General features: G+C 39.6%; 2 protein-coding genes and 1 non-coding gene across 16 annotated transcripts in view; 2 read left to right on the forward strand and 1 right to left on the reverse strand.

Annotated features, from left to right (window-relative positions):
• Nucleotides 1-3563: 3563 nt before the first annotated feature.
• LOC106871097 (galactokinase) lies at nucleotides 3564-27080 on the reverse strand. 2 transcript variants are annotated; one of them, XM_014917397.3, is made up of 7 exons: nucleotides 26891-27080; nucleotides 14246-14423; nucleotides 13093-13348; nucleotides 11622-11803; nucleotides 10003-10153; nucleotides 6618-6780; nucleotides 3564-5042 (listed from the first exon to the last, which is right to left on the reverse strand). In XM_014917397.3, the coding sequence occupies exons 1-7, from the start codon at nucleotides 26993-26995 to the stop codon at nucleotides 4971-4973; spliced, it is 1107 nt and encodes a 368-aa protein (XP_014772883.2). In that variant the 5' UTR covers nucleotides 26996-27080; the 3' UTR covers nucleotides 3564-4970. The 2 variants fall into 2 exon arrangements, with proteins under 2 accessions (XP_014772883.2, XP_014772882.1); XM_014917396.3 differs by lacking the exon at nucleotides 26891-27080 and adding an exon at nucleotides 20247-20510.
• A 30383-nt stretch (nucleotides 27081-57463) lies between these two features.
• Nucleotides 57464-57566, forward strand: LOC128247169 (U6 spliceosomal RNA). The gene has a single exon (XR_008263577.1). It is a non-coding gene; the product is annotated as a U6 spliceosomal RNA (small nuclear RNA).
• A 3310-nt stretch (nucleotides 57567-60876) lies between these two features.
• LOC106879914 (anoctamin-8) overlaps nucleotides 60877-72089 on the forward strand; it is a 103643-nt gene continuing 92430 nt past the window's right edge. For 4 of the 13 annotated variants that reach the window (XM_052965815.2, XM_089348276.1, XM_052965812.2 and 1 more), the window contains exon 1: nucleotides 60877-61046. Coding sequence is in view for 5 of the 13 variants with exons in the window: in XM_052965812.2 (XP_052821772.2) it covers nucleotides 60881-61046 (166 nt within the window). In the remaining 8 variants the exon portion in view is untranslated. Of the gene's footprint in view, nucleotides 61057-63140; nucleotides 63572-72089 lie in introns of those variants that run through there. The other 9 variants (XM_089348267.1, XM_089348275.1, XM_089348277.1 and 6 more) reach the window with 8 other exon arrangements.

Here is a 72089-nt window from a genome sequence, read left to right on the forward strand (position 1 = left end):
TTGGTCTCTTCTGTTAGACAGGTCTGACAACATAATTACAACATGTTTGATGAAAATGTCTTAAGAATTCAACTTGGAGATTTTGCTGTTGTTTAGAATTTACTCTCCAGACTTTTGGCAGTTCCAATAAACTAAAATATTTCTGCAAAGTCAATGACAAGAAATTGTCAATAAAAGACACGGGAAATGAAAAATTGTAAAAGTTCTTGTAGAGACAGGAAATGGAGGTCACATGTATCAAACAAGTTGGTGTTGGAATCTAAAATTAGTTTAACTCTTACTAATTGCAATCTCTTTAAAAAAAAACTTAATTAACTCAAGTAGTCAGAACAGATGCAATTAATGTTGGGAGGGGTCTCGTCAAGAACAAGTGTTTTTGACAAGATACTGAAGACTCCTGTAGTGTCTAGGGGAACAGAGATATGGGGTTTGTGGACATAGATTTGAAAGACAGACTCTGTTAGAATCAAATAGATATTAATATTCTAGTTAAATGTGGCTATAAATAAACTCTATGACAATTTCTTTAATGGCATCATGAAGAGGAATGGTCTCTGTCACAGCAGCAGATCTAGATTAAACTGACAACATCATCCTTAAGTGTGTACATGTCAGTTGTATTAACATATATATCATCACTTTACATCTATTTTCTATGCTGGCATGGGTTAGATGAACCCTTCACAGCCTGAGTCAGTCCTTTGAGATTGGTTTAGGGACTGTTTTGCTGGTACATTCCATTTTTTGCAAAGTTCCTAACACCAACCTCTTTACAGAGTGGCCATGGGGCTTCTTGTCTGATTGGAGAGTTCTCTTTGAGTTGTCTCCCTTTGTTTATCACCCATTTGAAAGAGTCTCTTGGACACAGAGGGAGGGAGAGAGATTGTGATGTGGGAAGCAGAATGACAGGAGTGAGAAAGATGATGGAAGAATGGAAGAGGGAAGGCAACGGACAGCTACATGTTGGTTTCAATTCCAACACCAAAGAAAATAGATTTCAATCTTGTTTCAAATTTCTTAGGGAAAGGCATGAACATCACACATTCCATCAGGCCAATGGAAAGGTTTTTAGATCTGCATGGTTTGTTAACAAAAACTTTTAACCAGTTATTCAGTGAAACTACTGCATAAAGGATTTACACTTCCTCATGGTACCTATTCAGAGTAAGATGAACAGAGCCATTTTTTCCTAGGAATATGATTGCAGTGTTGTTGAGATGGAGAACTAGTTGAGTCATTGACTAACATCTTGTCTCCAGCTGTTCACTCCACATGGGACCAAATAGTAAAAATAAATCACAGCTGGATTTGAACCCACACCAAACAGTTTCATACCTAGGGATACGCATACAACTTAAAATGACTCACATGTTTTTAAACTAAACAATATTTGTCCAGCGCAGACATCTGGCACTGTTTCAACTAGAATATCAGAAACAGTGAAAGAAAAAAAAGACAGAATATAGAAAACAAAATCTATTCTACAAGAAATGATGGTAATTTCTTTTCTCTTGAGGAATATTGGTGATGGACATTGGAGACAACAGACACTTGCCTCCCACAGCAGACTTAATGTCTGCTTTTTCATATTTGCAGGGATTAGATGAAAATGTGTCGAGGAAGAGCCTTTCTATGGCCAGATGCCAGCAGCTCCCGCCCTTTCCTGGTTTCCAAGTGAGGTAATAAATCTGCCAGTCTGGAGCAACAAACAGCTTGGACATGGTTATGTGGAGAAGTGGAAACAAATGATACCATGTGAACGAGCCTTTTGTTTACAAAGATTGCACAATGTGACAAGATGTCTCAAGAAGCCCAGAGACACTTTCGTGGCCCATCACTCAAAAGGTGTTTTTCATAGGCCAGTTACATGACACTGACAACAGCCACAACTATTTCACTTGGCTTGATGGGTCTTCTTAGGCATGGCATATTTGCCAAAGGTCTCAGTCACGAGTCATTGCCTCTGTGAGGCTCAATGTTTGAAGATCATGCTTCACCACCTTGTCCCATGTCTTCCTAGGTCTCCCTTTTCCACAGCTGTCCTCATATGGCCATACCAGTGCAGTCGTTTCTCTTGCACACCACATCTGAAGCCTCTTATGCCCAACTTTTCTCTCAAGTTGCATACACTCTTGTCAAACATGCACACTGACATTACACATCCAGCAAAGCATACTGGCTTCATTTCTTTCAAGCATGTCCTCGGCTGTCAATGTCCATGTTTCATTGCCGTGTAGCATGGCTGTTCACACACAGGCATCATACAATCTGCCTTTCACTCTGAGAGAGAAGCCCTTTATTACCAGCAGAGGTAGCTCTCTGAACTTTGCCCAGCCTAATCTTATTCTAGCAGCTATACTCTAGGAGCATCCACCCCAGCTACTGACTTGGTCACCTAGGTAACAGAAGCTATCAACTAATTCTAGCTTTCTCCCCTGCCATGTGATGGAATGTTTTCTGTACATCTTCAGTTTTTATTGCCCCTGTCACACACAAAAACTATCTTCCCAGTTAACCCTCCACCGATATCACTGCACCTCTTATACCAGGTACATAACTTACACTGGGTGCACCTTATGGAGTTTCTACAAATTGAGAAGGGTTGTCTGCCTGAAGGTATTTGTGATTTGTCTGCCTTCCTACTTACTAAGATTTTGGTTTTTGCTAGATTCACTCTAAGGCCCTTTGATTGTAGACCTTGCTTCCACACCTGAAACTTCTCTAGTTCAGGTAGTGATTCAGCTGTAAGAACAAGGTAATGTTGGCTTATCTAATGAAAAAGACATTAACAAATTAATTAGAATTAATTATGTGGCCAGGATTAAAACAATATTAATCAGAGTCTAAAAATGGCTTGAAAGAATCTTTAGAGCATCAGACAAAATGTCTTGTGGTGCTTAGTTCCAGCTCTTTACATTCTCACTCAACTGTCTTTCATTCTTCTGGAATCAATACAATGAAGTACCAGTCATGTACTGGGGTTCATTAAATCAACTAACCTCTTCCTTCTCCATCCAGTATTTTTTCAAGCAAGTATAAAAGACAATTCCTGACATGTTTTGGCCACCTCAGCTACCATCCTAATTAATGAACAAATCACTAATTAAATGCACAAAGTTTCTTATTTGGGTCTGTCAGGTGGGGAGAGTGAAGGAGAGTCATGTCCATAGCTTTCAGAGACACCCTGCCTTGAAACTATGGAAATAAATACTTACATATTGGTGATTGCAGGGAGGGAGTTCTAGAGGGTCACCCTGGGGGGAAAAGGACTGTTCATAGTGTAGGATTGGTATGTGGGTGGGGGAGGGGGAGACATTATATGGTCAGTGATTGGTGGAGAGATGAGTGAGTCAAGAGAGCATGAGGAGGAGGAGGAGGCGTGAAATATCTTTGAGGATCAATGGCCATTGTAGTAGCAGTAAAATAGATGGAGAGAGGACACAGCAGATGTATGGGGTCATAGGTTGGGTCAGAAATAATTGTGCGCAAATGAAAAAACCCTTGGAAATGATTCTCCAGGAATAAAAATTCAATCAACACAAAAGAAATCTTGAAGTCAGGAATATAGAAAAAATATTTTATTGGGACATCATCAATCATCATTGATTCTCCACGATTTTATGTGTCAATTAGAATTGATCCTAGCAAATTTTGTTTGGCTGGAAGCCCTTCCAATTGCTGGCCCTCACCTACTTTCAAACAAAGGTAATATTTTCTTCCATGGCCAGACACATTTTTCATACAATAATGGAGATGAATGACACTGCTTGTATGAAGGTGAAGCTTGTTTACAACTAGCACACAACACACATGATGGGCTTCTTCCAGTCTCCATCAACCGAATCCACTCACAAGGCTTTGGTCAGTCTCAGCCCAGAATTGAAAACACTTGCCCAAAGCACTGCACAATCATTTCAGATATTTTCTATTTTCATAGATGATGATGATGATGATGATGATGATGATGATCACTTCCTGATAAGTTACATTTGCCCCCGTGGTTAGGGTGTTGCACTCATAATCTTGTGATCATGGGTTCAACTCCCAGACCAGCTGCACGTTGTGGTTATAAGCCAAACACTTCATTTCACATTGCTCCAGTCCACTCAGCTGTAGGTGAGTCACTCTGTGGTGGACTAGCGTTCTATCCAGGAGAAATGTCAATCTGCTACCCACCCAGTGGAAGAGCAGCATTCAAAAGCTACAAGGCAAAGAAGTGCACTGTGACCAGCGTGTATAACAACATCCAATAGTTTCGTCAGTACCATGATACACCCACCAGTATATTTATTAGTCTCAAATATACACCAGCATCATCTGCAATTGGATTTAACTTTTATTAGTGTGTGTGTGTGTGTGTGTGTGCCCATGTCCATTCTTATAAGTGTCTGCATGTGTATCTATCCATGTGTGTGTGTTTGTGTGTGAGACACCTCAGATTAACCATTATCCATTCATGGAATTGTAGCCATGGTAGAGATTCAACAGCATCATTACTAAAATATAAATTCCTCCACAAAGACCAGCTTCCACACATGTCACTTCAGGTAAGTATTGAGTACTTCAATGTTTAAACACATAAGATTTTATTGAATTTATCAACATTTTGAAGGAGAAATCCAGCCCAAGTTTAAACCTTATCAAAAAATACTTGTCCCATAGACAAGTTCACACAAATCCTGCTATCTGCCCCTTATTTGCATTAATAAATCCTAACCATTGTAGGTAAATTCCCTGATTATGGCTGCTCTGTTGAAGCCAACCCCAATCATTAAAGTCATAATTCTTTAAATACTATAAAATATATAAATTAGATTTAACCTGTTTCAGTTATACAAACCCAATTAATTCCATTTTATTTTCAGATTAACCTTCAAAATGATTACAAAAAAAAAAACCCATTAAAAAACATAACAGTTTTTCAAAAAAAAAAATGACAAAGTGTTTAATGTTTTTGTAGTTTAAATGTGTCATAACTTCAACTGACGGGCACCATCAGACGGAGGACATACATAAAACGTAGGCTGACCCTGGTAGGTTTTCTGAAAAATAAAAAGATAAAAAACATTACAAAATATTTAAAACAGGAAGAAAATCATAAAATAATAATGAGATTATTGTGTATAGTGCTCAGGTGCACTACAGCTCATCAAAGGTGCACGTACAGTACATCGTATAGCTCACTCCTTCCATCAAATCAACGTTGTCTAAACCCTTTCGTTACTGCATTTCTGTTGAGATGCTCTGTGTTTCTTTCAATTAATTTTAAATATAACAAAGAATTTAGTAAAATAACTTATTAATCATTAAGCTAGTGTTAGGAACATAAATTGTGACTAAGGTTTGGAGGAAGATTTTAATTCAAAACTTATATGAAAACAAGACATTTGTATTACCAGAGCCACAACCGGTTTCAGCCGGTAACAAAAGCGTTAACAGGGGCATGGTGCATTATGTGTCAAGTGGCAAAGTGATTGTAGAACAACATGAAATGAAGCGTTTTCCTCAAGAACACAATGCACCACGTGGTCTAGGAATTGAAACCACAATCTCCTGATCATGAGTGCAACACCCTAACCACTAGGCTATGCATTCTCACAAATAATAATCATAAATGCTCTGATGCAGTACCAGGCAGTGGCTGTCATGGTTTCTGATCTTAACTGATTGGAAGTGTTATCATGATGTACATTGTTTTGTCTTGGTATAAAAAATGGCCTACAGCAAATATTCTGCTCAATACCACAGATTTGTTTGTCAGTTGTTTGACCTTAACCAGTTGAGCATGTCCCTTGATGGCTGAGGAAATGTGCATCTCTGATCATGAGCAGAAGTAGTGGGGGAGCATGATAGCCATGTATTGAGAGGAATTCTTTGGAGTTTGGATAATTCATCTGTCAAAACATTCTTAAACATCCCTTATTCAGGGAACTTTTGAGCATGATGGACTACTTGACCTGAAGAAAATTCATTTAACATCCGTTTTCCATGCTGGCATGGGTTGGACGGTTCGATTAGGGTCTGGAAAGTCAGTAGGCTGCACCAGGCTCTAATCTGATCTGGCAGTGTTTCTACAGCTGGATGCCATTCCCAATGCACTCCAAGAGTGTAGTGGGTGCTTTTTACGTGCCACCGACACAGGGGCCAAAGGAGCTGGCATCGACCACGATCGGATGGTGCTTTTTACATGCTACAGGCACGAGGGTTACAACTACATGAAATAAAGTGTCTTGCTCAAGGACGCAATGCACCCCCAGGAATTGAACTCACAGCCTTATGATCATGATCCAAATACCCAAACCACTCAACCAGGGCACCTTCACGTGTGTGTGTGTGTGTGTGTGTGTGTATACATAGATTGTATCAGTACAGTTCCCCCCAACGACAACTACCCCCTAGCACTATTACCCCACTTAGTTAATTTACCCGCTCTCCAATATATTAAGAAGTTTTAAATCATCATCTGTTGTCCTCCGGGGTAATCGTCTTTAGGGGTTTATTGTCCATGGGGCGGGGTAAATGTCTGACTCAAGACAGGAACATAAACACCCTCCTCCTGTTAACGAGGCAGAAAAGAAAAGAGAGAAAGTAATAAGCAGTGAAGAATGGATGCTGACTCTGATGTGTTCCATGACAGATGCAGCTGCACTCTTGGTTACCAACGTCACTGTGCAACCACCAAAGCCGCCACCAGTCATCCGTGAACCGTACACACCATCCATTTGTAAGGCAGCATTAACAAGTTGGTCTAATTCAGGACAGGAAACTTCATAATCATCTCTGAAAAAGGAAGAAGGTAAAAAAAAAAAATAATAATAATAATAATAATAATAATATTAATAATAATAAATGAATAAAAATAAATAAGTAAAAAAGTGACAAAGAGGAAGAAAAGGAAGAAAAGAAGAAGAAGACAGTAAATCAATTAAAACAACTTGACTTAATGAAAATATTAAAACAGGAAATATGAGTCATTAAATGACATAACGAACTTTTATATTATTTGAGGGTTGGAGGAGGAGGAGGAGGAGGAGGTACAGACTGTGTTGCTAAGTTTAGTGTTGATCTGGGTGGAGTAATAAGGGTAAAGCACTACAGCCATATTACTGCTACCATAACAATAACATCTACTACTACTACTACTACTACTACTACTACTACTACTACTACTGTTGCTGCTGCTGCTACAGGCAACCTCTATCATTTCTAATACTGCACAAATTCTAACACAAAACTGAAACTAAATTTACTTTTTTTTCAACCTCCAACCCCCACCAGACACCTCCTCCATACTCTGATACAACAGCAAAACTAATTGACCTAATTAGGAAAAGGTCATTAAATGCCTAGAAATAATAATTGCTAGCATCATAATTAGTGTTAATTAAAAGTAAAGCACAGAATCTATGAGAATGAAGGTTAGCATAAGAAGGGGGACGGGGGGGGGTGTTGTTATTTAACCCCAGGTCAACCTGCAGTAACCACATTTTTAATGGTCTTTTAGCCATGACCAAGTGTCATTTGAGGAAGGTTTCATTACTATTTCTAGCAGATCAAGCAACCACACAGAAGGTTTGTGTTTTTGTTTGCACTGGAATCCTAAAACTTAAGAGATAGCAAAGGGTGAAGGGAATAAGGTGCAGCTACATGCATACATATGTGCATGTGTGCATCTTTGGTCTATGCCTCATAAATTCATGTAGGGAATTTAGCAACCAAACCTTCTTCACTAAGGCATCTTTTTTGTTCAATTTATCCAACACATAAGGTGCAGACATGGCTGTATGGTGAAGAAGCTTGCTTTCCAATCCTGAGGTCTTGAGTTCAGTTACACTGCGCCTCCTACAATGACCCCAGGCTGACCAAAACCTTGTGAGTGAATTTGGTAGATGGAATCTGAAAGAAACCCAACATGTGTGATGGTATCTGTCTTCAAATTATGTGATTGTTGTAAACGAGTCTCACTGTTATACAAGCAGTGTCATTCACTTCTAATATTCTACAAAAAGAAGACATGTCTGATCATGGGGAAGGCATAGAAACTCTGTCTTAATAAACTCTGTCTTACTCATGAACGGAAATGATGATGATGGTGATGCTATCAAATATGAACATGAGATATCCCAGCATAGGTGGGTTTGCTAGGTTTGTGTTCCACTACTTCTGCGTTTAAAGTCTGAACAGACAAAGTTTGAACCGACTTCAATGTAGGATTGTGTTTCTGTTGTCAGTTAAATAAATCTTCATCTCTTTAACGACCTTAATGACCCTGGGAAAGCATGAACATCACATCATCAACTTTTTCCTTTCCAGAAAGTAAGTAAATTGAATCTTCATTATTTTTACTTCAGACCACAGCAACAACATGGTCACACGATATTAAAGAAATAACAGCCAAATCTTACTCTAACCACATCTACCTGCTTAAAAAAGAAAGGATACATTGAGAAATGAGCTTCAATAGAGACTGTTATGGTTGGAACGATGCCATCAACCTGTCCAATCGGTTAGGCCTAGGGTTAAACAGAAATAGTAATCGTTTGAGCTGACATGGAAGTCTCTTTGTGGTCGAAGAACATGCAAGAAACGGCAGCTACATCTCTCTCTGAAGAGTGAACAATTGAGCCAAAAAGAAAAGGAAGTGATGGTCACGGCTGGAATACTTCTGACCATAGGTTCTCTCAATCAGGACTGACCTGTGGTTAAACAAACAACAACAACAACAACAAAAGACCTGTTTGTAAGAAGAAACATCTTTCAAGAGGTTCCATTGGAAAGAAAATCAGAATTGAGACGCTCCTGTTCCCCCGACCCGCCAAAATAAAAATGTCGTCAACATAAAGAAAATAAACATTGAACCAAAACTTAAGATTCGTTGGTAATCCTATAAACCCCGTCTTTTGTTTCTTTAAATCATCCGGATTTGTTTTATAAAAACATTTTAGAGACAGGACCAGAGACATTACAAGGGAAGTAATTTTACATACAATTAGTTGAAAAGAGTGCTCTCCCTTGGAAACCATACTCGACTGCATTTAAACATGACATACGAACGAGAAATTTCAATTAAAGTAAAGAAACACTAATCAAATTAATAATTAATTAGTTAAAACAGGGGAGGCAACTCTTGGAATTATAATGAAAGACTTACAGACACAAGAACGGAAATGAGAGTACGAGGGCAGTAGATTGTATCCACTGTATTCTCAGTATATGACTGGTACTAATTCACTAGATTTTCATTCGTAGCCCGTAAAAGCCTCACAAGCCATTTATTTACTCCTAGTTTCCTTTGCGACCTTGAAATCAAAGTATAGGAGACCTCGTCAAAGCCCTTTCTCCTGCTAGACCCAAGATTAGAGACAGCAGTTTACTGGATTCCTTTTGAAGTTGTCTCACAAGCAACAGGGCGTCAAAACCAAATTCTATGTTGTCTCAATTAATCCGGTCCCAAATCAGTTTTGCAATAACCCCTTTTCTGCTCCAACAGTTTAATGTCTCCATACTCTCCTCTCTCCCTCTACTTTGTCTACTTTACTCTTGCAGTAGGTTATGTGCGCATGTCACATGTCACTTGGAACCCGTGGTGGACACTGCTAACCCACACATCATTCCAGTTGATGCAATCAGCACGGGACAGCCTGCTTGTGAAAGTGCAAGTGGCTGAGCACTCCACAGACATATGTACCCTTAATGTAATTCTCAGGGAAATTCAGCATGACACAGAATACGATCAGGCTGGCCACCATCGAATTACAGGTACAACTTATTTTTGCCAGCTGAGTGGACTGGAGCAGCGGGAAATAAAGTGTCTTGCTCAAGGACACAATGTGCTGCCAGGAATCGAACTCACGTCCGCACAATCCTGAGCCAAATACCCAGACCACTAAGCCATGTTTTCACACCATACTAATAGGATGTTACAGAACTGATGCCTAACTGCTTTTCGATAATTTTCAAAATGTTTTCTCTGCCATTAAAACAAAAACAAACAGAACTGACCTGAGAGAGATGTGACTGTCAACCATAAGTTTACCAAATTTGGTCATGTCTGCAGAAGAAAGAGCTTTGGCCGCTTCTTCGGTTCTGCGAATTTCTGTTATTACATGGCGTATCCGTTTTACCGTTTCTTGGTCCAGTTTATCTTTACAAGCTGAAACAAACAAAAAACAAAACAAAAACACATTTTTACTTCTGAATCAAGTGCAGTTTCATGATGACGATGATGATGAAGATGATGGTGGTGGTAGTGTTGGAGGAGGAGGAGGAGGAGGAGGAGAAGAATTCTGTTTTATTTTTATTGGTTTATAAATTGTATAAAGTTAGTTACATCTGCTTCCAAACCCCATGGTTTCAAGTTCAATTCCACTGTGTAGCACTTTGGGCTAGTGTCTTCTCGTATAGTCTTGGGTCAGACAAAGCCATATGAGTGAATTTGGCAGGCAGAAACTGTGTAGAAGCCCATCGTCATGATACATACATATGTGTGTGTTTGTGTGCATGTGACTGTATGCGTTTCAGTGTGTGTGTGTGTATGTACATTTGTGTTCCTCAGTCCTCATATTATGGGGTAGCTATATATGAACATAGCCACCCTTTATTTTTTATCTTCCTTGAAAACATGTCCGGCCATGGGGAAAGTATTACCTTGTTTGGAAAGAGACGAGGATTGGTGACAGGAAGGGCATCCAGCTGTAGAAACTTTGCCAGATCAGATTGGAGCCTGGTGCAGCCTTCTGGCTTGCCAGTCCTCAGTCAAACCGTCCAACCCATACCAGCATGGAAAGCGGATGTTAAACGATGATGATGATGATGATGATGAGAACCTCCAGAGCCATTTGATGGATATAAAAAAAAATCTTACTGTACTTTTACAATTAGACATTATTTGCAATTGTATAAAGAAATTAAGATATTTTGTGTATTGGCAATGCCCCAACATGGCCACAACCTCAAGGCTGAAACATAAAAGAATAAAATCATGTTTAGAGCTTGGTTGAGAAGGTTTAGAGGATAGATATGGCTACCCTGTTTTATATAAGGGTGGGTGGGAGTAGGTGGAAAGAAGATGAAGTGTCAGAGTGTACTCTCAAAGTTCAATAAAGTGAGTACCAGAGAGAGAGGATATGGAGAAAGGGGTGAGGGGATAAGTTTAGAAGAGTGTGAGAGGGGGAGTGGAGGTGAAATATGGGTAGAGTCAATGGGAAATATGAGTTAGAGAGCAAGGTGAGGAAGGAAGGGAGGGGGTGAGAGGTGAAGTATAATAAAACTGTAAACAGATGAGAAAAAGAGATTATGTGTGGAGAGAAGAATTGAGAGAGAGAGGCGGAGGTAAGAGAGAGAGAGAGACGGAGGTGAGAGAGAGATGGAGGTGAGAGAGAGGCGGAGGTGAGAGGTGTGTGGGAGTTGGTTTAGAGACAAACAAAAGTTGGGTAACTTTGATGGTGGGTACGAGTGGCAGGGGAGGTAATAAGAACATATTTTTATGTTGATTTAACAAAATAATAATTTGAATGATTTATATGTGCATTTGTTAATTTAATGAAATAATTAAATGGAATTACATTGAGCAGAAAATATTTGAGGTTAATTTCTGCTTCAGCCACACAACACTGATTTACCTTCAAGATCTTCCATTTTGGCATCTCTTAGAGAGTCTTTGGACATAAGCTTTGCAGCAAGTTTACACTGATCACGTCGAGAAGAATATTCCGTTCCTGTCAGTTCATGTTTTACATTGGAATTGGTAATCAAAACAACAGTTTCAGGATCTTTCATGGCAACCAATTCTGATTCCATCGATCTTTATGGAAGATAAGAAATTTTATAAGAAATTTCAATGCTTTTGGGATATTTCGTACACACAAATAAACACGCCACACTTGTGTATTTTATTCGTTTCTAGGTAGAGGCATGCGTCTATGCTTAACTCCAAAGTATTACGAATATGAATGCAAAAGACCCGCAACTGAATTCTCCATAAAAAATATTTACAACAACAAAATCCTCAACTTTTACCTTCTCAAAACACAAAAGGTAAATTTTCTAAATAATGTTCAAATAACATCAACAATTTGCTTCCCAATTACGTGGTTCCAGGTTCAACTCCACTGTGTGGCACCTCAGGCAAATGTCTTCTATAGCATCAGGCTGCTGAAAGCCTTGTGAGTAGATTTGGTAGATGGAAACTGAAAGAAGCTTATTGTATATGTGTGTGTGTGTGTGTGTGTGTGTGAGTGTCTTTATGTCTGTGTTTGCCCCTGCCACCCCTTGACAACTGGTGTTGGTGTGTTTACATCCCTGCAACTTAGCAGTTTGGCCTAAGAGACCAATAGAATAAATACTGGGCTTAAAAAAAACCCCACAGGGGTTGATTCATTCTATTAAAATGCTTCATGGTGGTGCCCCAGTATGGCCACAGTCTGATTGAAATAAATAAAAGATAAAAGAATTAAACCCCAATTAAACATCTGCAGACCAAATAACCTTTCCACATTCTTCTGTGGACCCTAAAATACAAAAATAACTAATACCCCTGTAGTTATTATTATCTAAAGCATCACCTTTACCTTTGTAGCAGTTGACTATGGTGCTGCTACACCAGTCAATGGGTTTGACTCCATCATGAACTCCCTGGTTTACAATACGTATGACTAGGCCATAGCCCACACCACCAGATGTTTTAAGCATCTCAGCAGTGATTCCTGATGGGCCGGCAGCTTTTCCTGGTTTATAACCTTAATTGCTTTATCTACCAGGGAGGTGTCTATTCGGGTAGCTGGTCCCTTAACTGGGTCAACATTTGGCAGGCTCTCCTCCTCCCATTCATTCTCCACATTCAGCAGTCGCACACCCCGACACACAGGGTTACCATGTACAGCTGAGTGGACAGAATCAACATGAAATTTAGCTCCAGAGCATTACATGTACTGGAACGACCCTAGCAAAATCGTGAGTGCAACGTCCCAACCATTCAACCACACCCCTCCCCAGACATATAATGGAACCGTCTACACTTGACACCATTATTGGAATTGTTAAGATAACCATAACAAGAAAAGCATGAGCAAAGTTTGTCAAAGACTTCCTCACCTGCAATCAATTAATAAAGCGTAACCACTCTGTCCCTTGAAAGAGATTAGCTGATCCATAATCCCACAGGGAAGATTAGCAAAATTATTTTCAGCACTCTGGCAGCTGAGAGCTTTCTCATCTTTGTTGTTGCTTTTGTTGTCAGTTAATAAGTCGAGCAACATATAGACAGACACTTCAAGGGCGGCTGAACTGGACAAACCTCCACCAAATGGAACTGAAGACACAATCACCGCATCAAAGGGACACGGTTTCCCTGTGAAAAAAATTACATCAAGGATTAATTATAATTGCAGAACAACTCGACTGTTTACATACCAATCCATCCAAGACCACCACTAAGCAACTTAATGTTATAGTAGCTGCACTGACAATATATAATTATAGATATCACCACCACCACCATTTTACATCCACCGTCCACCCTGGCACAAATTGGTCAGGTGGTCATAGAGGAATGTCCACTATTATTCAGTTACTGTTCTCTTCCCCCACCACCTCCCCAATGTGATCCTTTCCAGCTGAACACAGCTGGAGACCCTTCCTATCAACAACCTCTTCAGAAAACTAAAAGCGCCTCTTCACATTTGTTTGTTAACCAGACAATAAAACCCAGTCGTGTTGGGCCCAATATCTTTGACAAACAAATATTTCTACTCTACTTTATGTATTGAGTACTTCGTCGTTCTTGTGATTCTAAACTGAGAAAATTCAACAATATATTTAATGCCTGTTTTCCATGCTGGCATGGGTTGGACAGTTTGACAGGAGCTGGCAATGTTGGAGAGCCATACCAGGCTCCATGGTCTGTTTTGGTCTGGTTTCCATGGCTGGATGCTCTTCCTAATGCAAACCACCTTACAGAGCATACCACACACATACACATGTACATGCAAGCACCAGGTAGTAACTTGAACCCCTACATGGTCACTCAGGATGCTAGAAACGACAGCCAAATACCATCCATATCACATCCTGTCATCTAAAATAAAGCAAGGCACACTGGATAATTAATGTACTCCAAGATAGACTATATCTGAAAATAAACAAATGGGATGATCATAAGTCAGTGTGATCAGGATATTCCTAGGGCTAAGCAACAACAATTTCAACTCAGACCACACAAAAAGGATGAAACAAAAACCGTTGCTACCTTTGTAGTAGTGGACAACACCCTTCACATAGTTGGCCCATTTTGGGGTCCCTGGTTGAAGGTCCTCAATGGCAAACTCCACATAATTGCATTCATTTACTTCCGGTGACAATGTTAACACTCGACAAACAGAATTTTCCGTCTTCTTCCCAACTGCCACCGTCACCAACGGCAATGCCTACAACAGCAACAATTTAGAAATAAAGGCAGGAAAATATTTTTAAAATAAAAAAATATAAATAATGAAAATATTTAAGAAAATAAATATAAATGAAGCTCGTATGTTCTGCTGGATGTGTAATGTCAGTGTGCACACACGACAGGGTGTAAGCGCCCTGAGAGAAATGTTGGACATAAGAAGTATCGGATGTGGTGCACTGGTATGGTCATGTGATAAGGTGGTGAAGTACGCCCTTTGAACGTTGGGCCTCACGGGGGCAATGACAAGCAACTGAGACCTTTGGAAATATGCCATGCATGAGGAGACCCATCAAGCCAAGTGAGATCATAGTTGTGGCCAATGTCAGTGTTGACTAACTGGTCTATTTAAAAGCACCTTTCAATCGTTGACTGATATGCTGTGCTTGTAAAGACCTATTGAAACCATAGTTGTGGTCAATATCAGTGCTGCCTGTCTGGCACCCATACCAGTGACACATAAAAGCACCATTCAAGCGTGGCCAATGCCAGTGCTGCTTGACTGGCACCTGTGCCAGTGGCATGTAAAAGCACCCACAACACTCTCAGAGTGGTTGGCGTTAGGAAGGGCATCCAGTTGTAGAAACTCTGCCAGATCGGATTGGGGCCTGGTGCAGCCTTCTGGCTTGCCAGTCCTCAGTCAAACCGTCCAACCCATGCCAGCATGGAAAGCGGACGTTAAACGATGATGATGGTTGTGATGATGATGAGGCATGGCTGTGAAGTAAGAACTCTGATTCTCAACCACATGGTTCTGGGTTCAGTCCCACTTCATGACACTTTGAGCAAGTGTCTTCTACTATAGACTTGGGCTGACAAAGCCTTGTGAATGATTTGGTAGATAGAAACTGAAAGAAGCCCATCGTATATGTGTGCATCTTTGTGTCTGTGCTTGAACCCCACACCACTGCTTATGTGTTTATATCTCCTATGACTTGGCAGTTTAGCAAGGATCCAATAGAATAAGTACCAGGCTTTAAAAAAAATAAGGACTGGGATTGATTTGCTTGACTAAAAATTCTTAAAAGTGGTGCTCCAGCATGGCCGCAGTCTAATGACTGAAACAAGTGAAAGAAAAAGTCCCTTATAGGAAAGAGAGTTTTTAAAGCCAGTATTTGAACCCCACTCCCTAAACTCCCATGTGTACTTTATAGTAAATTAAAGTCTTTTAAGGGCCAGCAAATCTCTAAAATAGAGACAACTAGCAGAAATACCCGGCGTTGCCCGGGTTAAAGAGAATAATGAAATCTAAAAACGCCGTCTAGACTACGCATCATCTTTATATATAGAGATGTATATACACACACGCACCCAAGCACACGTATATATATGTATATCAATATAAATATATGAAAATCAATGAAGTTTCGTAAAAGAAGGTGATCATGTACATACTTTCTTGCTGTTGTGATTATAACACCTCATTGTAAACTATGTTCCTTGTTTTCCCTTGTGGAGCATATACAAATAGGTTTTTTTGTTGCTGCCCACTCTTGAGCAGCCAACATACAGTTGTCCATGTGAGAAGCAGGGCTCTTCCAAGAGAAGACCAGCTACAGACAGTGTTTGACCCTGATATTTGTTTATGGACATGGCAAAAGTCACACGAAGGGGGAATTGTAGTCTTCTGAATGTAAAAGGAATGTCTGCTCCTGATGGAGTAACAGGAATTCTTGGAATAAAGACGTCATCCCCCTTTACACATCCAGAAAGAATGGTAGCCTCGATAACGTGTGACATCATTTTCTAAATAATGCTCATCTGTTATGTTCGGGTTAAAATTTCATCAACATCAAAAATATATGAATTTTCATGGGAGTTATGGCCGTTATGCAAAGAATATAATTTCCAAATTTCATAAAGATCCATTCAGTACTTTTGACGTAGCTTTGGATAAGAAAACAAATGACTAATGTGTGTGTTTGTGTGCATGTGTATGTGTGTGTGATGGGTGTATATATGTATAGATATCTGTATGCACGTATATATGTGTACATATTACATGTACATCTATCTATATATATATATATACATCTACACATATGTATACATATACATGTATGTATAGATCTATCTATATATATATACATATACGTGTACATCTATATGTATACATATACATCTCTCTCTCTCTCTCTCTTTCTCTCTCTGAAAGTATCTGTCATTACAGTATCGAAATGGTGTACATATACATGTATATGTATACATATACATCTCTCTCTCTCTTTCTTTCTGTCTCTCTCTTTCTCTCTCTGTGAAAGTATCTGTCACTACAGTATCGAAATGTGATTGTTTCAGTTAGTGGAATAGTTTCATTTTTAAAGTGAAAGTATTTGACATGAGTGTTTTTGTTTCACTTTTGACACGTAATACTTAAATAGTGGAGGAGATATTATGTTGCCGTGTGCTCGAACTCTGCAAGAAGTTAATAATTTTTTTTGACTAAAACACAACTGGAACCCTAAGTAAGGCATGTGTAAAATTTGAATGAAACACAGACAGACAGACAGACAGACAGACACACATTCTCATTTTTATATATATAGATGACAGAACACAGTACTCAGTGAGAAGTATTTTTGTATCATTGAAAATAGGATGCTATTGTTCAAGATTACTGACTAGAAAACATTGCTTGGGGTTTAGTGACGAAGAATCACAGAAATAGAGAGGAAAAAGAAGTTTGTATGACATTGATGCCTTTCTGGAAGGTGCCAGAGACGTCAGTGGATGCAGCATGGAATTGAAACTATGCATAGCAGAATTAACCAACAAATTAAAGAATTTCAGCCTAAATTCATTAATAAGAGAAAATAGATCTAAGCAATCCCAAAAGATGTGGAAACTTGTTGCCTGTAAAAAACTTAGTATATGCATTTGAAATAGCATTGAATTAAAATTGCTATCTGTGTATTATACTAAATGTATATACATTGTTGAAAGACATGATGCTGTGTAATTGGCTGTGATAAAATCTCTCCATAGATTTTCATAATTAAAAATTAAAGACAATATATATATTATATATATTGTATAAAAGACTTTTGTAGTCACTTTTCTCTGTAACTTATCAAGCCTTCGGGTTTGTTTACAAAATTATACGTATATATGTATATATATATATATATGTGTGTGTGTGTGTTATATATGTCTAAATATGTAAATAACTATGTACATGCATCTGTGTATTTTCGTGTATAAATGTTTATGTAATACAGCGTGAAATTTTTAATTTTAATTTTAATGTATTAATTGACCTATATTTCGTATATGATTATTTACCATAACGTATTTGGAAACTGTCCTTCGATTTAAGGTTTTCTTCAATTTTACAATAGGATGAATTTATACCAAATTCATTTTGTTCATTGCATGCTTTAAGACTGTTGAAAGGACCACTAATTCACTAATTAAACTCTTGCACAGTTTTTTCCCCCACCTTTATTTTATTAAAATAATAAATCTCAGAGTATCTGGTACAATTAATTTGGCAGTAAAAATGAATATTGGTGAACGGAAAGGATTGAACATTTGAAATATTCAATAAAGAAAATAACCTATGACGTTAAAATAGGAATTAAACATTATTTTTTTTTTAGGTATGTCATTAATTTATCCCTTTTAGAAGACAGGCGAATGAAAAACAGGTGTTGAATGAAGATGATTGGAAATTTAAAGGTAAAAAAAAAGGCAATTTAATTAATTTTATTGAATTGTCTTTAGGGGGTCCTGGTGACGGAACCCCTAGTAGCACTTCTTACCAGAAATAGCAACCAAATCTTTCAAATTACATGCTGACATCTTTAAAAAATGTGTTGGGATGGTCACGGTTGGAGTGGCTTTGTTTGATTTGATTATCTGCCTTATGTAATTATATTTTGAGTCCTGTTGTTATTGTTTACCCTTAGGAAAATCCCCAGCTTTCCAATCTGTGACCTTCCTTTTTTAAGATGGTACAATGTGATTTGAGGGTCAGTTGGCTGTTACCTTTAGCATGATGAAAAGCGAACGTTGCTGTCTTGCCCTGAATTAATCTCGATCGATCAATAGCGTTCTAGCCGTGACAATCACCGTTTGATTATATTTATCATTGCATTGCCGTTTCCTTAAGACAATAAGATTTGACTGCTATTTATAGCAGGTCGAGCATCCAAATAAAGAGGCTGATTCATAAATCGATCGTTGCTGTTTTGATCGATCAGATCCATAATAAAATTCATTCCAGCCGTGACCATCTCGTCTATTTGCTAGGTGATATAAAGGATCAATTTAAGGCAAATTTGGCTCCTATTTCTAGCAGGTTAGCCGGAAAAAGTGCAACGAAACAGGAAATATTTATTGTTGAGGTCCACGTCAGCCTGGATCGACTAAACCTAGGATGAAAAGTGTTCCAACCATAGCCATCCCGTCATTGTTCTTTTAGCTATCATCTCTTTAGAACTACATTATCCATTTGTTGTATTAGATGGTCTTAGAATTATGAGATTGAATTAGCTGCTATGTCTAGCATGTGGAGCCCTTCACGTTGGTGACTTCATTTCATTTTCTCAGATTGTTCGGCGATAAAGTCTGTCATTAAAATGAAACATAATTTATTTCATTGAAATTTCTCATCGAAAACTCAAATGTCTGTAGAGATAATAGTAATTCGTAATTTCAAGGAATTAACTTCCAGTTGTCAAGATTTTCTAATGTCACATGGAATTTGGTGTCAATTATTGAGACGATTCCCTTTTGAATATGTTGCAAAGTTCAGTCGTCCTTATCTTCAAGTGGTTTTCTGTAAATCGTCGAGTAAAAGTTAAAGCAGAGCAATTTTCATTTTCACTCTCAAGAGACCATCTCCGAAAGAGTACCTTCTTGCTTTTTAAGTTATGAGGAAAGAAAGTTAAGATGGGGCATCAAACTGTAATTATGCCCCAAGACTCTATTGTTCTCGTGCTGGGATGAGGTTCCTTTTATTCTACTCTTCTTGAATAGTACCCTAATCGACTGGCCCCTTCCCCCAAAATTTCGGGCCTTGTGCCCAGAGTAGAAAAGAATATTTTCACGGCGGTAAATCAGCAAAACCCCTAACCACGTGTAAAGTGGTCTATGTTTCTATTTAGACCATTGGTTAAAATAAGATATTCTGGGGTCCACGCAACAAAATAATAAATCAGGGATCCATAATAGTATTTTAATGGCGTACTATACAAGAAGAGTGGTCCCGGTGCGCGCACTCGCACACACGCGCATCCGCGCTAGCGAGTCGTGACTAGTCGATCCCACGACTACCAAGCGCGAGTGCGCGTCATACGCAAAGCATGTAAGAGGTTTTTTTCTAAACAAAGTAAATAATTTTTTTACACAAAGGGCATAACTACAGGGTTTTACCCCCCAGAATTTCATTAAAAAATATTCATTTTTCTGAAAGTTATGACCTCCCAAAGTCTGGGGGGTAAAACCCTGTAGTTATGCCAAAATGTCGGTACTACTAAAGCAGCGCGGACCCGAACTCGCAGTCGCGCGTCCGCGCTAGCTAGTCGTGAGTGGTCGATCCTAACTCTAAACACGTATTCATTTGCACACGCGGGTTAGGGATAGAGTTAGGGTCAGGATCGACCACTCAAGACTAGCTTGCGCGGACGCGCGACTGCGCGTTCGGGTCCGCGCTGCTTTAGTAGTACCCAAAATGTCTAGGTGCGTAATCATAATAGGAGAGGAGAAAAGGTAGGACATGACGTTTAAGCTTCCATCAAAATTACTTAGGAAAAACAAAAATAACTAACAGGATGGCTGACACCAATTACAAGACACCTACCATTGGGAATACAAATCCATTGTTATAGTCGGTGTGTTCTCCGATCAGGTTAACACGACCCGGCGCACAAGCTGCCACGTCGGGATCGCTATGGAATCGATCTCGGAATGCTGTTTTCGCTTCTTTCACTAAATCTTCTACATCCTCGAGGTGTGTAGCATCAGCCATTGTGGATCTGGAGGCAGATTATTCCGTCAGAGCGGACTCTCGATTCGGATCCGACGCTAAATTGACAAAATGTCAACAAGGAAAAAAAGGTGAGGCGGTGATAAAGGCGCGTTTAGAGGCAACCAATCAGAGAACACCGCTACATTTGACCAATCGGAATACAGTGTATTTCAACAAATTACGGTGACAAGGTGTGAATGAAGTCACATCACCACCGCCACCGCCACCGCCGCCACCACCACCTGTTGTTAACACCAATACTACCAATCATCACCGTCAACACCCCCACCAATATCACCACCATTGCCTAATTAATGACACCGTTGTAAGTGTATATATTACCTAAATAACATTTACTGTGTGGTGGTGGTGGTGGTGGGGGGATGGGGCACACGAGCTGTAAAAGTCGAATAAATATATTCTCCATAGAAAAGTATTTGGATTATTCTGTTTAAAGTCAAATTGCTTTTAAAACGACATAAAAACAAAGATTAATGAACTTTTCTTCCCCGAAATTGCTGGCCTCGTGCCATAAGTTGAAACCATTGTTGTTGTCGTTGTTGTTGTTACCGTTTTCACTACGCAGTGTTTTATAATATATTTTAAAGTTAACGGCTACTTTAAAGAATAAAACAAAATAAAATACAAAGAATAATGAGAAAGAAAGAAAGAAAGAAAGAAAGATCGAAGTTGATTCCTCTGCAATAATTGATACGATTTAAGTGGTGTTTAGTGAGATGAGTGAGATTGTTGAGTAAAACAGCAACAACAACTGCAGCAACAACAGCTGCAGCAGCAACAGCAGCAAAAAGCAACAATGAACACAATAACAACAACAACAATAATGTCGAAACTGATGGAGGAATTGTCCAGATTTAAAATGTCACCAAACGGCGACATTAAACATTTTCGAGTTGATTTTTAAAACGAAGGTCGTCGACGATGCTTATAATTGCAGTGAGAGAGAGGGGGGATCTGAATGTAAGCATGGGGCTTGTTCTAAACAGTCTTGAAATTCTCTGCGAAATGAGAAAACAAGTGGAAACCGTTCACTTGTCTCAGTCGTTATTTCTGCAGACAACAAAGAAATAAAATTCCTCAACTTATTAATTTATTGTTGTTGTTATTATTATTATTATTATTATTATTATTATGTTGTTTTTTTTTCCTTCTTTCTTCAAATTTTCTCCCATTTCTCGCCGAGTGTTTTCCATACACTTAGGGCAGAGAAGCTCATTGTATGCATTCCCAGTTTACACACGCAAATTCACAGGTAAAATATGTATTTAAAAAGAATTAATACATAAATAAATTCATGAATGGATGTTGTTTTCACAGCGGTAATGCTCTTCTCAGTACATGAGTCGTTCCAGTTAACACGATTTTTCGCACTTCCTGTAAGGATGGTAGGCCTAATATCATTTTCAAATAGGTTTCAGTACCTTTTTTTATCATTCCTAGAGATCCTACAATCACTGGTATGGTAGTCGCCTTGAGGTGCCACATTTTTTCAATTTCTATTAGCAAGTCTTTATATTTACTGATCTTGTCAAATTCTTTCGCTGCTATATTATGATCATAGGGAATACTCATGTCAATTAATAAACACGTCTTCTTTGTCTGATCTTTTATAATAATATCTGGTTTATTAGCTTTTATAGTCTTGTCGGTATGTACGGGGAAGTCCCAGAGAATCAGTACATTATTATTATTATTATTATTATTATCATTCAGTCCTTCAGTATTGGTAGACAACATCATCCCCCCACACAACCCTCCTGCATGACATAGATAAAGAGACTTAGGCTGGAAAAGGTGAACGACGTGTCGTCTCCTCACACTGACGCTCTCTGTAGACCAATAATTGAAGCAACGCCTTTTATTACTACAAAGGCAGCAAGCTAGCACAAACATTAGCACCAGACAAAATGCTTAGCGGCATTTCGTTCATCTTAATGTTCTGAATTGAAATTGCATCAAGGTCAACTTAGTCTTTCATCCTTTCAGAATCAATAAAATATATACCAGTTGGATATTGGAGTTGAGCTAATCAATTTACCCTTTCCCAAACTTTGAGGCCTTGTGCCTATAGCAGAAAGAATTATTATTATTATTATTGTTATTTCTCTTTATCTCAGGTTTTGTTGGAACTCCTGGAGTCTTGCATGCATAGCGGGCTTACTACTTCCAGCCTATGGTACCATGCTATCCATTTTTTTCAGCTATCTAATACTTTCCTGATTATTCTGGCCGTGCCAAGGAGACAAACCTTTTGTAACAATCCCACTGGACACTCTATTCCAGTTTCCTTGATATACCTCTTGACATCTTCTGAATCTGTTCCCAAAGACCCAACAATAATTGACCCTCTCTTCACCTTCTTCATTTTCCATAGCTGGGCTATTTCATACTTAAGAGGGTTGTATCTATCTATCTATCCTTTCACCTTCCTTCTTGACTATTCATGGGTCAAAGGGGAATCACTAGCATAGCTAGTGGGGGTGGTAGGGGTGGTCCGCCCCATGCCAGCATGCTACATTCACTTACTATATGAGTAATGCTTTCCTCTTTTGATTTGCATAATCTCTTTTGGCTTTTATTCAATAAGTCCTTAATGCTTGATCTTGTGCAGCTACTAACAAATTTTCTGTCTCTCTCTTCAGCTTTCCCTTCTGCAGCCATAACCATGTCTCACTACAACTATTTGCTGAAACTATCTTTAAGAATCTACCATGCAACGCTTTCTCCTGCCAGTCACATAATTTCTGTTCTGTTTTCTGGTTTTTAAGTTTGTTGGGTGTTTTGGTTTCTCTATGTCTTGCTGTGACTCTAGCAGCTTTTAATGAACTTTCTTCACTATTACCGACATAGGAGTCTATATCTATTCTAGCTAACTCCATGCAGTTTTCCACTGATATTAATCCTCCTCCACCTTCCTTTCTAAGTAGGTATAATCTTGTTATCCTTGCCCTAGAAATGAGGGAGTATTCTTCTTCTTCTTCTTCTTCTTCTTATTATTATTATTATTATTATCATCATCATCATCATCATCATCATCATCATCATCATCATCATCATCATCATCATTATTATTATTACCATCATCATCATCATCATCATCATCATCATCATCATCATCATCATTATTATTATTATTATTATTATTATTATTTGCAGAGTTCTAAAATATATTTGAACTTCCAGTGGCAGAAACGCCCCCACCCCTTTTTAAGGCTGATCTCGGTGAGGTTCAATTCACTTTACTTCACATTCTTTCGAGTGGATAAAATAAATACCAGTGAACTACTGAGACGGGAGTGTTATTCAGTTATATTAATGAATATTATTTCACCTCTGACATTCATTATTGATTAAAGCCAGAATCGCAGACATCAAGGAATCACATTTCTAGCTGAACCAGCAGACCAGTTTCAATTCCTAGTTCCTAATATTTATGGGAAAGGCATGAATGCCATGTCACCTCATCTTATCCCAAACACGTATCAAGCAAAGACAATAGTTTTTAAAACTGATTTCTTACTTTGACTTCAGGGAAAAACTCCAGACAAAATGGCGGATAAAAAGCCAATAGAATTGATTTCAAGTAAATTATTGTTACTTTGATCCCAGAAGGACAAAAGGTAAAACTGACCTTATCCAGATTTGAACTCATAACTTAAAATGATGTAACAGGTTACCACAAGGTATTTGACCAGATCCCTCTCTGGAGCCACCCTGGATAAAGTGGGATGGCATCATGCCAGCAATGGCAGTGAATTGGCAGCTTGGTTAGAGCAGGAGTTTTCCAGTTCTTTACGTTCTGACTTCAAACTCAACTGAGGTCAATTTTAACCTTAATCCCCTCAGGAGGGGGGGGGAGTGTCAATAAAGCCAGGTACCAGACCATGACCGTGAACTGACACAGTTGTAACAACATCAGACAAGATATCTTGTGGTATTTGTTCCACCTCTTTGTGTTCCGAGTCCTTAGCTGATAGAGTAGACTAAATCCATTCTGGTCCAGTTTAGTGAAATTGTTTCAGTGGAATTTGAAACATGGCTACCAAGAGCTCATCACTGACCTGTAGGAGTTTGATTTAATATTAGTTTCAAATTTGGGCACAAGGCCAGCAATTTTGGGGAGGGGGCAAGTCAGTTACATTGACCCCAGCACTCAACTGGTACTTATTTTATTGACCTCTAAAGAAGGAAAGCTCAACCTCAGTGGAATTTGAACTCCGAATGAAATGCTGCCAAATATTTTGGCCAACGTGCTAACGATTCTTCCAGCTCACCATCTTAGTTTGGTTTAATGTCAAGTCCTAATAAGAAGCACAAGGCTGCCACCTAGTGGCTACTTTATGGACCTAAGAAAATCGAAGTTATCCTTGGTGAGATTTGAAACCAGAACAGAAAGAGACATTCATCTTAGAGACAAGGCTAGAAATTATTGTAAAGAGATGTGATTTAATTGATATCAGTTAATTACTGGTACCTTGTGATTTGGACTAATGGTGGCTGTGGGATCTTTTATGATGTTGCCAGATTTGCTAGAAATAGCAACCAAATCTCCTTCAAATCACTCCCTCTGTCATAACAAAGAGAAGAATATATTAAATGATACCGTTCCAGGTACATAATGTCTGAAAATAAGAGGAGCTGGTGATGAGAGAAACTCCTTTTGATCACAAGATTTCTTGGTTAAGATTGAATAAAAGACAAATGAGAGATAATTTTATCAATTAAAAAGGTTGTAGAAGTCTGATTGAACACTCAATAAGGAATATAACTTGAATACAGTAACATAATAGTTGGGCGCTCCACCGATTCCACCAGTCTGTCACTTAACATTGGCTACTAAACATATTCAGCCATGATCCAGATATTTTCAGAGAAAGTCCATTCAATGACAGGACAAGCAACGCACAGTGGGAATTTTAACTCAGAATTTTACTGAATAGCACACGACATTTAGTTGGGTGCTCTACCGACTACCTCATTCCTTTACTTCAAATATTAGGGGATGACGGGAATCAATTTAGTCGACATTTTATATTCTGTTCTGAGTTCAAATCCCGCTGAGGTCGACTTTGTCTTTCATTCTTCCAGGGTCGATAAAATAAAGTACTGAGGTGGGTTTAATATTTATATAATACATCCAACATGAGGATGGAATTGTAACAGAAGAGTAAGATATTTGCATTCGATCAGTGCTTTATCGATCACATTGATTGAATGTAAATCTCAATGAAATTTAAACAATGAAGGTCTCATTTAACGATCTTCCTTTAAAAAGAGAACCCTAGTTTTTACTGGAGTGATATCTAATTAAATGGAGTAGACAGGCCTCTATTTCCGTTATTTAACACTGAACTCACCTCTCACCTTTTTTTCCTTTTATTTTCATAAGTTATGTCTTTTCGCACCAAATCTTTCGGTTCAGCGAGATTGGACAAGGGACATAACTACGACACAGCTTTCTCCTGATTTTTGACAGAATCACTGAATGTATAAGTAGTTATCTCCCTTTTTCACTCTCAATTTCTTATTCCCTATCAGATCAATAACAGGGACCACTAAATATACTGAATCGATTTGATTGGACTCTGATCAATCTGTTGCACTGATATTTCGAAAGCAATATTAAAAATAACTGCTTTGCTCTAAATCAGCTGTCAATATTAAAGTACACTGGATTCTGCATCACCTAAATATACATTTGTGTGTAATCAACTGCCTGTCTCTCTGTCTGTCCGTCCGTCCGTCTCTCTTCCTCTGTCTGTCAGTGGTGGCTCATAGATAAAATTAGTGGGGAGGAGGGGTGCTGCTTCAGAAAACTTTTAGCCATTGTTTTAATATTGTGTAAAAGGAAACAAACATATAAAAGTAATATTTATACATAAACTTGATCGGTTGTGTGTTTTAGCCACTGTCAGGCAGTGTGTTTAATTTGTTCACTGACACTATCGCGAATTCACCCTAGCTTTTCAAAAATCACCCCAAAATCACAAAATAAAGGGGGAAAATCTGCCCTATTTTTCAAATGCTGGCAGCAACACTGAAGCTGGAAGCAGGATAATAATCCAATTCTACACTTTATCACATTCAAGAATATAAACATGTTTTTAAGCACAACACATACGGAGTCAAAAAGAAACACTACCTTTCACCAGCACACCAGGGTCGGCACTGCGTGAACCACAGTGCTCTCTCTCCCTAGCGTACAGCTTCCTATCTCGGACATGTGAGCATACGCACAACAGGAGAGGAGGCGCTGAGGGTATTATGTGACCATGAGGGGGGGCCCAAAAAGTTTGAGAACCTCTGACATAAATAAATCATATTTAACTGTTATTTTTAGCACACCTCACAACCACCTCAAAGCTCAATGATAAAAAGAAACAAACATTAAATAAACAATTTAAATATGTTTAATTACAAACTAAATATGCTTAAAAAACAAACATTTAACTTACAGTTATCAGTTTTAAAATATCCTCTTCTGTTTTCAGTGTTTCCATAATAGAAGCGAAGTTACTGGAGCTTGCTGCCATAATCACACAGAACACAGAAGACAGCATCAAATTTGTGAAAACGAGCTTCCTCGTAAATAAAAGACTGTTTAGATTCGCTTGTTACAATGGCAACAGGCACGCTGAGTTCTCATGTTCCGCTTCTTACTATCGGAACAGCCATGAATGTGTCTGTGACTTACGATTGGCTAAAATTACCAAAATTTTCAAACTTTAATTATTAATAACTCTTTATTTATCGATTTATAACGAAAATTACTAACGATTCTGCCAGCTTTCCGCCTTAGTTGGCCGAAATAATGACCACAACTACATCCGCGCCGGTTCGTTTGCTGTCGCTGGTTGTTTGTCGCTTGAGTAGTTGGGGAACGAAGATATATTTCGTTGGCTGCGTGAATAATAGGTGAAACAACTGGTGAACATTTAACTGAATATTTATTGCTGGACATAAAGATATTTAATGTTGGCTATTTACTATGAACAATATAAAAAATTGCCGACTGGGAGAGTCAAACTGACCTGAAATGATCGAAAGCTAATCTGTCTGACATTATGCAGTCGGTCCATAAATATAGGAAAGCAACTGCGCAAATTTCCGCGTAGTCGGAGGTCTGCTCTCTAAGCTACGCGTTGTGTTCTAGAATAATCGAGAAAACCATATCACGGCACAGCCTGACGCTGATTTATAGCGGTTAGGTTTCGAATCACCGCCACAGTGGAAATGCAAAGTGTCGGCTGAAACAATTTTTCAAGGAAATGGTTTAAAGCTTTTGTGCAAGGTGTTGTTATCGTTAATAGATGTAGGTCATGGTTGGAATAGTTATGTTGTTGCAGTAGGTTGTTGTTTAACCGCAGGTCAGCCATCATCCAGCACACCTATGAACAACGACAATCAAACCATGACCACCCTGTCTTTCTTTTTCAGCAATACTCTACTCTGAACTACATTATCGAATGTCCTTTTTAAAGATGACAAGGTGTGGTTTGAGGGGGATTTGGCTGCTATTTTTACCTAAGCTGGCCGATCACGGAGGCTTTCACGCTGGTTCTCACTCGACCTGCTACAAACAACAACCACATCAAATCACAACAGTCTCGGGGAAAAGGTAGAAGTTGTCAGATAATATATTCTTTGAAATGCGTGAAATCACGACTTTCCGACCGTGACTGACCTGAATATTAAACAATAACAGTGTAATGCCGGAACACGGAATCACTTTGGCTGAAGTCCAGCGTTTCCAAGTTATACTGCTAGGAATGTTGATGGAAAGGTCGCGGCTGGGATGTCATAGACTTGCTCATTTAGCGCTGACCTGGAGATAAACAGCATCAAATAAAGGAGGCGGATGTATTCCATAATGTAATTTATGAAACACACATAGACGGGATGGTCATAATTGGATCACCTGTTCTATCAGATCTCAAGAAGTAGCTTTTTCATCGTAGCACCTCCATTGCCACCACCACTACCATTATCACCATCACCATCCTAAAGTCACCACCACCACCACTGTTAGCGCCGCTTCTGCCAACACCACCTTCCATCCAGTGGACCGGATAATATTGGCCGATCTGGGAGTTAAACAACACTAAAACAAAATCATAAACACCAACAGCAGCAGCAGCAGCAACAACAACAATCTGGGTGAATATAAAGATCCTCACCGGTTAACGAAAACAAAAGAAACCCCAGCCTCGTGGGTGGCGAACGAACCTGGGGTGGGTGGGGAGAGGACTTTCGGAAAATCCCCTAGGCCCCCTCCCCTCCCCTCCCAATTCTACAGCCTTGGCCTTCAAGCAGGCTATCCACATGCTAGAAATAACAGCCAAATCTCACAAAACTGCGATAAAATAATGAAAGAGGTATGTAATCAATCTACTCACCTTTCTGCAAAGATTTCTTTCGGAGAAATTACCCGCAGTAATGACAAAGTGATTCATGTGGAATTAAAGTGTTTATTTATTTATTTATTTTTGTTTGAATTTTTGTTTTGAAGGTTACAAAAATTATGAGTGCAGAAATAACAGCAAGCTCTTTTGAAAAAACCAAAGTAAAAATAGCGAAGAAATACTGAGACAAAGTGAAATGAAAGACACTCATTTGACCAGCGCAAAACATCGTGTGTTTGTAGAACTGAAAATGGTCTTGCCCATTTGAAATTTGGCTGTTATTTCTAGTATGAGGATAGCCTGCTTTGAAGGCCAAGGCCGTAGAATTGGGAGGAGATGGTGTTGGCTTTTTTGTTTTTTTTTTCAATATATATCGATTTTCCTGAAAGTTATGAGGGAAAAATCGGATCTTGTGAATATTCCGAAAGTCCTCTCCCCTACCATCCGGTTCGTTTGCATAAATTTATTTTTGTTATTCGTTTTCTACACAGTTATTAACACCCAGCTGACTGGGGTTTTTTTTTTCTGTTTTCGTTCACGGGTGAGGATCTTTATATTGACCACAATCTGGCCCTAATTTTGCCGCGGAGTCAACAACTTACGTCTGCTATTACATAAATGAAAGAAATTTACCAGGCGACATAACATTATTTCAAAGCAACTTACAGACAGACAAAAGAATCAGCTCATAAACGATAAAGTCACACACTATTTTGACATTTAATGGAAAAACCCTCTTCAATTTTATTAGCATTTTATCTCATTGATCATCTTCAACTTCAGTAGGTTGATGTTTGCAGAGAGAATGTGGGAAGTGGTGGTGGTGGTGGTGGTGGCGGGGTTGCTGTAGCCGATTGCAGGTAATGATTTGTTTGAAGTGAAGTGTTTAGTGAAGGAGTTTGATGTTGAGACACAGCAAGAATGATAAAAGGAGAAGTGTGTTAATTGGCTTGGAATGATATTGATGCCAGGCTAAAGCACTGAAGAAACAAGAGAATTGAGACAATGTGTGTTGTGTTTGTGGGTGTAACGAAGGATTACCGAGCGAACTGGTCGGGTCGGATTTTTTTCTATATACAAAAACGTCTCTACAATATTTACGATGTAGCAACAGGACTCGATCATCGCTGTGGTTTCTGTCTGTGAAGAGGATGTTTAGTATTGGGGACACACTAGTTTCAGTTGTTATGAAAGGGGTTGCGATCTCTAGTATCTATAAAGTCTATAAACTAAAGAGAGTACAATGTTAATCATGAGTGTTAGGAGGAAAATGATCTGCCTGTGCGCTATCTTGGACTACGTTCACCATGGCCTAAGTATCACCAATGCTTTATGAAGTAAATTCGGTAGACAGAACACAAGAAGGGCAGGCCGTATCAACTTACCTGTCTCCTTTTCCCCCGTCTTCCATCGGGGTGGGTCATCACATCATGTGGGTGGACAGGGAATCCTTGGTTTATGTTACTGTTGTTTGAGGGAACTGTAATGCGTGGAAATAAGAAACGATTCGCCATTTCTTCTCGTCGTCTGCCGTGCAGCTGGACTTAATCCCAAACTCGCACCCTGCACGTGCACCTAACAATAGCGGCTGCTAATACCGATTCATCTCTGCTCACCTCACGTCAGTTCGTCGTGAACGCCCAAGGCAAAAGAGGACGACCTTGGTCTTCCTTCCCTCACTTCCTCTCTCACTCTTCTTGTTCTGGTCAAGTCCCTTGACCGTTGACGTCACAACCCTTTCCTTCCGGCTCATCTCATCCCCATACGCCCTCTGATCTCAAAGATCACCTCCTCACTTTACTCAACGTTAAAATCTGATATCCACCTGGGTGGACGCCTCACACACTGTGATCTCCGTAGGGAAGAACCCTCGTTCTCTTCCTCTCCTCCACTGACGTCCAACGAAACGACAATCCTGCGAACATCCAAGACGTGATGCAGCATTCCATCCACAGAAACGTTATTTTTTTATGTTAACAGCCGTCACTTTTCCTCTGTTCCACTGAGAGGTATAGCAAGCCTTCGGGTGCTTGACCCAGATTTCCTCTTCCACCCCCACGAAGACAGGCTCTCTCTCTTCTGCAGGGCATTGTAATGGTTTACTCGGATGCCGCCATCCACATCTGAACATCGCTCTCTGTGGCACGGACTCTTCGGCCTGTCCTGACCAGAGCAACATATTATACCAGACACTGCTTCCAGCGTTTAGAGGCGCCCCCCACTCTCTGCCATGGCCTTGATCATTCGATCCCATTTCCACTCGGCCTGTACGCTGCTCTGAAGAAGCGGGGCACATTCCACTTATCAAGCATCTTCTTCAGTATCTCCAAATGAGAAGCAATGCCATTGTCCATCAGCAATTCGTCCACAGAGCCCTGCTCCAGGAATATCTCGTTTAGAATACATGCAATCTCGCCTGCAGTACTTGTCTTCATTTCCCTCCAAATGGCCATCCGACCCAGCCCACAGTTGACCATCGAGAGATATGTCCCCTGCCGGTAGTGTGTCACACCCAGCGTCAATCGTCTCCAATTCTGTTCTACCAAGACGTTTCCCTGCTCATACACACCTGGAGCAGGGTCAATGAATTGGCACCCATCACAATTCCCGACCACCTCCTGGATGCTCTGCCTAGTAACATCGGAGTCAACCCTCCTGGCAAGATACAAGGTCCTATCCACACCCATATGATGCATAGCACGCAGTCTCCTTAGTCCTGAATCATTCAACCGATACACTGCAGCTATCCCCTGCTTCAAATATTTCGGCTCTGTCAACCAGACCTTTTTTACCCTGGTTAAAACATCTGCCTTGTTCTTTTCTGAAGGCACAGAAACCAGGCCCAGCTTCAAACCAAATTTGACTGCCAGTTGTCCTAGAATCCCTAGGCAGCACTTTACTATCATCTCTGCTGCCCCTTTGGTTCGAATCTTCTTTTTGTTGGTGATCTATGGACTAAAGAGAGTACAATGTTAGTCATGAGTGTTTGGAGGAAAATGATCTGCCCTGTGCGTCATCTTGGACTGCGTTCACCATAGCCTTGTATAGAAAATCCTTGTACAGAACTGTGCACTTCACAGTTCCAGCGACGCGGTGTTTAGCTGTTGTGCACATGCTCACATGCCCAAGATAGGAAGCTTCACACTAGGGAGAGAGAGCACTGCATGAACGACAGTGCCAGGTGAAAGGTAGTGTTTCTTTTTGACTCCGTATGTGTTGTGCTTAAAAACGTTTATATTCTTGAATGTGATAAAGAGTAGAATTAGATTATTATCCTGCTTCCAGCTTCAGTGTTGCTGCCAGCATTTGAAATAGGGCAGATTTTCACCCTCTTGTTTTGTGATTTAGGGGGCATTTTTGAAAAACAAGGGGGAATTTGCGCCAGTGTTCAGTGAACAAATTAAACACACTGCCTGGCTGTGGCTAAAACGCAAACATATCAAGTTTATATACTCTTTTACTCTTTTACTTGTTTCAGTCATTTGACTGTGGCCATGCTGGAGCACCGCCTTTAGTCGAGCAAATCGACCCCAGGACTTATTCTTTGGAAGCCTAGTACTTATTCTTTCGGTCTCTTTTGCCGAACCGCTAAGTTACGGGGACATAAACACACCAGCATCGGTTGTCAAGCGATGTTGGGGGGACAAACACAGACATACAAACACATACACACATACATATATATATATACATGTATACGACAGGCTTCTTTCAGTTTCCGTCTACCAAATCCACTCACAAGGCATTGGTCCGCTCGAGGCTATAGTAGAAGGCACTTGCCCAAGATGCCACGCAGTGGGACTGAACCCGGGACCATGTGGTTTGTAAGCAAGCTACGTACCACACATTTATATTATTGTTTCATTTTACACAATATTAAAACAACAGTTAAACATTTTCTGAAGCCCCCCACCACCACCACTAATTTTATCTATGAGCCGCCATTGAGATCAAATTCCACCAAAGTTGACTTTGCATTTCATCCTTCTGGAGTCGATGAAATAAGCACCATTTGCACGCTGGGGTCGATATAATCGCCCTACCCCACCCTTACCCCAAATTCCAGGCCTTGTGCCTAAATCATAAAGGTCTTTCTAATTCATTCCATACACTCATTTATAATACTGCATATCTTATTTACAGAATTCTCAGCACTGTCTCAGTGAATACGGTGAAGTTTATGTTGAAGAGGTTTCATAAGATGGAAACCTGTTGTAAATAATCCCTACATATTTGCCAGAATCATTTCCAAACTATAGTCGTACAGTTAATATTGTCTCTAGCTCGCCAGGTAATTATTTCTAATTAGACATTTAATAGTAGCCCAAAACGTAACCCATATATATATGTATGCACACGAATGCCTGAGCACGTATGGTCAGTGAATAGAAATAATTGTTTTGAAAGCAATAACCATTCCATAATGTCAAAATAGCAATGGCTGCTGCCATTTCCAGATTTTTCTCCACTTATGACGACACGTCTACACAACAACAACAACAACAATCATTGCTATACACACACGTATGAAGGAGAGCTTTATTTCACTTCTACAATAATAATAATGATGATAATAATATTAATAATAATAATTGAATGAATGACTAAATACAAGAAGAAAAGAATGAAAGAGGAGGAGGAGGAGGGAAAGTGACGAAGCTTTGTCATTAAAAATAATTAGTTTGAATAATGTTGTAAATGGGAAACCTTATAAGGAACAGTTGCCTCCAGCTGGGCTGAAATTACATTTCTACCTTTCTATCTGCATATGTATGTATATCTATCTATCTATCTATCTATCTATCTATCTATCTATCTATCTATCTATCTATCTGTCTGTCTGTCTGTCTACACATATACATACATACATACATACATATATATATATATATATATATATATATATATACACACGCTTTATTTAAAAGCAGCAAAAATATCACAAAGACTGTTACGCAGAGTTTCACGTTCCTGTTCGTCAGACAGTTTTGTTTAGAATGAATTAAGTACCATTTGCACGTTGGGGTCGATATAATCGACCCCCCCCCACTGACCCCAAATTCCAGGCCTTGTGCCTAGATTACAAAGGAATATTCTAATTCTTTTCATCGCACTCATTTATAATACTGCATATCTTATTTACTGAATTCTCAGCACTGTATACACACACACACACACACACACACACACACACACACACACGCATATATATATATATATATAGAGAGAGAGAGAGAGAATGTATATATAAATATATATATATATATATATATACATGTATATGCACACGTACACACGCAAACACACTCCCCCCCCCACACACACACACATACACCCACCCAGCCTCATTTCAATGGTTGCAATATAGCCAAAGGAAAAAAAAACTGTTATAACAATGGATCTAAATTGGTCTGAGTAATATAATATATTTAAATAGGGGAATGTAATTGCAATACTTAAATATCCCAGAGTCTTTCACAATATATATGAGTGTGTGTGTATGTGTGTGTTTGTGTGTGTGTGTGTGTGTGTGTGTGTGCATATACCTAGCTAAATAGGTGTCTGCGTTTATAAACGTAAATAGCTGTTGTAATTACAATATGTCGCTAAATAGCGGTTTCTAATGACGATATTTAGTGTAATATATATTTGTAATAACGAATATATCTAAGTCACTATATTTACAAAAGGTGACACTTCCTAATTGCAGCTCCCTTCAGTTTTTTTTATCACTATGGAGTATGGAGTGGTCCTCCTTGCCAATCTTGACAAGAATTATCATTAAAGCTAATGATTTTTCTTTTTATCAAGCGTGTAATTTTAACTGGTTAAATAATTCTTTTGTCCCACTCTATAAAGTATTGGGTCATCCCATAAATAATGCGGTTTTTTATACTTCTTTTATTTTTCAAAATTAAGATAAACAAAGTTCATTTTTAATCTAAAATATACTCTCCTTCATTTTCTACAATGCTTTTCTATCTCTCTGGTAGACTTGCAAGGTCCCTCTTCCAAAATTTATATGTTTGTGATGAAAAATACTCTTCCAGTACTGTTTTGACCTCGTCTACAGAATCCATATTTTTTCCGTTCAAATGATTTTGCAGACTGCAGAATAAATGATAATCAGATGGGGCAATGTCCAGCAAATATGATGGGTGAGGCATGGTTTTCCATTCAAACTGCTCCAGTCTTTGGAATGTCATCCTTGCTGTATGTGGTCGAGCATTATCCTGATGGAAGAACACCTTTCGTCTTGAAACCAAAGTTGGTCATTTTCCTTCAAGCACTGACTTAAGCTGTTTAAGCTCCTTGCAGTGGATCTCCTTCGTTAACGTTTGGTTTGGGTTTAAAAGTTCAAAGTGGACTAAACCTTTTATATCCCACCAAACAGATAACAACACCTTACGTGAGTGAAGACCTTTTACTCCTTTCCCTACCTGCTGTCTCAGCGCCTGACATTTTTATAGAGAACCCATTTCTTGTCACCAGTCATTATTCGGTCAAAAAAAAGGTTCATTCGAGAGACATGACAGCAAAGAAGAGAACACATTCATTCTCTGTACACAATTAGACTTAGAAAGTTTGTGAGGAACCCATTGACCCAATTTCCTGACTTTTCCGATGGCATGCTGGTGTCGATGAATAGTTCTCTGCTAGTTCCTCAACAGTTACGATGGGATTTTGTTCCACCAGGATTTGCAGGACATCCTCATTGAGCTCTGCAGATCATCCAGGATGAGGCTCGTCTTCTAGGCTGTAGTTTCCAGCTTGGAATTTCTGGAACCACTGTTGACACTGGCTTTTGCTTATTGCCCGATCCTCATATACTGCATTAATATTCTTCGCACTTTCTGTTGCGTTGTGGCCTTCATTGAACTCCTACAGAAAAACATGCTGATTATGCTCCTTTGTCCCTTCCATTATAACTTTGGAAAAATAACTGTTAAAATCGAACTGCACTCTTCAAAACTTGCACTAAGAAGAAGGTAAAATTACTACCTGCTTTTATAGCAAGTTGATGCAGGTAGTTTATCCCGTCCCCCTCCGAGATTTAGGTCATGCAACTGAAAAAACAACAATATTTATGGAATGAGCCAATGCATTAGCTCCCACCACTTTACATTATGTTCTTTATGCAGAAGGGGTCCATGTGATACATGCTTTTACGTATTTTCATTTTCCAAATTAACCAATGAATCTCCATCTACTGTTTCAATTGTTCTCGTGTCTGTTAAAGAAGGAAGGTTCTGATAAGTACTTCTACCTGGCAGAAAAACTTGCAAAAAATAGTAGCCAAATCTCTCTGAAATTATACTCTCAATACACGGTGTCTCATAATAATGTGACGCATTTTATTAGTAATTCAAAGATCGAGAGTTCTCACCAAAGCTTGTTCCAGTTCCAAATACTTGCAATGGAAACGTTTCCACAATTCTGAGACAATCTGATGTATGTGTGTACACATATACAAAACGTAATAAATATTCATACATGTGTGTATATATATATATATATATATATATATATATATATATATATATATATATATATATATATATATATATATATATATATATATATATATACCCAACGTCGTCTCCTTCATTGGACACGAAACTCGGCTTGCGAAGACCTGTTGGGGCAAACGAAAGCGAAATTGTCATGGCACCTGTGCCCAGCATCGCCTTCCTGGCACTTGTGCCGGATGGCACGTGTAGTGACATTCGAGCAACATCGTTGCCAGTGCCGCTGAACTGGCTCCTGTGCAGGTGGCACGTAAAATACACCATGTTGAGTGTGGCCGTTGCTAGTACCGCCTGACTGGCCTTCGTGCTGGTGGCACGTAAAAGCACCCACTACACTCTCTGAGTGGTTGGCATTAGGAAGGGCATCCAGCTGTAGAAACTCTTCCAAATCAGATTGGAGCCTGGTGTAGCCATCTGGTTTCACCAGTCCTTAGTCAAATCGTCCAACCCATGCTAGCATGGAAGGCGGACGTTAAACGACGACGATGATGATGATGATGATGATGCACACACACACACACACACACACACACACACACATATATATATACATATATATATGTATACACATGTATGTGTGTGTGTGTGTGTGTGTGTGTGTAAGGTCGTGGTAGGTTATAAAGGTAGGGTATTTCCAATGAAGCGCTTAACCCCAATTTTGTAGGATTCCAGACTAATACCGAAATTCTTCTGCTGTAAAAGAAAGATCCTGGTTTCACGATGGTAAAACCATTGTGGGTTTAGGGAAGAGTAGAATTAAAGACAAAGAAATTCTTTAACACATCTTTAACAATTCTTTCTCAACCAACGCCAATTTAAGCAAAAAATTCAAAGTGAAGATTTGCGCAATATTTGCAGTTTTAGACATTAGAGTGGCATTTCGTTAGACTTGCATCAGAGATACCACTTTACATTGTGTGTCTTCCCGACATTGTTTTTTTTGTTTATATAGGGGGGGGGGGACAAAAAAGTAAATAAAAAGATTGTTAGGAGATGAATAGTTAGTACATACATACATGCATACATACATAAATACATACATCCACGATTCAATCCCACTTTATTTGTATTGTATTGTCTTCTACTGTCCCCAATCTTTTTATATGAACCCTCAGTGGTCAATAAAGAAAAGATTATTATTATTATTATTATTATTATTATTATTATTATTATTATTATTATTATTAGTATTATTATTATTATTATTTTATGTTTGACTTTTGTTTTGCATTTGTACAAGTTGGATCCAAGTCTCACCCAGAGACCTCAAGAGACAACAAGTTAGAAGTTCATGTAGGTGTTATGCCTAGGGTACCATATATTTGTATTTGTACAGTTTTGTTCAAGTGAATGTTTAAGAAACCATAAGAAAATTATGTGTTTGCTTTAAAATTTGAGATCACATAGACAGTATTTTACGTAGGATATGGGCAGTTCCCATGAGCACTATCTTTTGCACTTCAGCCATTTTGGGGTTTCCTGGAATCTGATCTAGGTAGTAATCAGCCCGTTTCGCTGTCATTCCTAGGGCACCTATGACAATAGGTATTGTTTTCGTCTTCAGATTCCACATTTTGCTAATTTCTATTTCAAGATCTTTATATTTGCTCAGTTTTTGGTAGGTCTTGACAGATACGTTTATATCGATTGGGACAGTCATATCAATGAGGAGGCATGATTTTTGTCTGAAGTCTTTCAGTATGATGTCTGGCCTATTTGCGTCTATCTTTCTGTCAGTTTGAATGGTGAAGTTCCAGAGGAGTGCAATGTGATCATTTTCAAGTACTGGGGGTGGTTTGTGTTCCCACCAGTTTTTATCATGGGGCAAGTCCAGGTTTTTGCATATTACCCAGTGAATATATTGTGCAGCTCTATCATGCCTGTTGAGATACTCTGTAGGCGCAAGCAGACTGCACATGGAGACAACATGATCGATGGTCTCATTTTGTTGTTGGCATATACGACATAATGGGGAGCTGCCGTTCTTTAATATGTTGGCCTGGTAGTTCTTTGTAGGTAGGCATTGATCTTGGGCTGCTATGATAAACCCCTCTGTTTCTGATTTCAAGCCAGAGGCCATTAACCATTGGTGGGTAAGGGCTTTGTCAATATCTGCATTATTCGCTCTCTTTGGGTATTTGCCATTGAGAGGTTTTCCATGCCATTTTTCAGTCATAATAGCTAAGGCAGCAATTTTAGCACGGGTTTTCAAGCGCTTAGCTTTTTCTGCAGGTGTTTCTAGTTCGTCTAATTCTTGAATTTGTTGCAATTGGAATTCACTTAGATATTCCTTTGCTTGTTTTGTTACTGAGTAAGATGCTTTCTTGCTTTCATATTTTAAGACAAGTTTTAGCATCCAGTCCTCAGAGTTTTTCAGATAGGTATTATTATTATTATTATTATTATTATTATTATTATTATTATTATTATTATTATTATTATTATTATTATTATTATTATTATTATTATTATTATTATTATTATTATTATTATTATTATTATTATTATTATTATTATTATTATTATTATTATTATTATTATTATTATTATTATTATTATTATTATTATTATTATTATTATTATTATTATTATTATTATTAAGGTGGCGAGCTGGCAGAATTGTTAGCACACCGGACAAAATGCTTTGCAGCATTTCGTCCGTCTTCAGATTCTGAGTTCAAATTCCGCTGAGGTCGACTTTGTCTTTCACCCTCTCGGGGGTCAATAAATTAAGGACCAATAAAACACTGGGGTCGATATAATCGACTAATCCACCTCCCCCAAAACTTCAGGCCTTGTGCCTTTAGCAGAAAGGATTATTATCATTAATATATCTTTGTTCAATTTTGTTTCCTCTTCTTCTTCTTCTTCTTCTTCTTCTTCTTCTTCTTCTTCTTCTTCTTCTTCTTCTTCTTCTTCTTCTTCTCCTCCTCTTCCATTTCCTCCTTCTCCTCCTCCTTCTCTTCCTCGTTCTTCATCTTCTTCTTCTTCTTATTGTTGTTGTTGTTGTTGTTGTTATTGTTATTATTACTATTATTATTATTATTATTATTATTATTATTATCGTAATTGTTGTTATTATTATTGTTATTATCATCATCATCATCATTACCATCATCACCATCATCATCATCATCATCATCATCATCATCATCATCATCATCATCATCATCATTATTATCATTATTATTATTATAGGAAGGGAGAATATAATGAACTCAATGATTGAATCGATATGGTATATTATTAGTTCCCACTTTATTGATCTTGTGTCTATAGATTGTTAGGTTGTGCATTTATATCTGTCTAGATAATGAGGTACCGAACAAATGAGGTACCGAACCATGTCCACTTGAATTCACAGTAACATTCACTCTCTGGTTTTGGCTCCCCAAAACAGGTGAACCATCAATCGACTTGCTGGAAATAGCAGCTACATCTGTTTCAATAATATTTTTAAAAAAAGATGGACATTTTGGTAAATGTCGTTTTGGATTAATTATGCCTGAAAATAAGAAGGGGTGGCCATAGATAACTGGAAGGATTTAACCCAAGGCCTATTTGATCAGGAGTAGCTTAGGGTCAAACAACAACAGTAGCAGCTGCAGCAGCAACAACAACAACAACAGTAGTTTAGATACATTATTAGTAAACTGAAATATGAGGGAGAGTGGCCGTAACTGTTGCAGGTGCGCCCTCTGGTGGACAAGGGTAACATTGTGAGGTTGACATGATTGATTTGATGTTTGTTGGGGAATATTGGAGTTTGGAAATGAATTCCGATGGGGAACAGTTCAAAGGATGACGGATTCGTTACTGTGGTTAGAATTGATTAAGGAAAAAGTCACAATGAAGATAACACAAAAAGAGAAAGTGTTTTGAGGATTGAATTGATAGAAAATTCACAATTTGAGTGGAGCAGGAGCTGTTATAGTAGGGGTAGATGTGATAGTAGGAGTACACAATACTTCTGCACACCACTGGCTTTTGACTGAAAGATTGTTAACTAAATGAATGGCTTTGGGGAAAATCTGTTCAGACAATCCGAATGTGGCCGATGTCAGTGCCGCCTGACTGGCTCCCGTGCCAGTGGCACGTAAAAAGCACCCGCTACATTCTCGGAGTGGTTGGCATTAATAAGGGCATCCAGGTGTAGAAGTATTGACAGATCAGATTGGGGCCTGGAAAACGGACGTTAAGTGATGATGATGACAGTCTATATATGTGTATGAATGTGTATGTGTGTTTGAGTATGTGCATGCGTGTGTGTGTGTATTAGTGTATGTATGTGTGTGTTTGTGAGTATGCATGTGTATATGTTTTAAAGGGTGATGTGATGCATCTAATACAGTTGTGTGTTGTTGTTGGTGGGGGTGGGGGTGGGATCAGTGCATTACTACATTCCACCTACTTGTAACTGTTTTGCTCACTGCTCCCTGCCACCGAATATTGCAAAACGGGATGCACCTCGATGTGTAAGTCTTCCTCTCTTGTACACAATTTCCCTGTTGCAAAAACCTTGTGCAACGCCACCTGATGACTACAAAGGTAACTGGGTCCTTCCAGATTTTGGAAGGATTTGCGTTGGCAGTACCACATTGGTTTTTTTGTTAGCCGTCCCCTGCTCTGTTAGGTTGAATCTCATGCTTTCAGGTATTTTTTTGCATCAAATTTTGTCTTGGCATCATTGCCTGCAAATGTGTTTTTTGGCTGAACTTTTCCTCTGTCAGCATCTCTTTTCTTCCTTTACAAATCTTTGCTGTGTTAGGACAAGGTTTTGTTTTAAGAGGTGTTTGCACTTTAGCACCTCTCCAACTTAAATAGAGATCTTTTGGGGGTCGGCAGACTTTACTCTATTAGCAGAGAAATTTTGTATGAAAAGTCTATTGCTTTGTGGCATACCTTCACAGACCTTTACTTCTTCAGCATCTCATTTCGTTTGTTGTTGTTTTTTTTCCTGTTGAAATTCTTTCTTTTGTAATCACTGTTGATGTGTTAGATATGTTTAGCAAAAATATTGGCGTTAAATTTATGATTTCCACAAGCTTAAATTTATGGTTTCCACAAACTTTTGCAGTTCTTTGCCATTTTATTCAACCTTTGCTGTGTTATGTGAAGTTTTTGGGTGTAAAGAACTTGCATTTTAGCAGATATTTTCCCAGTTTCTGATACATTTTTTCAAATAAAATACTTTTATCAATGGCAAATTTTGTTTGTGTTGCACGTCTGTTTCTCTTTCGCACACCTTTGTTCTGTTAGCATAATGGTTATCAGCAGACCACTTTTGGATTAGCTGAACTTTGTTGTTCTGAAAGAACCATTTGCTCCGTTAGAGCCTCTTTTAATTTATAGTCATTTGTTGTGTTATCAGAGCTTCCCTATGTCGGCTAAAAATGTTTGCTAAATGACGGTGTTTGGTCGACAAAATTTTAGGTTGTTATCCCATCTGTTCTCTGTTAGTCTGTTGGCACCTGTTTGGCTTCGTTAGCAGATCTTTGCTGAGTTAGAACAATTTTTTGCGTTTAAAGGCCTTAGTCTTGTTTGCAGATATTTTCTGTGTTTCCCCAACATTTTTCTGTTAAGAGAACCATTTTTTGTGCTACTAGTCCTCTTCTCAGTTAGTACCTCCTTTCTTTTGGTGTGTGTATGCATGTATTTGTGTGTGCATGAGTGTGTGTATGTATGTGAGTGCATGTGCATGTGACACTATGGCACTACATGTGAGCTGTCCACATGAACGATTTCATTTCTGACCCTGTCCTTTGTAAAACAGTTTAGTCTGTTAGAAAATTGTGGTTACCATGCAAGGCAATGAGAGATTATAAAACGTCACACACACGCACACACACACACACATGCATGTATGCATGTATGTATGTATGTATGTATGTATGTATGTTTGCATGTATATGCACATACATACATACATGCATATATGTATATATATTTATAAATCGAAATCGAAATCGAACCAAATTCGACGACTGGCATCCATGCCAACCTCTCCTTCATTGGACACTAAACTCTGCTTGCGAAGACCTGTTGGGGCAAGTGAAATCGAAATCGTAATTGAACCATATTCGATGACTGGCACCTGTGCCAGTGGAGCACTAACAGCACCGTCCGAGCGTGATCATTGCCAGAGCAGCTGTCTGGCTTCTGTGCCGTTGGCGCGTAAGTAGCACCATTTGAGCGTGATCGTCACCAGTGTAACCTTACTGGCACTTGTGTCGGTGCCACGTTAGAAAATATTCGAGCGAGGTTGTTGCCAGTGCCGCTGGACTGGCTCCTGTGCAGGTGGCACGTAAAAAACACCATTTTGAGCGTGGCCGTTGCCAGTACCGCCTGAGTGGCCCTCGTGCCGGTGGCACGTAAAAGCACCCACTACACTCTCGGAGTGGTTGGTGTTAGGAAGGGCATCCAGCTGTAGAAACTCTGCCAGATCGGATTGGAGCCTGGTGCAGCCATCTGTCTCACCAGTCCTCAGTCAAATCATCCAACCCATGCTAGCATGGAAAGCGGACATTAAATGATGATGATGATGATGATATATATACACACACGCCTATGTGGCTTATATATATATATATATATATATATGTACATACACACACACACACACACACACACACACACACACACACACACACACACACACACACACACACACACACACACACACACACACACATATATATATATATATATATATATATATATATATATATATATATATATACACGCACACACTTATAATGTGGATATATTATAAGAAAGCCGTAATACTGCAGTATTTGCTTTGAGAGGATATGTTCTTATAGTATATCTATTTTTAAAGATATACAGATTAACATTTGGAACTAATAATGCTTCAGTTGCTAATAACGAATATACCCAGCCCCCGCCCCAACACACACACATATTTGAACAGATCGATATTAGCATAAAACTTTAAAATCCTGTTGATATTTCTTTTGTAAGATGTTCCATAATTAACTCCGTTTTAGCTGCCATGTTCGTTGATTTGTTTCTGAGAAGTCTTTGATAAAAACTGATAAATTAACAAGATTCACTGATTCCTTTCTATTAAGTCCACTTGGCTGTGATAAAACAGAAATAGGATGGTCAGGTTAACCTACTCTCTCCTGACAAACTTGCCTGGCCATCAGGAATATTATAAATGCAGCGCTGAGGTGAGGTAGGTGGACAGAATTGTTGATGTTGGCAAAAAAATCTCTTTATAACGACTATTTATATATTTTACAAATGTACAAGTGAATTAATTGTACTGAAAAGCATATTTCTAGCAATTTATAAGATAGAAATAATGTTTTAGTTAACACTGTTATGTGAGGTAGTTATTATAATATCTATATTATGTTAAGGCGATACTCCAGTATGGCCACAACCCTACAATTGAAGACCCTAAAATAATGATAGAATAGTTACTAGAAACAGAATAAGGCAGGTAATTATAGAGACCGATGTTTGCATGTATATAGATATGAATATGTATGTAATAATACAAATAGTATGTGAGTATATGCATGTATACGTACATGTATGTACATACCTACATCTACATGTATATATAGATGCATATCTGGGTACAGGACGTCACAAAAAAAAAACGTGGACAAAATGAAAAACAGAACATAAACAGAGTACAGAAAACAAACAGGCCACATATGTATGTATGTATGTATGTATGTATGTATGTATGTATGTCGGCATTACAGCACAAGATTGATTACCCTTGGCCAAATATGGTATACAAAACATGTATACGCAAAACCAAGTAGAAGAAATCGGGAACACATTACTTGGAACAAAATGACAGAATTCCACGAGGTATTTAGAGTGGCTCTAGTTTAAGGTTCAACACTCTAGCATTCTGTAACCGTGAACAAAGTTTCTAGAACCTTCAGAAATATAATTTGGCAGGTGTTTATTCAAGTTTTCTTTAAAGTCTACGACTCTTACTGGTTCCATGCCACTTGACAATGATTGGTTGATGACATGCGAGTCTCCTTTGTTGGCTCATCTTAATCTGTGATCAAATGGTTGAATGTAACTTTGATCGTTCAACACCCCACCCCTATTTCCCTTCGATATGAAGACCATCCAACATTGATCTCCTACCCTACCATCCCGCATCAGTGAAATCTTTCAACAAGGGAGCCTCTACGTAGTCACATGACCTGTTAGAAACAGCAACCAAATTTCTCACATCTCACTCTATTATTTTGGGGAAAAAACGTGCTTTAGACGACGTAGTTCCGCTTGTACTAAATATGAAACCCATAATAATAGATGAGCTGGACATCGATGGAATGTCTTTTAATCTCTAGATTTCCTCAGTCAGAACTGACCTAGTGCTAAGCAACAACAACAACAACAACAATGATGGTGATGATGACCATAACAGCAACAACAACTTCCTTTCTTCTTTATTGTTGCAATATTGGGAATAAAATGTGAGATGGATGAATGGGATAAGAGATTAGATTACCTACCCATAGGTTGAGGGTTCAAACCCTCCATAAGATATTGTGTTTCTCAACAGAAGACATTATTGTCCATCACTCCGATCACAAATCTGCTGAGAGTAATTATGAGAATAAATACGAATTCGTACTGGAATCGGTAGAGAATTTTACCTGTGATTGACGAGCATCCTATACAAGGAGAATGTTTATATTTCATCCATTTAACAAAGAGAAATAGAGACTATTAAGTCCCTTCGGCTGTTTCTAAGATATTTCTACATTATATCACACGTTTATCCATTCATTCATCTTCTTCATTCACTATTCCTGGGTGTGGGGGACTGTGGAGGTTGATCCTCCAGGCATTTCTTTCACAGGATCCTATCAGTATCATCCATCATTAGACTTTCCGGCTGGATTCCTAAGCAGGATCAACCAAGGCCATGGACGTTATCCTACCATTTCGTTCTTGGTCTACCTTGAAGTCTCCTGCCGATTCGCTCCATTTGAAGAATCTTTCTTGTGATTCTTTCTTTTGACATCCTAATCACATGTTCATAGTGCCAGAACTGTGACCTTTCAATACCGAGAGCAACAGCGGGGTGGGGAGAGACCCCTTCATCTCCCAGCTATGTACCCTGTCGAGAAACGTTGCTCCAGAGATTCTCTGAAGGAACCCCATTTTGACCGTTTAGACAATATTCTTTTCTGAGCAAAAAAGACCCTTCCTGTGGTCTCTGGAATTGTCCATTAACTTTGTTCCTTCCCTTAGCTTTGCACTTATCGTCTACTTTCTCAAATCTCAGAAATACTTCTTTGAATTTGAGAAAGTGGATTTGCCTAACATTTCAAAAAAAACAGAGAAAAGAAGAATTCCAGCAAATATCGCAATGAAATCAACGACGAAATTCTAGTGACGTATCTTCACTAAAAGTATGTTACTATGACAACGTTTCAAGAAAGATATTAAAAAAATCTTATATAGTTTTTTAATGTCTTCGACGCTTTTAGCAAATGGGTTGCGATGTGTTTTAGTAGGCTTAGCGCTGTGTGTGTGTGTGTGTGTGTGTGTGTGTGTGTGTGTGCATGTGTGTGTGTGTATATGCATATATATATATGTATATATATATATATATATATATATATATGTATATATACGTATATATACGCACATACGTATATATGTATATATACGTATATATACGCACATGCGTATATATATGTATATATACGCACATACATATATGCCTTAAATACGCACAATACATGTGCACATACATACGCATGTACATGCGCTACACATTTATTTAATAAAAGCTAATTGAATGGTAGGAATTCAATGATCGTTTTTATGTAATTTTTTTTTTTTTTGCATTTGTAAGCTGATGTCAAATGGCAATCTTCTAATGTCGTGTCTTTGAAATATGGTTAACAACAATCAAACAACACACACACACACACACACACACACACACACACACACACACACACACACACACACACACGTACATGCGCGCGCTACATTGAAATCACGTGTTCTAGTTTCACATATATTTTCTACCATGAACTGACAAGAAACAATTGCCACCCACTTCCCCCAACACACGACACAAAATTAGACAGAAAAACATTAGTAAACAACACATCAATAACATAGAATTCCTTACAAAAAAAGGTCAAGGGTGGAAATGATAAACCATTAGGCAATGCTAAAATATAGACAGAGGGGCGCTTATACACCAGTCACAAATTAACATAAATACCGCACTGGTAACGTACAACTCTAAAAGTCTACAATTCCGGACGTAACGTCTACAACAAATGCATCGACTTTGCTTATTGTAAAGAAGTAGAAACACACTCCAGTATCACAACACATTGAAGATGAGACAGAGAAAGCATAAAAACGATGTTGATAAGATTTAGAATCTTTACTGTTCCAAAACAACTGCCAGGAATTCATACAAAAATATGGAAAACCTTGATTAAATACTAAAATGGTTGTTTCCAATGCAACGCGTCTATAAGCAAATCTTTTTCCATTCTTTTTGAATGGGTGGGGTTGTGAAGAGGGGACAGTGCCCATGTCTGCTCGGGTCCTCTGAGACGAGTGACACTGATGACATTAATGTTCCTCATGAACCTAAGTCAACACCTGTTGGAGGGATGTTAAACGTTGGTGGCAGACAAACACAGACACAAACACACTCTCTCTCTCTCTCTCTCTCACACACACACACACACACGCACGCACAAATACAGACATACACATACACGTCTGTGCGTGCATGTGTGTGTGGGGGGTGTTTATCCCTCCACACTACTTGACAACTGGTGTTGGTGTGTTTACATATCCATAACTTAGCAGTCCGACAATTGAAACCGATAGAATAAGTACCACTTCCTAAAAGTAGTTTAAGTGGTATTCTAAAAGTGATACCAAATAAAAAAGAAATTGACTCCAGGAGAACGAAAGAAAATGATTAATCCCAGTTAGATTTGAAACCAGAACGTGAGGAGCATCTCTGAATAGCACGGGTCGTTTCTTTCTCCACCTTTCTCCCCAATCCGTAAATGTATCACTTCCGCTTACAAAATTATTAAAATCCAATTTTCAAAAGTAACGCAATGTCTTTGTATATTCTGTTGGGAATTTACGATAAGCATTAACAGAAAGTCAGCTTAGAGCAAGTTTTGAGATTTGCCATAATAACAGCGGTGTTGGTTAGTAATGGAGTTGGTAAATGATGAAAATAGATAAATTATATTTGATATGCACTCATGTTTGAAGGAAGCAACAGACAGGCTGTAATTTAATCGGTTCATTAAATGTGTCCGCCTAACCAAACGCATTAAAGTGTTTTATCCTACCAAATCCCTGATCAATGACATTACTGCTACAATAAACTATTATGATTGGTTTCAAATTCGGGCAACAAGACCAGTAATTTCGGGGAAGTGGGTGAGCCAATTACTTCGAACCCAGTCTTCAAATGGTATTTATTTTATCGACCCCGAAAGGATGAAAATCAATGCCAACCTCGCTGGTGTTTGAACTCGGAACGTAGAGACGAACGAAATGCCGCTAAGCATTTTGCCTGATGTGCTAACAGCTCTGCCAGCTCGTCGCCTTCATATCCCCATGTGTTGCAAGACAAAATGCTGTCAGAATCTGTTGAACTTTTGAGGTTCTCAAGAAATAAGAACTATTCTGAAAATCTAAACTCAAATCAGAGATGACAATTGTCCAGTGGACATTTGATAAACCTACCTACCTACCTACATACATACATACCTACCTACCTACCTACCTACCTACCCACCTACCCACCTACCTACCTACATACATACATACATACATGCATACATACATACATACATACATACATACATACATACATACATACATACCGTGATGATAGTAACATCGATCATCAAAGCAGTTTATCAGGGACCAATAGCCGGATTACTACCTCCCACTTTGAAGGGTATGCGTTTGCAATCCAGGAACAGGAAATATCATCCAAGTACCTGATGCACAACAAGGATAAAGGTGCAGGAAAAGCAGTAAAATGTGACAACCGATGCAGACTTTGAGGAGTTCACACTGAAGATATCACCCACATGATAAGCAGTTGTTCCGAAAATGTCATCACGGTATTATCAACTGATGAGACATGGCGTTGTAGCTAGGACTCTCTAGAATGAAATCCGTCGGAAGGATAATCCCGAGGACAAAGAAATAAAAACCCACAATATGGTGGAAGCCATAGTGTCTCATAATAAAAAGGAATACTGGTGGAATGTCCCAGTGAAGACCTCTATAAAGTGTAAGCTTAAAAGACCTGATATAATGATTTGGGGTAGAGAAGAGAAACTGTGCACGGTTGTGGAAATTCTCTGCCCAGAGGATGTTAACATAAAGCTGAAGATCAGTGAAAAAGAGAACACCTATGCGGAACTATTGAGAAATCTGCAGTTACTCTATCCAGATTACAAGTTCAGGTTTATACGTGTAATTATTGGGGCCCTGAGATATGTAACACTGCTTAAATACCAATCTTCAGAAATTAGGCATCTTAAAACCAGAAAGGAGAAAGCTAATTCGAAGACTACAGATCCAATCCATCACTGGAACTGTAAAAATCTGTAAAACTCTCCAGAGGTTTATCATTTAAATAAATATGAGCATGTCTAGATATGCAACTATATGCATGAGAATTCATACGTAAAACATACAAATCTGCAAATACATACATACATACAAAAATACCCCGCTGTTGATGTTGAAATTCCAATGAAGGAACCTTGGATCTAGGTTAGAAACCGGTTTTTTTTCTATTGGCAAGAAATCTTGAAATAAACTGAATAATGACATACATAAATGCATAGAAATAATAGGATTTTCAGAGAAACAAAAGAAACTGACTCGGGTTCTCCAAATCCAATCTGTTAGTGGCACAGTGGGGATCTGCAAGACATTCCAAAGATTCTCCATCTGCTTTTGGTGAATAGGTGTACACACTTGGGTGTGTGCATCGACAGTTCAACCAACACACATATTTACAAACAGCGGGAACTCTCTTAACTCAAAATGTCTTGTCGCTTTGTTAGCATCCAACTTGAACTCTCTCAAAAACAACTTAACATGCATACGTACATGTGTGTGTGTGTATGTGTTTATGTGTGTGTGTCTGTGTGTGTGTCTGTGTGTGTGTGTGCGTGTCTCTCTGTCTGTTTGTCTGTCTGTCTGTGGTGTATGGTTTTAGCTCATCTGTACTCTTATATCCAAACAATAAGCTTGTCCTTTTCCTTTATGGCAAGTCAGCTTTGAAGAATTATTGATTCATCGGATTACTCCCCTATATTCCGAGTTTTTTTTAATAATCTGTTACGTCGCTAATTACTCTACTCCGAGTACTCACTAAACTAGAACAACACTAGTTGCTGTACTCACGTTTTCCCTTCATCGTCCCCTTCTTCCTCCACCATTTTTCTCCTTCTCCCTCCCTTCCACTCTCTGTTTCCGCTTCTTCCCCCTCCCCTCCCCCTCCCCCCTCTCTCTCTGACCCCCCCTCACTTCCTCTTTAACAACGTATTAAAACGTCTTTGAAGATATCAGGAATCTATTGTGTCTATTAAACCGCTGACATTTCCAACTATTCAAAGATAGACTGCCGCACACTTTTATACAACAGAACCACATAAATTTACCACTGTAACAACACACACGCGCACACACACACATACACACGCACACACACACACATACACACGCACACACACACACACACTCACACACACACACCAAATTTTTATTGTTTTAGTTATTTAAAGCATGCGTGTTTTTATTCTCTCTCTCACACACTCTCTCTCTTTCTTTCACTCTCTCTCACACTGTCTCTCTTTCTTTCTCTCTCTCTCACACTGTCTCTCTTTCTTTCTCTCTTTCTTTCTCTCTCTCTCACACTGTCTCTCTTTCTTTCTCTCTTTCTTTCTCTCTCTCTCTCTGTATATATATCTATATACATATATATCTTGTCTCTCCATCCCATCCTCTCGTTGTGTGTGTGTGTGTGTGTGTGTGTGTGTGTGTGTGTGTGTGTGTGTGTTAGCTGACTTAGTTGCCTCTTCTACAGTATCTGAAACCATCTTACATCACCCTACAGCCGGCTACCTCCCCTCCCGCCTTGTAATGAACCAGAAAACAGCCAACACCTCTGTGTGTGTGTGTGTGTGTGTGTGTGTGTGTGTGTGTGTGTTACGCTAGTTGTCTGATCCCCGATCCAGCCTCTTCCTCATCAAGTCACTTTCCAAGACTCCAACACGCTACAAACGATAACAGAGTGCTCTGTTGTTCCAAAGTAATTTGACAAGGGATCTCGGGGTCGGCAGCGAGTCCCAGAGATATAATGTGCAGATCTACCCAAGTGGGTGTACTCTGCTATTTACAAATCAGTACTCTGTTGTTTAATGGCTAACTCCTGCTAAACAAATGCTATTGGCCATTCATGCGGTCAAAAAACTTCAAGAAATGAAACTCTGAAATTTGGAATCTGGAACATCCGCACCCTGATGGACAATCTAACTTCCGATCGATCTCGTGCTCCAGAGCTTCACCAACTCAACTTCGACATCGTCGCTCTGAGTGAGACCCGCAGAGCTGGAGAGGGTCAACTGAGAGAAAAACAAGGTCGTTACAACTTTTTTTTTGGAAAGGGCTCGACCCGGAACAACCAAGGATCCACGGAGCAGGCCTTGCCCTCAACAGTAGTCTGCTGCCCGATCTCACCGAACAAAACCAGCCGGGAAAAAGGAACACCTCGTCACTCTTCAAATTCCTCTTCAAAAGAATCAGCATGCTGCCACTATCATAAGCGCCTATGCTTTAGACGCTGAAGATGAAGTGAAGGAGAATTTCTATGCCCAACTCGACAACATTCTCTCGTCCATCCCCAAAAGGGACAAAATCCTATAAGACCTCAATGCCAGAGCTGGAAAAGATAACAACCTCTGGAAAGGCATCGTCGAGAAGGAAGAGGTTGGCAAAGTCAACGCAAACGGAACATCCTTTCTGACAAAATATATAGAACATGATCTGGTGATCACTGACACCTTATTTCACCAGAAAACCAAACACAAAGTCTCCTGGCAACACCCACGATCCAAACATTGTCATCTGATCGATTATGTCATTGTAAGAGCCAGAGACCAACAAGACGTCATGAAGACAGCTGCAGCCACAGGTGCCGATGAGTGTTGGACAGACCATCGATTGATTTCATCCATCACGAGAATAATGATCCAACCCAAGAGAAAACATCAAAACCAAAACAACACCAAGAAACTCAACGTTGACAGTCTTCGAGACTCCGAGAAAGTAGTGAAACTTCGTCTAACACTACATGAAAACTATCTCAACAGGAAGTGAAACCGTCATTACCCATTGAGGACCACTGGAGCCAACTGAAAACCGCCACTGTGGACACCTGGAAAGAAACCATCAGATTCAAGACCAAAAGATATCAAGATTGGTTCGATGAAAATGATAAGCAACCCAAACAACTTATCGATGTAAAAATAAAGGCCTTCATCGTCCCCCAAAATGATTTGAGATCCACTGTGAAACGCAAGTAATATCAAGAATGCAAAGCCAAAGTTCAGAAAACCATCCGGAACCTGAAAAACCTATTGTTGAGGGACAGACAAAGGAAGTTCAACAACTTGCAGATACCAACGGCACCAGAAGCTTTTTCAATGTCACCAAAGCAATCTTTGGACCATCTACCATTGGTCAAGCCCCACAGCAAAGCAAGGACGGCTCAACCATCCTCAAGAGTAATGCCAAGATTAATTCGAGACGGAGAGAGCACTTCGAAGTGCTGATTAATGAAGACACCACTTTTGACAGTGACGTCCTAGATTTCGTCCCAAAACGACCCGTTGAAGATTCCTTAAGCAAGTTACCAACTCTTGCTGAAGTGAAAGAAACCATCATCACTCCGAAAAACAACGAGGCTGCTGGGCAGGACGGGATCCTCTCTGAGATTTCTCCATTACCAACTGCGCCAGCTCCTCACCCAGATTTGGACCATTGAAGAGATACCGTCTGACTTCAGAGATTCAGCCATCGTGACTATCTACAAGAAGAAGAGAGGATAATCTGAATGCGGAAATTGCAGGGGAATCTCTTTGTTGGCAACTGATGGCAACGTACTGCAGGGATTAAACCATTGGCTGATTAAACCATTGGCTTTAAACCATTGGCTGAGAAAATTCTTCTGAAGACTCAAACAGGTTTTAGACCATCCCAGAGAACCATTGATATGATCTTCACCTTGCGTCAACTCCAAGACAAGTGTCGTGAACAATACTAACCTCTGTACATGACCTTCATTGATCTGCCCAAGGCGTTCGATCCCGTGTCAAGAGAAATTCTCTGGGATATTCCCTCTACCAATGGATACCCTCCGAAGTACATCTGCATTCTAAGACTCCTCCATGATGGCATGCTTGCAACTATCCTGGCCAACCAAGGAACATCAGACCCTTCCCAAGTAAAAAACAGGAGTAAAACAGGGATGTGTAATTACTCCAACACTGTTTGCCATCTTCATCGCTACCATCCTGCACATCATTATGAAAGATCTTCCATCAGGTATCGAAACTTCAACCTTGCCCGTCTCAAGTCCAAAACCAAGATATCCTCTACCTCCCTGATCAAGTTCCAATATGCAGCTCTTTCGGAGGGAGACCTTCAACGGACCCTGATCGCCTTCAACCGAGCATACAGCACCCTTAGTCTCACCGTCAACTCTAAAAGACCCAGATTCTGTACCAACCAACCCTCAAACGACCCAGCCAGAAGAGAACTATTAATTAAGCTTGGAGACACTAGCGTAGCTGGGGAGGGGAGAAGGGGCGGTACTTTTGCTGTAAGCAATATATGGTTTTTTGTGGGGTCCGGGGGCGGCACACACTCTAGCTACGCTAGTGCTCAGGGAAACGACCCTCGAAAGCGTGGACCACTTTCCTTATCTTGGGAGTCGTCTCTCATCAAATCTTGACCTGAGCAATGAGATTCAGTATCGTCTGAAGTGTGCTGGAACTGCCTTTGGCCGTCTCTACGACAGAATCTTTAAAGACCGTGACATCAGAACCGAAACCAAAATGGTTGTATACAAAGCAGTAGTCATCCGAACATTCCTTTTACACATCTGAAACCTGGACAACTTGCCGTCGCCATCGGAAAACGTTGGAAAAGTTTCATCAAAGATGTCTTCGAAGTAACCTGAACATTGGCTCTGTGTGTGTGTGTGTCTGTGTGTGTGCATGCGTGTTTGTCCCCACCCACTGCTAGACAACTAGTTCTGGTGGTGTTTACGTCCCCGTAAGTTAGTGGTCTGGCAAAGGAGACCCAAAGAGTGAGCACTACATTTAAAGAAAGTATCGGGGTCGATTCGTACGAGTAAAGATTCTTGAAGGCGATGCCCCAGTGTGGCCGCCGTCTAATGACTGTGACAAGTAACAGATAAACACTGGGTTGAAACATAACGGTCCATACATATTGCCTAACGCACACATGCGCACACGAGCGCGAATGTTAAAAATATCCCATACAAGGTGAGAGATGTGGGAAAATAATGACAAAAGGAGGAAAATGCATTTTCTTTATGCTTTGCAGTTAATTAATTGCAAAATATATTATTACAGTAAAATCCTTTCAAAATACAATAATATGTCTTAAAAACACATTATCACCATCAGATTGTTTCAAAATACATTATTACAAGTTAATTTTTTTAAATATCTATAAGATATATTTGCCTTTAGACTCTTGCATAAAGTACAAATATTTACCTAATTTGGAGCTATTAACGTATACAATATTACCCCTCTTGTGACCCGGTGAGTCTACAATGGAGGTACTTTCGGTAGACGCACTGCATATTAAATGAAGACTAGTAGCAAGGCATTACACACGAACATTGCAATGAGCATCTTCTGTACGAAGTGAAACCGGTTTGTAATTATGTACTTTGAAATATTAAATTATGTATTTTTTGTAATTATTGACTTTGGAGTGTTTAATAATGTATTTTGAAATGATTTGAATGTCCCTCGGAGTCTGTAATCTTGAAATGATTTGATTCCAGGAATGTATTTTGGGTATGGTATGATATTTCGGAACATGTAATACTGTATTTTGAAACGAATCAGTGGTAATAAGTTGTTTTTGAATATGTATTGTTGTCTTTTGAAATGATTTGACTTTAATTTGAATTTGGAATTAAATAACTGCCACATTAAAGGGAAAATGCACTTTCTGTTTGTTATTTTTTTCCATATATGTGTGTGATACTCAATAGTTGCGTCTGTTTAAATTATTTCTATAAACTTTTATCGAAAGCAAGTCCACTGGGTGAAAACACACACAGACACACACACACACACACACACACGTTTTGTAGTGAGACCCGGTTATTCAGGTGTACTGAATAGATAAAAGTTAAGGTGTACGAAACAGGTACCTGTTCAGGTATAAGTTCAAATGTACTCATCATGTATATCTTCAGGTGTACTAAACACGTGTGTGTTCATGCCTACCAAACAAAAACATACTAAATAGGTATGTACGAATAAGTTCAGGTGTACCCAACAGGTGTGTGTTCAGGTGTGTCGCCATTCTCTCAATGTGACACTGCCCAAGGGATTACAACTGTATATTTCCGGTTGCTGTTTAACCCTAGGTCAGCTCCAATCCAGCAGACCTATCATGAAAAGCATTCTATGCTTTTCATTTGCCATAGACATCCAGATTACATAATCCAGCACATCCGTCCGATTTTTACGATAGTAATGTGTGATTCAAGAGAAATTTGGCTGCTATTACAAGTATCTTGAAAGACCACCAAAGGGCATCCTTCAGCGACACCCCCCACCTCACCACCACCACCACCACCACCACATCACTACCTCACCACTTCCACTCTCACACCCCATCCCCACCACCGCCACCACCATCTCCTCCTTCTTCTCCTCCACCGCCACAACCGCCGCCACCGCCGCCACAAGCAATGGTGTCCTTTAAAAGCAGTCGTTGTGTAGACACCATTCTCTATTTTTATGCATCATGTTTACTGTATTGGTGGACTGCTGAATTTGGCCGAGTGCCAGCAGACACACACACACACACACGTGTGTATGTGCTGGCGTGTGTGTGCGCATACATAAATATATACATATATACATACATGCATGCATGCATACACACATATATGTATACACATTTACACATGTATATCTATTTGCCTGTGCATGTGTGTGTATATAGATATGAATATACGTGCATATATGTTTATGTATGGATGTATATTACAATAATATATAAATGTATGTGTACATGTGTGTGTGTGTGCATGTGTGTGTGTACTTGTGTGTGTGCTTGTGTGTGTGTGTATGTGTGTGTATGTGTGTGTGTGTGCGTGCGTGTGTGTGTGTGTGTGTGTATCAAACACAATAGCTGCAATTTCTAATTTGTAATTAGCTGCAACGAACTCTTTTCGCTGAATGAACGCCTCCTCCTTGATTAGACGAATTAAGACAGGAGTTGCAAAGTTCATGTGGGTCTGGTTGCCATCACCACCACCTCCATCATCATTAGCATCACCAACACCTCCACCACCACCACCACCAAGGATTTTTATCCCCACCCCCTGGACCTGAATTAACCCCCACTCCCACCAATCTCCTCCTCCTGTTTTAGGGAAGTGGTGAACGGTTGGTTAGTTTCACATCGACCCTAGCATATGACTGGTACGCTACGCTATCGACCTGCTGAGGGGGGAGGGAGGCGGCGGTTACAGCTGATATCGTTTACTCGTTTCAGTCATTAGAGTGTGGCCACGCTGGGGCACCGCCTTGAAGGGTTTAGTCGAACTAATTTCCTCTACTACGTAATGTTATACCTGGTACTTGTTCTATCCCGCAAAGTTACGGGGACGTAAACACACCAACACCGGTTGTTAAGCGGTGGTGGAGTCAAACACTGATTGTTGGCACTCTGTCGCTTACGACGTCGAGGGTTCCAGTTGATCCGATCAACGGAACAGCCTGCTCGTGAAATTAACGTGTAAGTGGCTGAGCACTCCACAGACACGTGTACCCTTAACGTAGTTCTCAGGGATTTTCAGCGTGACACAGTGTGACAAGGCTGACTCTTTGAAATACAGGCACAACAGAAACAAGAAGTAAGAGAAAGCTGTGGTGAAAGAGTACAGCAGGGTTCGCCACCAACCCCTGCCGGAACCTTGTGGAGCTTTAGGTGTTTTCGCTCAATAAACACTCACAACGCCCGGTCTGGGAATCGAAACCGCGATCCTATGACCGCGAGTCCGCTGCCCTAACCACTGGGTCATTGCGCCTCCACCAGAAACTGATACAAAAGCGCATGCAAAGATACACACACACACATACACACGACAGGCTTCTTTCAGTTTCCGTCTACCAGATCCACTCACAGACACTTACCCAAGGTGCCACGCTGTGGGTCTGAACTTAGAACCATGTGGTTGGGAAGCAAGGTTCTTAAAAGGTCAGCTGTGGTGGTGGACACTACAGGACAAATACAGGCGGGTTGGGTCGTCTTAACTGGATTGTCGGCCCCAGGTAAATCCCTGCACTTCGCCCTATAAAGAGCATACAAAGATCAGAATCGAGCCGTTTGACTTGTTGGATCGTTGGACGATCGCTGAGTCCATGGCTTGAAACAGCACTGGTTGGGGGTGAACGGTTTTAGTCCTCATCATCGTCATCATCACAACGTGAGGTCAATAAGAATTTTTAATATAAAGGTGAGGGAGAGGAGATAATGCTGATTATATCGACCTCAGTGGCTCACTGGTACTTACACCACCACCATCGGCAACAAAATGGTTTCAAATTTTGGCACAAGGCCAACAAGTTCGGGGGAGGGGGTATGAGTCGATAACATCGACCCCCAGAGCCCAACTGGTATTTAATTTATCGACCCCGAAAGGATGACAGGCAAAGTCGACCTCGGCAGAATTTGAACTCGGAACGCAAAGTTCGGCATGCTAACGATTCTTGCCTTTCGGCAATACGTATTCTAGAATAGGAACAATCCAGAAAAGATGAGTAAGGCCCCTGTGCAAGGATGACAAGCACATTCATGAAGCGTTTCCTATTTTTTCAGGCTCAGGCGCGGCAGCTGTGTGGTAAGAAGCTTGCTTCCCAACCACATGGTTCCGGGTCCGGTCCCACTGCGTGGCACCGACCAAAGCCTTGTGAGTGGATTTAGTAGACGGAAAGTGAAAGAAGCCCATCGTGTATATATGTATATATATCTATGCGCTTGTCCTTGAATCCGTGTTTGTCCCCCATCACCGTTTGACAACCGGTGTTGGTGTTTACGTCCCCGTAACTTAGCAAAAGAGATCGGTAGAATAAGTACTTGGCTTGAAAAATAAGTCCTGGGGTCGATTTGTTCGACTGAAAAATTAAAACCTTCATGGCAGTGCTCCAGCATGGCCGCAGGCAAAAGACTAAAACAAGTAAAAGAATAAAACAATAAAGAATAATAATTGTAATGACGATGCTGGACTCTGCCGTCGGAGAGGGCGAGGTAGGAGCGGCGGAGTGTCCAGCTTTTGCCGACCGACCTGCACGAAGGATTTGTTGATAGTGATTAAATGTTCTCCATCCGATCAACGTCGCCTGAACAGGTGGTTGCTGTAGCACACATGAGATGCCAAAGCAACAGGATATGAAGTGACTTGATCAAGAACGCAACGCATCTCCCCGTCTAGGAACTGAAACCCCGATCTCGCGATCTTGAGTACAACATCTTAACCAATAGACCATGCCGAGAGGAATAATAATAATAATGATGATGATGATGATGATGATGATACTGTACTTAGAGACGGCAAGAGGAGGAATAGTAACTTAGCTATGTCATGGATCGACTATTGTAAGGCGTACGATATGATCCCACTTTCTTGGATTATGGAAAGTATGAACCTATTTGGTATTGCATCGAATGTTGAGCGATAGCTTGGAAAAAGTATGGCGAATTGGAGGACGGATCTGACAGCATACGAAAGAAGTTTAGGGACAGTAGAAATTTGGAGGGGCATCTTCCAAGGGGACTGCCTGTCCCGACTGATCTTTGTACTGTGCTGGATATCACTAACACTGATTCTGAGGAAAGCAAAGGCTGGGTATGTATTCGAAAGCCGCCAACAAAAAGTCAACCATTTGTTATTCATGGATGACCTCAAACTTTATGGTAAAGATGAACCCTAAGTCAGTTCCCTCGTTGATACGGTATATACCTTCAGTGCTGATATCAGAATGGAGTTCGGACTGAGAAAGTGTGGTATGTTAGTCTTAAAGATAGGCAAAATCAAATGTATGGACAGGCTAACGATACCGTCGGAGGAGGTTATGAAGCAGGTAGAAGAGACGGGCTATAAGTACTTGGGGATTTTGGAAATGGATAAATTGATGGAGAAAGAAATGACAGAAAAATTTAAGGTGGAGTACTTGCGCAGACTGAGACTGATCCTTAAGTCGAAATTAAATGGACAGAATAAGATTGAAGCTATCAACACCTGGACGGTTTCACTCCTTAGATATGGAGCAGGGGTAATCGCATGGACAGTAGACGAACTAAACAGCTTAGACAGAAAGACAAGGAAGAAAAAAGATGGCTGTGGATGACTAAAAGTGATTTAAAACCGAAAACGGAGGCTTTAATCTGTGCTGCCCAAGAGCAAGCACTAAGAACAAATTACATAAAATAGAGAATAGACAACACAGCAGAAAGTGATAAGTGCAGAATCTGTGGACAAAACGATGAAACCGTATGGTATATTACCAGCCAATGTGCGCCACTAGCCCAGAAGGGGCGCTACGACAATATAGCCAGAGACGCTACGATAATATAGCCAGGCTTGTCCATTGGACACTTTGCAACAAGTATGGACTTGACAGAGCAAAAAATTGGTACGACCACAAACCTGAAGGCATCGTCGAAAACAGAAATGCAAAGATCCTGTGGTATTTCATGATTCAGTGCGACCATGAGATAGAGAATAGGAAGCCGGATATAGTCTTAATTGAGAAACTATGCTGGATCATAGACATAGCATGCCCAGCTGACAACAAGGTATGCGATAAGGAAGAAAGAAAAGTCGAGAGATATGACAGGTTAGCTTGGGAGGTTAGGCAGTTGTGGTCGATGAAAAAGGTGGCAGTAGTACCAGTAATTATCGGAACAGTGAGTAAAAATCTCGATAAGTACGTGGAACAAATAGGGGTTGCAATAAGGGTGGAGCACTTGCAGAAAACAGCATTGCTTGGAACCGCTCGAATACTCCGGATGGTGCCCGAAAAATAAGAGGTGTTACCTTAGTTCACTTATAGTGAACAGCTGACACCGTAGTACATCTCCAGGGTTAGAAGCTGTGCAAAGGCGATGATGATAATAATAATAATAATAATAATAATAATAACAATGAGAATAAATCCATTACAGCGCTACTGCCACTTCCACCATCACCATCAAGGACAGTATCACTACTACTACCACAAGCATTATCCCCCACCACCACCACCACTATCAACACCATCATCCCCATCTCTACTACCTTCACCACCATCACCACCACCACTACCAACACTATCACCATCTCAATCACCATCTCCACCACCTAACGCTATTAATATTAACAGCATCATCATCATCATCATCGGTATCGCCACCACCACCACCACCACCACCACGCCGTATATCTCTCCTCATTTAAACTGAGCTGAAACAAGCGGTCGCCACATCACAATTGCTTGTTGCAGCTCAAACACTTCCTTCCACCTTGGTTCTTCTCTTAGACTTTCTTCCTTCCTTCATTCTTCTCTTAATCTTTCTTTTGCTTCTTTTTCCTTCCTTCTTTCTTCTCCTACTCTTTTCCTTTCGTTGTCCTTCCTCTCTATTCCTCCCTCTCTCTCATAAAATGCCTCTTCTTCCCTTTCTTCCTCCTCCCCTACTACATCCTCCTTTCTATATCTCTATCTGTTTTCTCTCTCTTCCTCATCATTCTATAACCAACATCCCTTTCTTCCTCTCTCTCTTTCTCTCTCTGTCTTTTAACAAATCTCGCCTTTTATAGACCACTCTCTCACTCCATCTCTCACTCAATTCTACCTTTCTTGTATCTCACCTCTCTCTCTCTCTCTGCCTATCTATCTATCTATCTATCTATCTATCTATCTATTTATCCATCACTAATCGCTATCCTGCTCGCTGTCGTCCTCTCTCTCTCTCTAATCACTTCCCTTATACTCTATAGTCCACTCTCTTTCCTTCCCCTCTCTGATCCATCTACCTTTCTCCAGCCAGCTCCTCCTCCCTCTCTCTCTTCCCGCTCCATCCACTACAGCCAACTTTCTCCCTCCTACTCCGACTACTCTCTCTCTTTACTCAGTCCCTCGCTCTACCAGTTATGAATGTTGCAGGGTTTGTGGCTGATGTAAGAACGGACGGCGGGAGATGTGACCGTCATCAAGTGTCGTCGTCCACCTCTTCCCCGTCATCGTGTCAACACGATGACAAAAGGAGTAAACAAACAGCCAACAACAGTCCCAACCGACGTCAGACACCCAACACCCGTAAGTGACCGCTCAAATTCTCTCTCTGTTTCCTCTACGTTGTGCTGTAACAATGGTGGTGATGCTTGCAGTTGTGGGCAAGGTTAAACGGGTACAGGTTGGGTGGCACTTACAATATGTCATAACCTCACTGGTACTTTTAGGCTGACTTTCTCTTTAATCCCTTCTTTCTATTCTAATTTATAGCTGTATTACCAACCCGCATATCCACCTCCATATCTCTCTATCTTTGTTACAGCTGTTTTTGTTTTACAATAACAACAATTCCAGTTTAACTCAGTTAAAAACTGTTGGATGCACAAAGGGTGGGGAAATTAATTATTCCAAAATATTCGTTTCTCTTTCTCCAAGACATGGACTATCTAAATGAAATGAATGAACCTCACAGAATCATCTTTTCCTGCTACACAACACGATAAATACCAAAAATTAAATATCTTTGAGTCACTCTAGGAACAAAACACGCAAATAACCAAATATTTGGCGCTGCTACTTCCTACCTATCTCAATTCCAATTAAAACATCGTCACAGACTGAAATTCTTCCTGTATTTCTTTTCATAAGATAATTTCTCTTTTTCTGCTCCTCCCCCACCATTACCACCGCTACTGTTGTTCTTTAAACTGTTTGTCTTTTATTTTGGAATCACATGCAAACTGAAGTAGTTTCCACTCGATTCCACCTTCTGAATATTTTTCCTTTTGTTTTCCAGGAATTGTTTTTTTTTTTTTTTTAAATCCCAAACGGTGAAATTAACGTTAGCCCTTCTGTTTCTAACATTTATTGTTCAACATAATCAAATTTGCCTATCCATATACTTAACCCCTATAGATAGATATATTATATTTTACTTAACCTTCCTCTCTCTCTCTACTTTATACATAAAATCCGTCGAGCCCCCCCCCCCCCCCTTCCCGCAGCACATGTCTTCTTCCTGGATCTACTTCCGAGGTTTTTCCTCAATTTCTGTTCCTCGATATTGTGTTTGCCGTGAATAGTCGCGTCTTTGACCTAAAACATTCTGCGTGTGATTGGATACGTCATTCACTATATCCATTATCGATTTACTGCATCGATACAAGGTACAGATGCATGGAGGCGAGGGGAAAGTGAGATGTGGAGGCTTATATGCCTCTCATTTCGATGCAAACGAAGTGAAATGGCTCCAACCTGCAACCGTCTTTCTTTGTATATTATCTTTAATTATTTCCTATGTTAATTATTTCATAGTTCGACAAAGGATGTCAGAACTAGAAGTGGAAGATTATAAGAAGTGATGACATTCATTCGTTTCCCAGAACCTGTTGCCGTTGTGTTAATTGCTGCAAATTAATATAACTAAGGCTTGTATCTACGAAGCCTATTTATACATGGGGGAGGATGTGAAGTGGTGAAGTTCATGCTTTTCTCTGTTGGTTGTAATGGCTCAAATAAGAATGAAATAATATTAAAATACTTTCATGTTCACCTGTTGGAATTTCTTTGATGTTTAGCGACAAAGCGACAAAATATGCGTGGGCGGTATGTGCGCGCGCGAGTATAATATATAAAATGTAATGTATGTATGCATGTATTGAGAGAGAGAGAGAGAGGTTATGCAATGAAAGTACAAAAGTTAGGTGTTTAAACTTTATTGGTGTGGATGTGTATTTCTGTATGTATATATATATATATATATATATATATATATATATATATATATCTGTGTATATAAGCGTGAGTAGCATTTGCGCGCGTTTAAATGTCAAGGTACAACACAGGTATGTAGAAGGAACGGCAGATTTATATTTATGTTAACTACACGTGTGTGTGTGTATATTATATATATATATATATATATATATATATATATATAACGGGTAATCTTCAAGTTTAGGGGGGTAAAAAAAATAAATAAAAATATTCAAGGGAAGTAACTGAACGTCTTACCAGTATTCTCCGTACATCTGTTTATAAATAAATCACACACGTGATTTGATTGACGTTAGGGTATGATTTATTTATAAACAGCTAGAAGAAAACGGATAATACTGGTAAGTCGTTCAGTTATTTCCCTTGAATATTTTTATTTACTTTTTTTACCCTCCTAAACTTGAAGATTACCTATATAATGAATATGATAGGCGTACGTACATTACGACATATCACGATATAAGCAGGCTTATACGTAAATATATGTTTATGAATGTAGATATGCATGAATAAATACATGCATGCATGTGTGTATGAGTGCATATATGCATGAATGAGTACATGCATGCATGTGTATGTGTGCATGTATGGATGCGTATTTACGTGCACAGTTTACAAACTCGTCAGTTACCCATACTAAGTTCTCCCCATGCACTCCTTACCACCACCAGAAGACGAAATACATATATAATGGATATATACATGTATGTGTGCGCATGCGATGGTGAGGACGAATTAACACCACCACATATAGTTCCCAAAATTAATTGACAGCCGATGTATATAGTCTACGAAGAATTAAGTCTCAAATAATTATGTCTGGTAATTATTATGTTCTTCTCATTTCGCTATTAATTATGTTCGTTTGCAAACATTTATCTATTTGTTCAGTGTTTGTGTAGTATATATGCACACACACACATACATATATGCAAGTGCATTTGCGTTTTACTTAGCTTTTTGTTCCTTGCTTATTAGACTATCATTAAACTATCTACCGTCATCTTTCCCCGTCTGTTATTAAAATTGTATTTGTTTAAATGTGATTAATTCATCAACATACATTACATGTGTGAAAATGCGTGTCTGAACATATCACCTCTCTATACATACATACGTGTGTGTGTGTGTCTACATTCGCATGTGTTCATGTATGAGCTATGAACGTAGTTGTCCATTTGTTTTTTTTTGTTTTTTTTTGTTGAATTAATCATTGAAATAATTTGTATGGAAAGATTTCGTATTCAGCGTGAAGTCCAAAAAACCCGCCAAAATCGACAATGCTACAAGAATTGTGTGTATGTATGTGTGTGTGTGTGTGTGTGTGTGTGTATATATGTGTGTGTGTGTGTAATACCTGTTACGTGATGGTTCAGTGTGCAAGAAATAGCAGCCAAATACTCTTCAAATCCTATCCTCTCCATTTAAACAACCGGAAGATATAAATACTCAAATTATCTGTTAAGTAGATTAAGACGGATAGAGTTTGTATAATCAATCATGCTTTAGTTATTAACAATTTCCTATCCAGTCACGCTTCATCAAACAAACTTTTAAAAAAAGGTATTCCAGGCGTGACCACCACATTTGTTTAGTTACAGTCTATGATCACGTTAGTCAATGTCTTGTTTTTTTTGCTTTTTAACGCAGTAAGTTGTAATTTGAGATTTGACTGCTATTTCTAGCAGATCAAGTAACCACGTAGAGCCTTTCATCTTTGTTAAGAACGATTTGGCAGAGTCGCTTGTCTCTCACATTTGCATCTTTCGGAATTGGCCTTGCGAGGCCCTCCTCCCAACAGTTAAGTCTTGCAGCGAAATTGAATTATTAGTGCATCCAATGAGCAACTCTTCGGTGATACGAGAATAATAATAATAATAATACTATAATGACATTGAACTTAGTGTGCAACTACTACTTAATAAATTAATAATAATGATAATAATAATAATAATGAGGGTAGGGCATGCCCTAAAATCTGCTCTGTTGGGGACTGCTAGGATTTTGAGATTGGTGCTTGTTTTTAGTATCTTTCATGATACTTAACACCCAAGTACCAAGTCTTGAAATTTGTGGAAAAATAGTAATAGTTAGTAATCCTTTCTACTACAGGCCTGAAATTTGGGGGGAGGGGCAAGTCGATTACATCAATCCCCAGTACTCATCTGGTATTTAATTTATTGACTCTGAAAGGATGAAAGCTAAAGTCAACTTTGGAGGAATTTGAACTCAGAACATAAGGACAGAGGAAATGCTGCTAAGCATTTCGCCCAGCATGCTAACGATTCCGCCAGCCTGCCACCCCGATGAGGATTTCAAATTTAAGCACAAGATCAGCAATTTTGAGAGGAGGTGATTAGGTTGACCCCACTGATTGACTGATACTTTATTTTATTGACTCCTGATTTGAACTTAGAACAAAGCAGTTCAAATCCTGATTGATTATGGTACAAAATTTAATTTCTTATTTCTCTGTTCTAAGTTCGAATCCTACCTGAAGTACTTCTGTCATTTATTCTTCTAGAATCAATAAAACGTACCTGTAATATGTCCCAGTTGACCCAATCTCCTACACCTTGTGTTTTGCTGAAATAATTCACTATTTCCATGTTCTGAGCTCACTCCTACCCCTCCTTCCCAGGGTTGCTAAAATACCTGTAATGTGTTTAATTCAATCAACTACCTCCTCCCATTTTTGAATAAGTTGTCATTGTGGTTGTGGTGGTGGTTGTGGTGGTGAAGGCAATGTTATTGGAAAGCTGGGGTTTATATTATTGCTGTTTAGCCCTCGGTCAGTGACAATGCAGTAGGCAGATCTAAGTTGGCCCAATTGTGACCATCCCATCTATTTGTATATTCATAGCAACACTTTCCAACATGTCCTCTTTATAAAAACACACATAACCTCCAATTGCCTCCATCTCCCCTGCACCTGATAATCACCATTGGTCTTGCTTCCACCTGTCTTCACCATTTGCAGAATTCATCTCTATTCTCACCCATTTGCCATTCACCTTTCATGCCTTCGCAATCTTACCTACCCTGTCACCCACCCTGTCCACTCCTCTGAACCACTTCTGTTATATTCACCTACCTGTAACTTGAGGGTGTTCCCAGACACCCCTTCATCATTTTCTCTCCCTTTTCCAACTGGGGTAGCCTTGTATATCTCCCTCAGAACAAGACACCTGTCTCTCTCTCTCTATTCATACTTTGGACCCTCTTCAACCAGCAGCACTCCTCACTCCTACCCCAACCCTTAGCTGAAATGGTTGGGGCTCTTCTCCTGCAAGTTACTCGGTGACTCATGAGTGTCCATGCCCCCCACCTACCATCACTCCAACCATAAAGACCATGCTGTAGCAGACATTGGAGCTTGGCACAGTCCTCTCTCTTGTCAGTTTCTGTCTAACCATCCAACCCATGCCAGCATGGAAAATGGACGTTAAACGATGATATGTGTGTGTTGAGGGAGAGATTTGGCTGTTATTTTTAGCAAGTGTTGTAACCATGTAGTTTTCCCCTCATAGACTTTTTATCACAAGTCACCCCCCCCCCCCTCCTGACTTTCATCTCCCACTTCTTGCTTTTTTATCATACCACTAGCAGTGACTTACAGAGAAGCATGAACATCACAGCACATCAGTTTATCTTTTGCAAATCTTCTCCTTGTGTGAAGTCCAAAGTATTTGGATATTTTTCCACACAATTTCGTTTTTATAAAGAGGAGGAGGAGGAGTGGCATTGCTTGTCGTGTTGGTATAGATATTGATCTGAATCAATCAATATCTGTTTAATATTTATCTTTCTCATAGAACTGTCATAACAATGTCGATTGATTGGCTTTTGGTAAACACAAACGGCTGCCGTTCCTCTCTCATTAATCCAATTAACTTAACAGAGAAACTGAGGCAGAGGGAGGTAAACTAGTAGCTGTGTCATTGAACATGGCTGATACACACAGGCATTAATATATGTGTGTGTGTGTGTGAGTGTATATATGTTTGTGTGTGTATATATATATATATATATATATATATATATATATATATATATATTTATATATCGTTTAATGTCCTATATATATATATATATATATATATATATATATATTTATATAGTGAAAAGGTATGGTGAAATATTTTTGTTTTTCCACATAGTGAATTGTAGTGAAAAATATTAAAAGAAAGAAAATGCACAGAAACTTTATTTTGGACAGATATATATATATATATATATATATATATATATATATATATATTCGCCATGATAGACCGCTGACCACTACACACATTCAATTCCCAGCGATGCATTGTACCCTTGAGCAAGACGCTTTATTTTGTTTTTCTCCAGTCCACTCAGCTGGCAAAAAGAAGTAGGACCTGTATTTCAAAGGGCCAACCTTATCCCATTCTGTGTCATGCTGAATCTCCTTGAGAACCTATGTTAAGGGTACACATGTCTGGAGTTCTCAGCCACTTTCACATTAACTTCACAAGCAGGCTGTTCCCTTGACCGAATCAGTTGCCAGTTCTACCCTCTCTGGAAGCAGGGATAATTTCAATAACTCAAAAATATATCCTTATTAGTCTTTTTTCTTTAAATATATAACACTCTCTGCTCTGAATCATTTCTCTTAGCATTTATGGGTGTGTGCATATAGGATGGCATATCCATGGGCTGCCCACAGGGGCCCAATCTTGCTAATTTCTACATTTATATTTCTACTCAAAAACAGAGGGTGGATTAACACCAAGTATAAGCTCTAAACTTACTGCAGAAGCACTATTATGTATAGAGTAAAACATTTCTATCAAAAGATGCTGGGAGAGCTATTCATCATCATCATCATTTAATGTCTGTTTTCCATGCTGGCATGGGTTGGACAGTTTGACAGGAGCTGGCAAGTCAGAGGGCTGCACCAGACTCCAATTGTCTGTTTTGGCATGGTTTCTGTGACTGGATGCCCTCCCTAATGCCAACCACGTTACAGAGTGCTCCACTGGGTGTTTGTTTTTACTTGGCACCTGACATGGTTGCTTCTTATGTGGCACTGGCACGGAGTGAGGAAGTTGTGTGTATGCATGCATATATGTATTTATACATGCTTATATCAGGTCAGTGAAGGCACATGGCTCTGTGGTTAGAGTGTCGAGCTTACGATCATGAGGTTGTGAGTTTGATTCCCAGACTGGACTGCATGTTGTGTTCTTGAGCAAGACACTTTATTCTACGTTGCTCCAGTTCACTCAGCTGTAGAAATGAGTTGTGACGTCATTGGTGCCAAGCTGTATCGGCCCCTTTGCGTTTCCCTTGGATAACATCAGTGGTGTGGAGAGGGGAGGCTGCTATGCATGGGTGACTGCTGGTCTTCCATAAACAACCTTGCCTGGACTTGTGCCTGGGAGGGTAACTTTCTAGGTGCAGCCCCATGGTCATTCATATCCGGTCACCTTTAGTGTTACTGATGACCTGTAACCCAGTCAAACCAGTTGCATGGTTGACCCATTGGTCATTGAACTAGCAACTCAACTAAACCTTCTTGGTAAGGAAGGTGGTTTTTATTGGACACTCGACAGGATGGAAAACAAAACTTGTGACCAAAACTTGTCAAAGGGTAGAATCGACAGCCATATTGAATAGCTGGGAGTGAGAGATCCCTGGTCTTTGTTTAGACATCTGTGTAGGAGGAAAGAAACTGATGTGATACCTATGACTTTGTTTGCATCCATTGATGTGGAATAGTTCTTTTAGGGATGGGACACAAATGCATAAGTTCTTTAAAGAGTAGGATTGACCGTGTGCAGAGCCTTTCTTCACTTTAAGAAATTTCAGACCCATCACTCGATTTTTAAGGTCAAAGTCTGTGGGGTGAAGAGTGGCTGTAAAGGGAATCCAGGTGAGCTCTGCCTGTGTGTGTGTGCATGTGAACATTTATATGTGTGTGTGTTTCTGTGGATGTTGTAGCCTTTTCTTCATTCGGTAAACTGCTGTGATTATCAGTAGAAACTGGGTCAAACACTTGAAGGTTTGGTGAACTTTATCTCTATTACAGTGTGGCGGGGGGGGGGGGGGGGGGGGGGCAACTGCTTCAATTTGAGCAGCAAAAAATGGATGAGCTCCTACGTCAGAAGATAAACATTGCCAGAAGTTGTGGAATACAACATATTGTTGGTATTTAGTTGAGGTGTGCAAGGTTGGAAGAGGAAGTTTTGTAGAGAACTTTAATGTTGATATTTACATCGAATCTGACCTCTCACAGCTAATGAGCAGACATTGGAATACCTGGGTATACACACACACACACACACACACACACACACACACACACACACACACACACACATCCTATCAGTTTACAATGCTAAGTGTACTGTGAAAATAATATTATATTTTATAAGACAGTTCCATATTTAAGAGATGAGGAATTATTTACATTTGACTGATATTTGTCCTCATCTTGTTTGTTGTTAACACAACGTTTCGGCTGATATATCCTTCAGCCTTCTTCAGGTGTCTTGGGGAAATTTCAAACCTGGGTTCTCATTCCTAAGGTATTTTTCGATGTTATTATTATTCAGGTCACTGCCTGGAATCGAACCACAAGATTCCAAGTTCAATTCCAGGCAGTGACCTGAATAATAATAATAATAATAATAATAATAATAATAATAATGAGTTGACTGTCTCCAGTGCTCAGATGCATTATGGCAGATTGAAAATTTGGAAAAGAGTAAAAGAGGGAATGGAAAGCAGATATAAGTCAAGTAAAGAAAGACAGAAACGAAGGCTAGAATTTACAGAAGAAAACCTGAAAAGGAAACAGCAAAGGGTGCCATGTGAGGAATTGTGTTGGTGAATTTCAGGAAGCATGGAATATTTTTGAAAGAAACAACGTCCTGACAGCCAACAACTGATGTGGATAGTTTATTCCATGCTTCATCAATTCTGAGCTTGAAAAAATGTTTGCAAAGATCATGGATGCAGAAGCTCACACAAACAAACAAACACACACCTTCCCGTAACAACTTCTACATACACATATACATGTTCACACACATACACACACATTCAGAGTTGTTCATCATCTTGAAATACTTAGGATGTTAATTAAAAAGCACTTTGTAATTTGATTATTATATAATCTTAATTAAATATATTTTCTAATTAACAGATTTTCACGTGTAATATATATATATATAACACTGAAAGTTAATCTCTAAATTAATTATGTTAATTATGGCTGTTTATAAAGAAACAGCACTGATCCAGACAGAACTGCTTAACGAATGCAAGCGTTAGATGATAGGATTTCACATAATAATATAGTGAGATAACGAACCGATAAACTAAAGTTATCCATGCAATTTGTAGAAAGAATCTCCCTGTTTAGAGCTTTCTGTCTTTTCACATTTTCATGTTTAATGACAGAATCTGACCTTGTGGTTAGGGTGTTCGATTTACAATCACCCTGTCATTTGCTAAAAGGAATTGCAAGGGTTTACATGTTGGGCATGCAAAGAATGCATGTATGTGTATACGTGTGACAAACATGTAAAGTGCGTGCGTGTGTATGTATGAGTGTGCATGTGTGTGCGTGTGTGTGTGTGTGTGTGTGTATTTATGTGTGTGTTTTTGTGAATGTGTATACTTTTATGTATGGACATTTTATATATATATATATATATATATATATATATATATATATGGGAGAGAGAGAGTCAGATTAGATGAAATGCAGTTTGGGTTTGTGCCAGGGAAAAGCACCACTGATGCTATATTTCTGGTAAAACAGTTGCAGGAGAAATACCTAGCCAAAGATAAATCTCTGTACCTGGCTTTCGTTGATATGGAGAAAGCCTTTGACAGGGTTCCTCGCTCCCTTATCCGGTGGTCAATGAGGAAACTAGAGATAGAAGAATGGTTAGTGAGAGCTGTACAAGCCATGTACAGGGATGCTGTCAGTAAGTCCTCCAGGCAATAACACCGGAATTTAAGACAGGATGCCCCTGGGAGCTCCTGTGTGCTGATGACCTTGCACTAATTGCTGAGTCACTATCGGAACTGGAGAAGTTTCAGGTGTGGAAGCAAGGACTAGAATTGAAGGGCCTTGGAGTCAACCTAGCTAAAACCAAAGTCCTAATGAGGTAGACAAACCACAAATCCCTTCCAGTAGATGGCCCTGCTCGATCTGTAGAAAAGGCGTAGGCAGAAACTCTATAAGATGCACCAAGTGCAAGCTATGGACACATAAGAGGTGCAGCAATATCAAAGCAAGGCTAACTAGGAAGTTAGTTTTTGTATGTGGCAGATGTTCAGGTGCAATAAACACTGTAAATGTGCAGAAAACGACTTCTGCCACATTCCAGGGAGAAGAACTAGAAGTGGTTGATAGCTTCCGATATCTGGGTGACCAGGTTAGTAGTGGAGGTGGGTGCGCTGAAAGTGTAGCTGCTAGAATAAGAATAGCCTGGGCAAAGTTCAGAGAGCTCTTACCTCTGCTGGTGACAAAGGGACTCTCACTCAGAGTAAAAGGCAGACTGTATGACGCATGCATACGAACAGCCATGCTACATGGCAGTGAAACATGGGCCGTGACTGCTGAGGACATGCGTAAGCTCGCAAGGAATGAAGCCAGTATGCTCCAATGGATGTGTAATGTCAGTGTGCATACTAGACAGAGTGTAAGTACCTTGAGAGAAAAGTTGAACCTAAGAAGCATCAGTTGTGGTGTGCAAGAGAGACGATTGCACTGGTAGGGTCATTTGGCGAGAATGGATGAGGATAGCTGTGTGAAAAAGTGCCACACCCTAACAGTTGAGGGAAAATGTGGAAGAGGTAGGCCCAGGAAGACCTGGGATGAGGTGGTGAAGTACAACCTTCGAACATTAGGCTTCACTGAGGCAATGACTTCTGACCAAGACCTTTGGAAATATGCTGTGCGCTAGAAGACCCAGCAAGCCAAGTGAGACCATAATCCAAGCCCTCTGCCAGGGTTGTAGCCAGCCCACTTATGCGTACCTTTCCTTCATTGGACACTAAACTACGCTTGCGAAGACCTGTTGAGGCAAGTGAAATCGAAATCGAACTAAATTCGATGACTAGCACCCATGCCAACGTCTCCTTCATTGGACACTAAACTTTGCTTGTGAAGACCTGTTAGGGCAAGCGAAAGCGAAATCGTGATGGCACCTGTACCAGTGGAACTCTAAGAGCACCATCCAAACGTGATCATTGCCAGAGCAGTTGTCTGGCTTCCATGCCAGTGGCATGTAAATAGCACCATTTGAGCGTGATCGTTACCAGTGTCGCCTTCCTGGCACATGTGCCGGTAGCACATGAAAAGACATT

This window comes from Octopus bimaculoides, chromosome 2 (genome assembly GCF_046866305.1).
Source record: "Octopus bimaculoides isolate indiv1 chromosome 2, ASM4686630v1, whole genome shotgun sequence".
Classification (NCBI taxonomy): Eukaryota; Metazoa; Mollusca; class Cephalopoda; order Octopoda; family Octopodidae; genus Octopus; species Octopus bimaculoides.

Coding starts and splice junctions, on each gene's coding strand:
- LOC106871097 (XM_014917396.3), bottom strand. CDS start 20,414: ATGGCTGATGCTACACACCTCGAGGATGTAGAAGATTTAGTGAAAGAA. Junction 11,804..13,092: donor GCTTTATTAATTGATTGCAG/GTGAGGAAGTCT, acceptor TCTTCCATAAAG/ATCGATGGAATCAGAATTGG. Junction 5,043..6,617: donor CTGTCATGGAACACATCAGA/GTCAGCATCCAT, acceptor TTTATTTTTCAG/AAAACCTACCAGGGTCAGCC.